The 68,714-nt window shown below is 38.2% G+C and overlaps 1 protein-coding gene and 1 long non-coding RNA gene across 2 annotated transcripts; one reads left to right on the forward strand and one right to left on the reverse strand.

Moving 5' to 3' along the window:
* Nucleotides 1–6,485: 6,485 nt before the first annotated feature.
* LOC125264264 (glutamate receptor ionotropic, NMDA 2C-like) lies at nt 6,486–44,532 on the reverse strand. The gene is made up of 11 exons (XM_048183482.1): nt 43,855–44,532; nt 36,225–36,339; nt 30,333–30,544; nt 17,822–17,990; nt 15,831–15,984; nt 14,515–14,640; nt 12,544–12,773; nt 10,175–10,335; nt 9,888–10,075; nt 9,578–9,810; nt 6,486–8,709 (listed from the first exon to the last, which is right to left on the reverse strand). The coding sequence occupies exons 1-11, from the start codon at nt 44,415–44,417 to the stop codon at nt 7,120–7,122; spliced, it is 3,741 nt and encodes a 1,246-aa protein (XP_048039439.1). The 5' UTR covers nt 44,418–44,532; the 3' UTR covers nt 6,486–7,119.
* A 13,683-nt stretch (nt 44,533–58,215) lies between these two features.
* Nucleotides 58,216–59,359, forward strand: LOC125264288. The gene is made up of 3 exons (XR_007184051.1): nt 58,216–58,589; nt 58,764–58,841; nt 59,222–59,359. It is a non-coding gene; the product is annotated as an uncharacterized LOC125264288 (long non-coding RNA).
* Nucleotides 59,360–68,714: the final 9,355 nt, after the last annotated feature.

The following is a 68,714-nucleotide window of genomic DNA, read 5'->3' on the forward strand; positions in this document are numbered from 1 at the left end:
TTACATATCCCTAAACCTATCTGTCTCTGCCCCCTGGATCTAAACCTACCCATCTCCACCCCCTAGATCTAGATCCAACTCCTCCCACTTTACATATCCCTAAACCTATCTGTCTCTGCCCCCTGGATCTAAACCTACCCATCTCCACCCCCTAGATCTAGATCCAACTCCTCCCACTTTACATATCCCTTAACCTACCCGTCTCCGCCCCCTGGATCTCGTATGTTCTGCAGTGAGGGGCTACTGGAAATTTCCGCTGAATTTCGTCCTCCGCATATAAGCTTAATAAAGCTTGAACCTTGTTGTCGGTCCATCAGCCATAATTTTTAAACTCTATTGTTGATTCGAATAGTATGTGGAGTCAATCAATCAAAATGCTGCTTGAACTCAACCAATCAGCATGTTTGCCCAAGTCCCATCCCTGAAAGTTCCTGAACTTTGAAAAAGTACTACCTCGTGAGCAGGGACTTTCTGATGGGGAAATTTTTACCTGGAACTTCATCTAGACGTTCATTAAGACCCTAATTCCTGCGGTTGGAACACACCGAGTACCACCACAAAGAACTAGTTTCTTGGGAAAGTTCATGTGGTGGAAATGCGGCTATTGTGTGAATCAGAGCAAGTTGTTTTGGTGAACTGAATGAAAAGATTTGAGTCAATGGCATGAAACCAATTCCTTTGTAAGGCTGTAGGATGTGTAGTTAGTTCTTAAATAGTTATTTCACCCAAAAATGAAAATTTTGTCATAAATTACTCACTCACCCTCATGTCGTACCAAACCCGTAAGACCTTTGTTCATCTTCAGAATTCATCTTTTAAATGAAATCTAAGAGATTTCTGTCCCTCCATTGACGTTGTTATGTGAATGGAGATTAATATTTTGTAAATTAAGCGGTCAATTATGAAAAAAATTGACTGTTCTGAAGTTAAACCACTGGAGTCACATGGATTACTTTATGTCTTTACTAACTTTCTGGAGCTTGAAAGTGGTAGTTGCATAGGCTGTCAATGGAGGGACAGGAAGCTCTCAGATTTCATTTAAAGGTCCCGTTCTTCGTGATCCCATGTTTCAAACTTTAGTTAGTGTGTAATGTTGTTGTTAGAGTATAAATAAAATCTGTAAAATTTTAAAGCTCAAAGTTCAATGCCAAGCGAGATATTTTATTTAACAGAAGTCGCCTACATCGAACGGCCAGTTTGGACTACATCCCTCTACTTCCTTCTTTAATGACGTCACTAAAACAGTTTTTTGACTAACCTCCGCCCACAGGAATACACAAGAGTTGCGTTTGTAGAGTGTGTTTGTCGCCATGTCGTCGAAACGCTGTTATTTTCATCCCGCAGTCCAATCACCGGGTCTGATTCCGGCTCAAATTGATAGGGTAAAATTAAAGACATGTTTACAATAACACTGAGCGCGTGCATCTCCACGTTATGGTAAGAGGCGTGACCTTTCCGGGCAAGGAGCGCTAAGCTGCTGTCGAATCACAACACAGGAACCGCTGGCACAATCAGAACTCGTTACGTATTTCTGAAGGAGGGACTTCATAGAACAAGGAAGTCATCAGCCCGTTTTTATGACAGTGGAAACAGCGGTATACAGATAAGTAAATTATGTGAAAAATACTGTGTTTTTTACACGCGAAACATGAACACATGTTATATTGCACACTATAAACACAATCACAGCTTCAAAAAACCACGAAAAACGGGACCTTTAAAAGATCTTCATTTATCATCTGAAGATGAACAAAAGTCTTACGGGTTTGGAACAACATGAGGGTAATTAATGACAGAATTTTCATTTTTGGGTGAATTAACCATTTAAGTGATTAATTTTGGGATCGACTCCCTGAGTTCAGAATACAATATTCTAGCAACCTGCTAAATGACAGAGGCTGTGTAAAATAATTCATCAAAATTATTTGCCAACGAAGGATTAGTTTTGTTAAGGATAAAGAAGACGATGATAGTTGATAGAGGATAATAATTTTTGAGAACTGTCCTGCATAAGCTGAAACTAAACAGTGAGATTGGGACCCTGATTTGCTTTGCTAGTGGGTTAACTGAATTACACGAATGCATTGTATACATAGCCCATATGAGATTAAATACATAAAAGAACATAAAAAACAAAAAAAAGTAAGCTACTGTACCTGGTTGCCTTAAAATTGAGTTCATTGAAATTAAAATGTTTAGTAAATACAATGAAGCCGATTGGATTAATCAACAGAAACTAAAGATATGCTATCTGAAACACATTAATTATTTAAGTTGATTTGACAAAAGAAAAAAATGTGATAAATCATGAAAATAATTTTTTACAGTGTAGCATAATATTACAACATCTGGGAAAAATTATGCAAACGTAAGAGGCTAGTGTGCTTAAGTCATGTTGTTAAGCTCTTGTCGTAACAAAGTGCTAAAACATGGACAATGAGTAACTAAAGCATGAAGAATTCATAACAAGTTACATTTTTAATGTTTAAATTAATATATAAAATGTTTAAATATTTTGCACTCTAAAATGATATTTCATTAACTGAATTAAAATAAAAAATGGTGTAAAAAATGAACTTTGCTCAGATCTGGCATTGTGACTTGCATGTAGGCCGAGCATCATTCAGATTTTCTTCAGAAAAATTACAAATCTAGTTATCATGCTGTAAGCTATTTGATCCATTATCCAAGCAGCTCATCTCTAACCACCCATGAGAGTCCATTTGAGTGACCAGCAGAGAGGGACCTCCCGATGGGAGCCAGACCCATCTGCACGCCCATAAAATAATGGATGATGAAGATCAGATGCCATCATGGTCCGCAATCTGCCGCTGCCCCGCTCATGCATTCACACCGGCTTATACTGCCCATGTGCCTCCTAACTCATGGTGCACACTGATGAGCTCCCCAAGATGTCATGGCATCTGCCCACAAAATCGAGGCTCATGCCAATGCACACGGAAAGGGCAGTGCTTATAGTTTGCAGCCGGGTCTGTTAGAACCTGGGTGAATGCCAACCAGATTGTTGATGAGGTCTTTGCTATCTGCATTAATGTGATAAAGTGTCTGGCTCATATCTGCTTGTGTTTTAGAGACAGTATTGATGTTTTTGTTTTTGTTTTAAATCTTAGATCCAATACCCTATATTATAGTAGCAAAATAAAAAGAGACAGTCACGACTCACCAGAGTTTGGTTCAGAAACATCAAAGACTATAAAGACGGTTCACTCCTATTAGTTATGAATGGGAGAAACTGCAACTCGCAATATGGCGGAATATGTCACGTCTTCTAAGTAAAAGAGTGAATCGCTGATTGATCAAGTCATTGCGTCACTGCTGTTAGAAGCTCCGGTTCCCATAGAAACCTGAGACTCTCGCTTAGGATTGCACATGCGCATTGGCTTGTCTAGCCTGAAAAATAAGCTTTTTTATGCCATTGAAGCATAACAAACAACATTTATGGGACAGTTCGTGTCAGATTTTGTTGCTGATTCGAAATATGTAATTTAATTGTGAGTTAACCAAGCAGTTTTTGAGATTTCAGGATTCCCCCATTCAAATAGATAGGACTTAGCTGCCCGGATAGATAGCTGATACAAATAGATAGCTGCCCGGAGGCATTGCAAATATGGCCGCCGAGTGAACAGACTTTCCTTGAAAGGGACTTTGAAAATTCCTTGACTGCATTATCGCTGCAAATTGCTGTTGCTGTTTGTTGGATTTCCAATGAAAGTTTCAGATTTTTTAACCTTTAATACATGGGTGCTTTTTATTATTTATTTATTTATTGCAGTTATCCACTCTTACAATTCCAAACTCTCCATTTATTTCACTATAGAACAGAATTCATTGATCACAGCGGTAATGACATTGTATGATCTGCCATGTCAACAGTCCCACCTTTCTTATTAGATACAATTAAATAAGACTTCTTGAAACCATTATTCATCTCAGTGCAGTTATGAAAAATGATAGCTCATATTGGCTTAAAAATTGATTGCCCGAAGAACTGATCTGTCATCAAGCTTTGATAAATCTTAGCTGTGAAGGGCTTTCGGTATTGATGTTTTTGTTTCCTTCAGAAGACATCGTTGAAACCCTATCCTTCTGCTTTTCAGCCACACCCATTTCCCTCTGAAACCAAGCCCATTTGAGGTGCTGCACAGGACCTGATGAAATAGATCCATCCATCACGTCCTAGTTATCATCGTATGTTTCTCTCTCACTCATGTACATTCATGAGCCTCAAAGTCATCTAACTAGTTTCTGCCAATGTCCGATTATTCAAGTTGCGGCTCATACTAACACCATCATAGATCAGAGTGTGGAGATGAGAGGATAAGCCTCAGATTGTTTCTCCGTGCTTTTGAGATGAGACAATAAATCTTGTGATTGGGAAGTTGGCGGATAAAGTTGTTCTGATAACAATGACCGGGGAAATGAATTGCACACATTCACAGACCAAATCTCCCTAATGAAAAGCTTCTTCTGTCAGCAGCTTTGAATGACACTGTTACATGTGCTTTCTCTCTCTCTCTCTAGTCTCCACCATCCCACCACAACCCTGAAAGGAGAGTTCAAGGTTTCATTCTTCATTCAAGAGCTTGATCCTCATGGTCACTTTTCCATCTTGTTCCATCTCAAGGGTACTAAATGAAGGTGGGTGGATACTATAGGTCGATATCGTGTCCCTGCTGATTGGCTCACTGCCCAGATGCACATCATCCTAAGTTGGTGTGATTAAACATACTATTCCCCAGGGTCAATCAGCCCATTCGTCTAACCGTTATTATACTGACCTTTGCACTTTAAAGGGAGAGCGCTGGAGCCCTTCCAGTCCTCCTGGGGCCCTCAGGAAGGGCTAAGACCACAACGGTGCTCAACAGGAAAGATGAATGTTAGCAACCCACGTCACATCTTAAAGACATAGGAAGGTGAGAGGGATTAAACTGTTCTCAGAGAGCATGCAGCTGCCACGCTGAGTCAGCATTTGACCTACTCGCCATGCAGCAACTTCACCACAGGCTGCTGCAAAACAGGAGGTCAGCAAATAAAAGGCCGCTGTTTAAAATCATACCGAGTTCGTGTATGCCTTTTTAATGCAGTCTACGCATTCCCTGAACTGATATACAGCAGAATCTGTAGATGTAATGGTTTTTCCATTTGGCAAGTATGAATAGTAATGCATTTGCCACGATATAGAGTGAATCAAGAGTGAAATTGTATTCATGAAACATTCTTCCTCCTAGGTCATATATAATCTTGGCATACATTTATGTGGTTATATATGCAGGGAACATTTTGTAGACACTGGTTGTCTAGACTCTATATTCCCAAGAACTTTAGGTGAGCAAGAAAATTAAGTGAAAGTGTCTATAATCTTGTTCACCAGCTACTGGATTAACAGTTAAAGGTGCAATAGGTGATTCTCTATGGAAACAGTTTTTGTTATACTGGTTGAAAGCCTCCTTGTATCCTGATAGCAATCACTATGTTAAAATGGTCTAAATGTGTTTTATAAATATATATCATCTGTGGAAGGCGTAGGACCATAAAATGTTCATCCAATCTTTATATTCAGTCCGAATGAAATAATATAATGTCCTACCTGCCTGTCAACGTATGTTTTTACATACCCTCATGCACCCTAGTTGCACAGACACCATACGTCATCAGCGCGTTTCATGCTATGCAGAATTTATGTAGACAGACGTCAGTCATGGAGCACCACAGACAAAAAGCATTCACCTTTTACAGTTCCTCCAAAACAACGAGCTTATGCTGCGTTCACATCATAACCACCATATATAGATATGGCAACCCGTGACGTTCTAACCGGAGCTGTTCAGTCAGACTCTGAATTATGTGTTTCCATGTCAACAGTATCAACACCGAAATGAATCTGCAGCAGTCAGGTATCAGCTCTCTAAATTGTTTACGTTCATTATTATTGTAAGTTATGTGCTTTGAGACATGAGGTAGTTTAATGCCGTCTCTTTGCCGAGAGCAGCTGTGTGTGTGCGCCTTCATGTGTTTTGGAGGAGGTGTGGCTTTGGACGGCGATTTGCAGGGAGGGTGGGATCTAATGCTTTCAATGCTAGCAGGCTAACGATAGCATTTCGCAGATCACCTACTGCGCCTTTAATTACAGTACGAAATGCATGGGATTTCATAAAGTTGTACATTTCGAAACTAGTTCTTATTTTAAAGGGTTCATTCTTTGGGAGGATCTGTAAAAGCATGCCACACACTTAAGCACTGGGGGCATTAATCTTTCTTTGTTCTTCTAGAAATCATTTTCAAATTTCCAAAATAAATCCTCATTACGTCACAGTCAATAGGACAGCACCTTATGTTGGTAACACAAGGCCTTTTGGGAGGTTGCCTCTGCAAGAAGGTGTCTAATGACTTGAACATGCAACTGTTTGATGAATCGTTTCCACTCTACTTTGTTTTTTCTTTTGCAAAAGACACAAAGACAATAGTCCTTTTCAGTTGGCCCTCAGGCCATCCCATCATTTATTAAACAGTGAAATAGCTGTGGAACTACAGAAGGCAAATCAATTCTTCACCATTCTTAAAATCAGATCTGAATTACATCAGTGGAGTGACAAAATTTGACAATGAATGGCTTTCTCAAACACCTGGGTTTAGAAAATTCTTGGAAGACATTTTTGTGTGGCTATGTTATAAAATTCTCCATTGGTTCTCCAGATTTAAAATGGCTAAATGCCCTGACAAATAAAAACCAGAATTTCAATTCAAACCCTTTTGGTTTTAAAGCTGCCTTAAAACATGCTACATCCAATTGTTTGCAGAGAATGAGTGTAACTGGTGTAATGGCATTTTAAAAACAGTTTAAATAACAATCAATAGAGTATAGATTAAGAACAGTTCATTATTATTTTAACTCTTATTTTTTAAAGTATACTGAAAGACGTCTCCACAGTAATCACTTGTACATTCCCCCATCCCATCCCTGCTGTCTTAGGGTTTTATTGCACTGAGATTACCACCTCTAGTCCACCTAACTTTTTTGCTTGACTTCATTTAGCAGTTCCCAGCATGTTACCCTCACTGTTTGGGGGAAACTGTCTCTGGAGATCTCTTAAAAGGTCTTCAAACCTCTGACTCCAGACTAGATACCCTACCCCAGGGCCGTGGGGCATAGGGACTGTGTACGTTCCGTGCCACTAGAACCTGCCTGCGGTCCCTGCGTACGGAAGAGAACGGCACAGTGTGCAACGACTCCTCGTTTGAGCGCCCGGCCCCCTCGTAGCTTCCAATAGCAGTGTTCTGGTACAATACAGGTCTGCTGCCTAACCGGGGCACCAAGGCGGCATTATCCGGGCAATGGTTGACACATGGAAACAGGTGGCACATGTCTTTGGAATTCTCATGAAAGTGAGTGGATCCCTGTGGTAGAGGACACCGGTACACCGGCAGGTCTGTGTAAGAGTTCAGGTACGTTGAGTAATGTCCATGCACTAGTGTGGAAGAGGAGCGCCGCAGGGCTGCTGTATTCTGTAGAATCGCCTCCCGGTACGAAGGAAGGCGGATGGACTTTGAGTACTTGAGCTTCTGCTGCTTGTACGGGTAGGAGCCCATGTGGGCTGGGTCCAGATAGGCTGGCTCCACAGCCATGTTGTAGCGAAGGTTGTTACCAGCGCTGCCATACATCTTCGAAGGCTTGGGATTGGTCACGACCACTCGAGGGAACAGATCAGGCATGTTGATGCAGCTGGTAGAAGATGCAGAGGTGGAGGGCTTCTCATCCAGCTGCCGGATCCTGTCACCACCCCACGTGGCCCTGAGAAAAGAGGCGCGACGGTTCATTTTATCTTTCCCCAGAAGAGGAACGTCATCCATCTCTGGTTCTAGATACAACTTGGTACAGGAGTTGCAGCTAGAGCTGGGTCTCTGGAAGTGGCTTCTCATGCAGGGTGTGGTATGAGAATGGTTTTCCACGAGGTGGTTGCTTTTAAGCTCAGACAGACAGGACTGGGGAACATCATAGTCGCCCCTCCGTCGAGTTTCTGGAGATGTTGCTACGTAGCTGTGGGACCTCTTTTTGCGACCCAGACCAGCCATGTATTGTGTATGGCTTCCTGAAGGTTCTTGGTGTTCCACAAAGATGTCCGGTACCTGAAAGTCACGGTAAGAGACGTAGCGAGAGGTAGGATGGTGACAGGACTGGTCGACGTACACGTGGGGTTTCGGGGCTGTAGGAGGAGGTGGGTCTCTGATGGCAATATGGGGACTACTGAGGCTAGATATGGGAAGCGTTCTTTCGTAGATGTGGTGGTGGCTGGTGCGTGCGGGAAGAGTGTAGCGCAGTGAGGTAGGCCTTGTTCCCACATGAGGCTTCTCCAGCAAGTGCTGAGTGGTGCTGTCCACGTTTTGAGGGTATGGTGAGTGGTTGTCCGTAACGCTGGCGATGCAGGGCAGGCGACTATGGCTGAAGTCCGTTCCTATGAGGCAGGTAGGAAGACTAGGTCTGGCTGACTCTGGATCACGTCGACTCCAGTTCTCTATGGTCTTTGTGGCATTGTCCAGGGAGTTTTCAACTCTTGCAGATGAGACAATGTCCTTAGCAGTTTGGAGCATCTTCAGCATGTTGGCCTGAGTGTAACTGGTGGTGACATCTGGGTTCTGCATGTTCCCTTTACGGTCCGTGTCTTCCACACCATTGAAGCAGCTGTAGATTCCCTATGGGGAAGAAATAAGGAAAATTGAGACTGGCATTTTGGAGTGCATTCACCTAAACAGTTCTTTGTGTCATAGCAAACATAATTATTACAGTTTTCACCTCATAATATCATCTTCTTAAAAACTATCAATTGTGTATTGTCTTAAAACACTGAATAAAAAAAGTACAGTCCTAATGAATGCCAAAGGTCTGACAAAATCAAGTTGCCATAATTTTGTTGCAATGACCTATATGAATTAAAGTCATAAATTACTCACTTTTACCACATCAAAATTCTACTAGCTGATTTTACATGTGGTAATTACCTTAAGAACTGTTAGTGACTGATAAGATTCTCTGTTTATCAGTATTATAGTTATCTCTGAAAGTCGCTGTAATTAGCCAACAGAAAAGTAGCTGCCTATGCATTTGAAATATTCCACCTTTAAATGAGGTCTTCAAGTTTGTTAAGCTTGGGAATGTTCTTAAGAAGTTATGCCATAACCATAAGGCCCTCATTTAATTTTAACAGCTTTTTCCTTGACTTTTGGTGCTCATTCACAGCCTGGAGTTCCCCTGAAAATCAATTTCACCACAAGTATGTTTCTATAGTCTCTGTTAAGGTACGTTTAACCTTTCTTTGTGCAATTCTCATTTTAACCATGTTCTTGTTGACACAGGTGCCAATTTATCTTTCTGACTGTTGGTGCCCACACTCCATACACTCCATACTATATTTTGCTAAATGCATTTTCTTGAAAGTTGCTTTGGTATAAAATAGAAAAACTAAAATGCCAATGATTGCAAATGCCCCATTTTGAATTATTTACTTTGCATTATGCACCATATAGTAGACTATATGCGTAAGAATGATCACATAAAATTTACCCTGCTAATAGCCAGCAAGAAGTCCAAACGCTCAGACTTGTGGACAGAATGCCGTAGCTTCCAGTACAGTAGATGTTCCCATGCAAAGACCAGCAGACTGAGACCCATAGCCACTAGAAGCATGTAAAACACTCCGGCCATGTTGTCAATGTCGAGCTTAGAGCTCATCACCTCTTTCTTCTCGTTACGACAGATACCAGTGAGCCACACTGTCTGCAGCTTCTGAGTGTCACCTGCGATAATACATAATACATTTCGGTCAGACATTTGAAGCAGAGCTCCTCTGGCTAATGTAAATTTCTGAGGTTACCGTCAGCAAGGAACTGGAGAAGAGCGAGGTCTATGGGGCGCTTCCAGCGAGATTCTTTCTGAAGGGCGATGCCGTAGCCTGTCGTAGCAAAAACCTTCCCGCTACCGATGGTCACCAATTTACATCCTTCGTCTTTACCCGCCATGTAGTTAAGCACAGCTGCATCATATATGAAGGCATCCAGCTTCCTGTTAGCAGTAAAGAAGTGATGCACGTTAGCTGAAAAGATAATACCCTGGGGGCGGATTTGTTTCAGAGATTCAGGTGACAAATGACAGTAAACACACCCAGTTTTGAGGCTGTTGAGAGCATCCTCCACACCTTTTTGGTTGTACTTAACCATGTGGGAATGCATTTCGGGATAATTGCTCCTTATGTTTCTTTCTGTGCTGCCATTGGGCACAGTCCCAAACCGGAATGGAGGATATTGGTCTTGTGGTTTCTGGAACTGAAAGTTAGCATTTCAACAAGTTAGTATGTTTAAATTGAACTTTAGGAACAAAGTACAGTACAAGTGGTAAAAATACATCCCTGGATGAGTTACTTGGTTAAGGATTAGTGCATTTTAATAGATTCCAGCACCGTTAGATATGCCAGTAATAACTTTTGGCTGGGAAAGCTGTGCTGCTGGAAAGTGTGATTGATTTTTCTTTAAGCTGGATTTTTGCATGGGAATTTATTCTAGGTTCAGCCTTCGTCTTCACCCGCATCCAAGGATTCTCACGATTCTGTATCTGCAAATGCCACATTAAATACAATCTAAATCCAAGTGAGAATATGACTGAAATTAATCCTCAGGAAGAAAGCTGGAAAAAATGGCTGCAGTGATAACACTCGGACCAAAGCCACTGGGTCTCAACCCCCAAGTGCTTCTCAGTCAGTTAATTCTCATGCTCTGTTCAAATTCTAACATTTAAACCTCAGATTGTCCTCACAAAGATGAGGAATTATCTCAGCTGCCTGACCAAACATCCGAAGAATTTCAATATTACTTTTCCCTTGCTAAATTTCTCCTCATTTAGTTTTTACGTGATTCCGGCCATGTTCATTAAGTGCCGTTAATGTAATATCAAATAAATGTAATATAGCCACTAAGACAGACTTCAGGACTCAAGGCATGAATAATTGTGCTGTAATGTAGGTAACCTTGCTATTGTCAATGAAGGAGAACAGTCTCTAAGGAACAGGCGGATGTGATTGTATTCTGGCTGAGAGCATGTGACAGACTCCAGTGCCAGCGAATGCGTCATTTTAAGTGTGTTTGCTGTCGTCTGAGGGAAGACAGAATAAGTGTTGTCTTTCATCTGTACAATGGCCCTGACCACATCAAAAGTTTACTGCTAACTAAGAAAAAAAATGGCATAGAGCAGAAATTTCTTTTAAGGATTTATGAATCTACACTTGTTTTGACATAACTGTTGTGCATTAAAGGGTTATTTCACCCAAAATTTAAACAAAAAGTAATACATTTTCCTCATGTCTTTCCAAACTCTTAAGACTTTCGTTCATCTTTGAAACACAAATGAAGATATTTTAAATGAAATCTGAGAGATTACTGACCCTCCACTGACAGTCTATGTACTGTAACTACCACTTTGTTGCTTCAAAAAGTTCATAAAGAGATCATAAAAACTAATCCATATGAATTGAGTGATTTAGCCCAAATTTTCTGAAGAGACACGATCGCTTTATATGATGAGATTGAATTTAAGCTTATATTCACATATGAACTTTGCAGTGTTCACTCTCTAAACAGCTATGTTCACTCTCTCCCTTTCTCTTATTCTAATAAAAGTATTATTTTAATATAATAATATAAAATGATTATTATTAAAATAAGTCAACAATGTAGTATATAAATAAAAAAATGTTGCTGCAAATACAACCGTACTAAACTGCAGCTATCAAAGTTTGCGCAGTTTGAAAGCAACAGCCTGATCTGTGCGTGATATTCTTGCCCTCTGGCTATTTTGCCCTTCAGGCATTTTGTTCTTTGTGTGATGCCTCCCAGGCACACTCCTGAATCTGAATTTATACCAAAACATCTTGCTGTCAGTGTCTAAATCCCTGGTAGTCAACTCCTGTGGCTCTTTAATGACAGTGTTGTGGCTTAAAGTCTCACTTTGTCTTCAAAATTGCTCTTTAACTGTTTCCATCTAAAGCTTGTCAGTTCTAATCGCTTTCAGTATCATTGAAAATCACTTCACCTTGATGTGTCCCTACACAACCAATTAGAACACAGTATCACAGTTATTTAGCTAGCATAACTAAACTTAAACTAAACTTAATTACCATGCAATTAATACATAAATTTCAAAATCCTTACAACTCAACAGAATCCTTGATTATTTTAACCAGCCATCAGTACTCCTGAACACAGTAACCAGTTCACAGTAAATGCTTAGCAACACTTACACCTCTGCATTACTTTGTCATGTTGCCAGCATTTAAAATAGTTTTTATGTTTCAAATTGTCCATAAACGTCTTATTAAAATAACATAAATTAGTGATTAGTACTCTAATCACATTATTTCATAATGAAAGGGTACATATCCCTATATATTATCAGCGCAAATCCCTCTTTTAGTTCCACAGAGTGACGACTTTAAACTCTAGAATGGCCTTTTTGCTAAGAGAGATGCTGGCAGCTCTTACCTTCTTGTCACTCAGTCCAGAAACGGTGTCAATGTACTGCTCCTGGATCATGAAGGCTGCCAGGTTGGCCGTGTAGCTGGCCAGGAAGATCACGGCAAAGAAGGCCCACACCAGCACCATGATCTTACTGGTGGTGCCTTTGGGGTTTTCAATGGGCACTGAGTTGTTGAAGACGATCCCCCACAGCAGCCAGACTGACTTCCCGATGGTGAATGTTGGCCCACCTGGATCTGAGATACACAATATAAAGCTTCTTCAGGGTTTTTGCCATCATTCTTGAGTGTAGAGTTGATGATGGGATAAATTTAGAAATATTTTCGAAAGTTTTTATATATATAAAGTGAAAATAGCAGTATTTTCTTTGCACTAAGTGTAAATAGTTGATGCTAGTATCAAGTATTTGCACCTCAGTGTATTATAGTACATTATAAAACAGTATGCAATAACAACACATTCAGTGTATATGATTATTTTTATTAAAATCATAAATTAATGTCGCTTTATTGTGAAATTACTTGTCCCTGTCCCTAAAGCCCTTCCCTACACCTACCCAATAAACACTTTATTCCCACTATTAAACACCTGTTTGGCACTTTATTTCCACTTTTCGAACATTTTCTTCATTTTTATTCAAAATAAACGCTTCTCCGAGCTGATATATGATGGAAAAAGTAGGGATGCATGATATATTGGCCACCATATCGGTATCGGCTGATATATGTTCATTTTTAATGTTATCGTTATCGGCCTGATAAGAAAATTTGGCCGATATATATTAAAGCCGATAAATGATGGATTATTTCCTTCAGCTGAGACATTTCGGATGTGCACTGTTCGCCGTGATGTTTTTGAACTGCTTGAAATATGATTGGAGTCACTTCAAAAAGGAAAATAATACAGTTAAGTGCAACATGTGCAGTGCAAATCTGTCATATAGGCTACATAAAATTATAATGAGAACATTGTAATTGTATGCTTGGGACATGGCTTTTAATGGTGAGACTTTTGTTTTTGTAATCAGGCTCTCAAAAATGATATAAAAATTTGGATTTAGGTTTATCGGCCAAGATATCGTTTATCGTCTTTCAAATTATCAGTTATCGGTATCGGCCAAAATTTTCATATCGGTGCATCCCTAGGAAAAAGGGAGAAGAATGAGTTTGGAAAAGGCGGATTCGAAATTCTAAATCTAACATCACCTGCCTTGATCACCACTGCTCCTCTTATCAGATGGGTTTCTTTTGTAATTTTGTCTGGATCAATCAGACAATGGTGGGCGGAGTTAGTGTAAATAGCCTCTGCCATCAAGGTGGGCTATTTGCACTTGGTGTAAATGGACACTCCATTAAACAATTCACTGGTGAATGATAATAGCCATTGTTATTGCCCTCACAGTACATTATTGTTTTCAAGGTCATTTACATTTATAAATGAGATTTGTTGTATGTATTTTGATTTTTTTTTTTCAAATGGAGAGGAGAAAGACAGTAGCAAAGGAAAATCCCAAATAAGCAATGAGGTTAAACAAAAAGCAAATAGAGACTTTTGCTGAAGTATCTTGGTCCGTAGATGTTTCTCCTGAGAAAAAGGCCTCGATAATCTCATGTGCAACTCCTCGAAAGAATCTCAAACTGTGCTCAGATCCCAAAGTCCACAATCAAAAGAACTCAATACAAACTCAAACATTCATTTTATAGCCCTTACTATATGTCAGTTATCTCATTTGTGTCTATATTTATTCAAAATTTTATGACAAACAAATGAGATTAAGTTCAATTAAACATAATTTGCCTAAGCTATGAAAGCACAACCACTGAGCAATAAAATGTTCTTCTAATTACACGTATTACCTTTTCTCCTAGCTTATGTTCTGTCAAACCTGTCATGATTGATGAACAGAGTTTCAGGTTGCCACAGTTTCTGACATCTGTTACAGGTCCTGAAGTGTTAGCAGAGGCGGTGAACACTGACCTTTGGCACTGACCAGGCTGCGGTTGTAGCCCACAGGACTGAAGTATTCAAACACAAACACAGTCACTGCCACGACTGTAAGACACATGACAAACATCATCACCCACACCGCTGGGCTGTAGGGCTCTGAAAGAGAGAGAGAGAGAGAGACGATGAGACAAAGACAGATGAAGCAAATGACGCCATTCCCAAATGACACGGTTTTTATTCTGGTAGGATTGCTAAACCTCTTTCAATTCTGATACAAGCAAAATGAGGTGCAAATTAAAGTCAACATGATTCATATGCCATCAAACAAGAGAAATAATGTTTTTTTTTTCCTCTCTCACACAGGAGTAAGACTGCACTGTAAATATTTATAACTACATCTTGTTGTATGAAATGACAGTAGGCTATTGTATTTTACTATGAATTCTGGTTTCTGGGGAGGTTTATTGTTTACAGTATAATGGAAAAGTGTGCAAAAGGATTTATGGGATGGCTAACCGACCACATCGGTGAAAATGAAATAGTGTCAACACAGAATATAAGATTCCCAAAACAACACTGATGTAGTGGTTAAAGATCTGGGCTGCAAAAAAAAAAAAAGTTTTTATTTACTGAAATAAAGCTAAAATTAAATGAAATATAAATATTAACTGAAAAACTTGAACTTAAAAAAAACTAAAATGTGTTGAAGTCGAAGTACTACAATTACTAAAATTAAAAATGAAATAAAAAGAAATATTTTAAAAAAATATTAAAATAAAAAAGGACAAAAGCACAACAAATTTAACAAATTTAATAAAATGTGAACTAAATGAAAAATTCAAAATATTAATAAAAAGTAAAATAGAACATAAATTATACTAAAATAAAACTTTTATAGTTTTGAACCTGGCAGCTGTTGATCTAATTTGTGATCATGTTGAATTTCTTTCCAGAAAATGGCAGATAAAAATGCCTTTCAATGTCACAATTCATTCCAGCCCACATAAGAATAATTTCCAATCCATTTATGAGCCACTTTATGAGTACATTTTAATAAAAATAACACTGTTCTCTTCGTTAATTCTTATGGGATGTCCTGTATAGCTATTTTGAGTTAGCAACAGTAATGAAAGAGATCAAAAGGTCAGTTAGCGATTACTGTAAAGTTTTTAGCTTAATTTTGCATAACAAAATACTATTTAGTATTTACAGTAGTATTGCTCCACTACTGCATCTCTTTTTCTGAGTTTACTGATTTTGAATACAGTAAAATCACTGTAAAATGTCAGTCAGGTACTGTTCGTTAATAGTGTTAATTTAGTTTGTTTTACAGTAGTGTTTCTTACCCAAGAAGGCTGAAGGAGACACGGTTCCATTGCTCCTGGCCACCATCACACTGATGCCAGTCTCCACAAACGGCACAGAGAAGTCAATGATCTCAGAGCGCTCCTCATTTATGGTCAGAGAGCCAATGGCCATGTCCGCTCGCTTATAAAATACCTAAAAAGAAAGATGCAAAAATTCAGTATATTTACAATGATTATGCAACAGAGTTAAATTAAGAAGTGTCTAGACATATATACAGTAGCAGACAGTAAGTCAAATGTCATAATTTAGATTTTTGAGTGAACTGTTCTTTTAATGTCCGTAAATATGTTTGTTGTGGCTCTCTATCTCTCTCTTTCTCTGGTTAACCCACACCATGCATAGTGCCTCACTGAGCACAAAAGTTTTTCTGAATCCCAGAAAAAAACAGGACAAAGCAGGAGCACAAGTCACAGTCTGAAAGTCTTTAGACGCTGATACGCATCAGACCTCAACTTACTTGATAGAAAAGTTTATTTACAAGGTTGTATATGTCATTTCAATGCCAGTCACGTTTGCTGGAATGAACAAGGTTTTAGATCCATTCTGGAGTCAACAGACTTTCTCTCATAAACATTTAGTTTTTGTTTTCTTGTTTGGCTTGATATTACAGATGCTAAACCATTTGTAAAATCAGTTTTCATTAGAATCTGCCATATACACTCTTAGGATCCAAAAGAGGGTTCTTACAATCACACCACACCAATGCCAAAAAAAACAAACAATTTTTGGTTCCCCAATGAACCTTTCAGTGAACAGTTTTTCTCTCTGTGTGAAGAACATTTAAAAAATCTAATCTAAAGACATTTTTTCCACTATGAAGAACCTTTAGAGCAATGGGAAGATTGGATGTTAAAGGGATAGTTGAAATGAAAATTCAAGGACTATCTTCTTTCAGATGAACACAATTGGATATATATTTAAAAATATCCTTAGTCCTCCAAGGTTTAGAATGGTTGTGAATGGCTGCCCAGTTTTTTAAGACAAAAAAAAAATTTTAAAAAATGTATCCATTCAACTCCAGGGGGTTAATAGGCCTTTTGAAGCAAATCGATGTGTTTTTGTAGGATGAGTATCCTTATTTAAAAAAGTAAAGTAACGAGCTTCTGGCGCAACAGTCATACGCATTCGACGTATGTCCAAAAAGCATTAACTTCGGCGACGTAGTACACAATGACATGACGTACTATGCGTTATAGCATAGGACATAGCGTAGTACGTCATGGCGTAGTGTAGTGTACTACATCGCGGAAGTTAACGCTTTTTGGACATAAGTTGAATGCATATGGCTGTTGCGCCGGAAGCGCTTTATTTTACTTCATAAAATTTTGAATAAGGATATTTGTCTTACACAAACACATCAGTTCACTTCAGAAGGCCTTTATTAACCCCCTGGAGTCGTATGGATGACTTTTTTTATGGATGGATGCATTTTTCACAACCATTATAAACCTTGGAGGACTAAGGATATTTTTAAATATATATCCGATTGTGTTCATCTGAAAGAGGATAGTCCTTTACACCTAGGATGGCTTGAGGGTGAGTAAATCATGGGATAATTTTCATTTTTGGGTGAACTATCCCTTTAAATGTTCTTCCTGGAATCACAGATGCCAATGAAGAACCTTTATTTTTAAGAGTGTATCAAGATAATAGCTTTATATAAAAAACATTTAAAGTCAATATGAAACGGCATTTGTGACCCATTTTCCTTACTGTTATAATATGAAGTAATTATTTTACTTACAGTACCAAAATTAAACAAAATGTAGGACGGGACTTGATTTTATGCATCAGAAATTGATTGGAAAGTGGTATCAAAATAACAGAAGAGGGGTTGAAAACTAAGGGCTTGGTGGCACTGAGTGAATGCCACCAATGAATCTTTCAAAATTAGACAAGGAATGTGTATTTAAGACAGTAAATGGGGTCACTTTAGCTTTTTTGTTGAAGAAAACTGGCGTTTCCTCACCTCTCCAATCATCCCATTCCAGATCCCTCGTACAAGCTTGCCATGTTTGCCGTTGGTGACCAGGTAGAGGTCGTAGGAGAACTTGATGTTGCGAGAGAGCTTTTTCAGGATGTCAATGCAGAAGCCTTTGCAGCATAGTTTGGTGTATGGCTCAGTGTGTCCGACTATCCTGTGGGAACACAACGGGAACTTTATCAAGTTATTTAATAACAATACCAGCAGTAGGTTATCTCTTCAGATTCAGACTTCATTAAACCAGAGCGGTACTTTTCAATGGTAGTATTCAGAAGAATGTGAAAACCAAACCTACAAAGACAAATCACTGTCATTGCAATAGTGATTTTTCTTCTATGTTCTTTGAGTGTGAAGAAAAAGGGTTCATAAAATGAAGACATTTCAGAGTTTATAGCTATGAATCTTAAAACGTGACCAAAACAAAGTGAATTTTTACAACTTTTGTAAATGTGAGTGGTGCATGACTGCAAAATGTACTGCCATTAAGCTCATTCTGGTCTCTAGGCTTAACTATAGGGTCCCTCAATGTAAGTCAATGGGATTTCTTTCTGCCAGGAGAGTCTAATTGAAAGATTGCAGGTGTAAATTCCACAAAAGGCAATTCATGAGCCATGAACCATCACTCAAGTTACTCTTTATTTTTAATCTTTATTTTTGAGCTTTTCAAATATTCCCACACTTATATAAGTAAACAATTACATTCACGATGTAGTTGAACATGTTGCATCTGTACAGTCTGAATAATTTTAAAATGCCCCTGAATATTAAGACCAACCCTAAACCCATGCCCTAAACATGCTTGTCTTATGGCTTTACGTGCAGCTTGAAGTATGCAAGAAGTTTCAAATAGGTCAACTGTAATACAAAAATAGGTTTGTAAATAATCTATTTGCTTCTGTCATTAGTTACTCAAACTCGTTTTGTAATTATGTTCAGTGCCAATCCATTTGCCACCGTCAAAAAATAAATATAAACTGGGCCATTTTTGTGTAGATATCTGAAATGAAAAACCTTTCAGCGATGGTTGTGCCTCATTAACATTACATTGTTTCCTCAATCTTGGCCTGTTTCCTGTTTCCTCGATTATGAATGTCGAGTCGAAACTTACATCCAATCACAAGTGATTAACGACTGCTCCAATAAATCCATTCACACTGTCTAACGGCAGTGACGGAGACTGTTTGTGCTTTTCTACGGCCAGACAGGGAATAACACTGCATTCTGAATGTATAATAAGCACCTTTATGGATATAGCCTCTAAACAACATCAATGCACACATGCAAACGCAAGAAAAAGTCCTCTGGGAAGGGTAGGGGAACCTAAAAATGGCAAGTAACTAAAAAAGGGAGGATTACGAGAGCATTGATGGCGAGAAGTGGCGAGAGGACGCGTGACGTCAGCAGTGAGTGGGTGGATGGGTAGTGGCCGTCACCACGGGTTCTTGCGTTTTGTCGCAGCTGTGACAGATGGAAGAACAGCCGGGCTAAAACAAATCCAACTCAAATTAATCACAAACAAATAAAGATGGAAGAGAACCGGCCTGCAGGATCACTGGCCTCACGTTGGATAAGAGCTGTTACTGTACAGAGACTGTACATACTGCCGTCAGGATAAAACTATTGCTTTGTTCTTACAGAAATGGATGTCATGTGGTATTTACATTTAAACTGAATAATCATGTTATATTACTCTGACTCCATCTTTTTTTACCTTGTCTAGAGTAGCACAAAAACATCTGAACACATGAAATCCAATACATGAAATGTTTACAAGCACAAGCCAAACTACCTTTGAAGATGATAGCTTTGAAATGTCATTAAAATAAGATTTTTTTCCAAACAAGGACAAACCAAACCATTGGGTTTAAAAATGTAATTAAAACAGATAGTTCACCCAAAAATGAATTTTTTTTCATTTTTGTGTATATGTGTATATTTTGTGTATATGACTATCTTCTTTAAGCAAAACACAATCCGAGTTATATTAAAAATATCCTGGCTCTTCCAAGCTTTATAATGGGAGTGACTGGAGGATGAGATTTTGAAGCCCAAAAAAGTGCATCCATTGATCATAAAACATACTCCATGCAGCTCCGGGAGGTAAATAAAGGCCTTCTGAAGTGAATCAATGCGTTTGTGTAAGACAAATATCCTTGTGTCATTGTGTACTACGTCGCAGAAGTTAACGTAAGTTTTAGACGTAAATCGAATGTGTATGACTATTGCGCCGGATGCTAGTTATTTTACATTATAAAGTTTTAAATATGGATATTTGTCTTACACAAATGCATCGATTTGCTTCAGAAGGCCTTTATTAACCCCCAGGAGGATTTTTTAGAGTGTAGACATAAACATATGTCTCTCTTTCTTATTTTAAGCAGTTGTCAATGATGAATGTTTGGATTCTGCCCTCATAAAAGACATAACAAATGCCGAAACACGGTAAACCTACACAAGTTTAGGTTCTTACTACTGCAAACAATGTGGAAATAATAATACAACTGGTTACAGGAAACCTGTCAAACCCTTTAACACTCCATTAGCACATGAGTGACTATGAGTTCCCAAATAAACCATATCAAACAAAGCCTGTGATATACTCTTTAAAAAAAAAAAAAGAAAAACTGTGATTGATAGCATTTTTTTACCCAGACCAAACTGATGCTGATCCAAAAAAATGTCCTATTTTGTAAATCCACAATCACCATGGTCTCTAATCTATGATGCTCATGCAGAGTTTGAGTCGGACTCCTACATTTCCCCATCCCCTTCCTGTCCTCTCTCTAAAAAGCAGAAAGTAATTCAAGAAATCAATATGAAGTGCACATTCTTGCTTTTGGGAGAGCATCAGTTTCAGAGAGTCAGTTAATGCATTACTGAAGAGGTAGAAATGCCCATCCAGTTCACATTAGCAAGATGTGTGGCAGAACAGCCATCCAAAACACTTTTTATGCACATCAACAGGGTTACTTGCTCTGAGAAATGCAATCGATACCCTGAAAATGTTTCCCGACCACATCTTATTTGAACTTAAATCTGTGCTTTTAGGAGGGTTATAGTGGCTCAGGTTTCTGTACTTGAGCATTATTTGTTTTTAGAGCTCTGGTTCATTTCACAGTGCCTGAGGAAAAATAAACAGTACAGCCTTCACTGAGATCTTCAGTCTGGATTCACAACAACAATTACAACCCTGGAAAACATGAGCGGGGTTTATCGTGGGCATTAAAGGGAGAATGTGTGAGTGTGTGTATTCACATAAGTAGCAGTATAATGTTAGTTTTTGTTCATGCAAATGTTGTGGGTGATTGTAAGGACATTGCTAGGTGGCTGCTAGGGCTAGAGTGTTGGTATGTAGGGTGTTCTGGATCTTTCCTGGAGGTATTATGTGTGGTAGCTAGGTTACAGTGTTGTTGGTTGTTGCTAGGGTGTCCTGGACAGTTGTTAGGGCGTTGCTGGGTTTCTATTAGGGCTGTGCATTGTTTCATCAAAATTATAATAAAATCGTGATGTGAGCATGCGCGATTTCAAAACCATAGAAAGTACGATTTTCTCGACAGCCACCTCAGTGTGAAATATGAATGCCTGTGAGGGCACAACAGAGCGGGTTTACAAGGGCTGCCCTCGACTAAAGATTTCTAATAGTCGTTCATTTTAAGCATAATAGCCGACTAATTGCATGTTAATTAATAAAACATATAAATCATAATAATGAACCTTTAATGCCTACATAGTCTAATCAGCGCTCAAGCGCACGCATAAAGCTTGCCACAGCACACCGACAGAAGTAATGATTATGAATGTGTTGGGGAAAAACAGCAAGAAGACTGCTTTAACATTTTAATAATTAATTGATAAGCTAGTGTGTTTTCTGTATTTTCGGCTGCAGTGATGACTCGTCATCTCCGCAGTAGTGGACGCACGCTCCTATATGCATGTTTCATTTGAATTACATAACCGGAGAATATTTGTTTTCCATTTCAAATGGTTAATTTAAAAGCAGACATTTCACCTTCTATAGATATATTTTTCATGCCTGTGTGCCGAGTTTACATGTAGTTTCAATTCTTTCTTTTTTGCCGCGCTCAAGTTCACAGAGAAAGACGGCAGAAATCGCACCGTTTCCTTTAATTATTTTACAAAAGCACAATGTTTTGTTATTATTGTGAGTGCACACAAATAAAAGTAGACTCTTTACAGATTCAAAAGATGTATTACTCTTATATGTATGACTAAAAATATATTTAAAGTGCAAGTGATCGCGTCGGCACCTCCAAGTTAGCTGTCATGCAGTAAGAACGCTACTATTCAGCTTTCACACTCCGCACAAACACTTGAATAGCCCACATTATTGTTGCATTATTGTTGCTACTGCTGTCTTGTCCAATGTACTTTATTTATCACATAGACCAGCTGTTGATCTGCCCATCACAGACTGTGTGATTTCGCCACTTACTGTGGATTTTAAATTTTCTTGAGACTAAGCGACTAATACAATTTTGGTTGACTAAGCCTCTTCTCGTAGACTAACGGTTAGTCGACAATTGGGGGTAGCCCTAGGGTTTACCATTACAACATGGAACAAAGCACAAAAACAGGTGAATTCAGCGCAGGAGAAGGATTTAAAAATGAGACGCAGGTCTAGAGATGCGTTTTTAAAAGGTGAACTTCTTTTACCTTGAGAGCCGCATAGAATGCAGTGTCATGCATGAGATGCTTCAAAAGATGCAAGATGCGAGCGCAATGGTTAAAGACATCCGTCTAGCATGTTTACATAGAAAAACAAACCAGGTGAACACAAATTGATAATATAGGCATTTACGAACTGCACAACATATGAAAAGAGTTCAAAAAGGCATGAAGAAATGACTGACGCTGTCACATATCAAAAGATATGGTGCCCGCAATAAAGCCGGCTTTCAAAAAAAGATACAGATAAGTATGCGTGTAAGGAAATATGTTTAAAAAAATTTGTGATTAAAATTGAAATCGTAATATTGATCAAAAAATAATGATGGTATTTTTTGTCCATATCGCACAGCCCTAGTTTCTACAGTGTTACTGTGTGGGACCTGAAGTGTTTCAGATGGATGCTAAGTGATTACTAGGGTGCTTTGGATGCTAGCTAGACAGTTCAGAATAGTTGCTAGTGTGCTGATTGGGTTTTCTGGGTGGTTACTAGGGTGTTCTGAATGTTTTCCAGGTGGCTGATAGGATGTTACTAGTCTTGCGTAACCAGACCTTTAAACTGACGGCAGAAAACGAACTGACACCTAAAGCATCCAATCACAGTTCATTTTGTTATCCGTTATAATTAGGGGCATGAAAATGTGAAGTCGATATTCCTAAAATAACAGGCCAGCATGTAAAACTCTTGGACATATTTTAAAGAATCTACGCCATGAACTTCACATACTGTACTTCACATTCCTTTGAAAATCCAGCGTTTAGTTTATCCTGATAAGTGCTCATTGTCACAGTTGTAAACACGAAAGCTTTCTTTTTCCATAAGGGGGTTTGGCATCACAACAACTTTGTTACAAGGTGGACCAATAAATGTTTCCCATTTTGTGTGCTATATGCATCAGACGTTCAGCCTGAGGCTGAGACTAGGATGTTACTTACTGGCCCAAGTCAAAAGAATACAAGCTAAAGTCTCAGTGATATTCTGGTCTTAGCACACCTCTCCATAACAAGACAGAGGGCTTCAATTGTCATTCATGTCTGTAGTGCACATGGTGCGGGAAAAGTTACCAAAGTTTATAACTTAAGGTTAGACGTTTGTTCAAATGCTTGCTGTAGAAAGCAGCACTAATAAAGACGGACAGGAAGCATGAATGAAGGAGACAAAGAAAGAAAAGGAGAGAGAGAGGAATAGAGATGGTGTTGCAAAATTCAGAGCGCACTAATAACACTCTATGCTCTCTAACCTTCCCTGTAACCTCTTGACTAATGGTGTGCACCATAAAGGCGATTAGAGGCAATGAGTCACACTAAACACCCACCCACACACACATGCAATAATCACTATAAACCACGGCAACTATTTGTTTGACATCAGTGACAGCATCAACACAAACAGCCCACCCCTTCCTCACATGTCACAACAGCTGGCGGGATTCATTCATTTACGCCGCTGCAGGTTCACAAACTGTATAGTGGCCTTAAAATGTTTTTGGGCATTCTTTGACTGCAAGTGTGTCAAGTGTCTAAATACTTTTTACGGCCCACTGGTACATTATCTTGTGGGTCTTTTTCCCATCCATGCTAACTCATTTTGTGTTTTTTGTTCAGCTGTTTCGGGGTAGAGCTCAGAGGCACTGATTTGGCCTCAAAGTAATGAGTAGAACATCCTGAGGGAACACCTCTTAAATAACATGTTAATGGGCCTACCACAATGCTGTGTGTGTGTGTGTTTGGAGAGGGGAGGCCGACCATGAGAGGTTTGAGACCCTCCACTGAGTCCAGCGCAGCTTTAATCAGCTCTGCTAATTACCTCTCAGTTCTCATGAGGTGAAGCCAGAGTCCTGTGAGAATCCAGTTATCTTCATCCAGAGCTGAATGCAAGGACTGAAAATAGACAACTGACCCTAATGCTTTGCAACTAGAGCTGTTAATTAACCAAAAAAAAAATAAAAAATTAAATGAATTACATGATGACACATTAATTAAATTAATTGCAAATAATTGCATATATCAATAAATGCTAAACAAATATGCAAAATATATGCAAAAATATGTGCTTGTGGCAAAGCTTTAAATAGACAAAATATAAGATAAAAAGGATATATTGACTTTAAATAGTCAATATATCCACAGTAATAATATAATATAATAATTCAAGTCAATATAATTATTATATTGTTTTATTTCTATATTTACAAAATGTTCTGCAACTAGCTGTCAATTAATAAAAAATATAATTAATTAAATTAGAAATGAATAAAATTATCACATCAATGATTAATTAAATTAGGCCTTATTGTGAATAATTGCACAAATAATTGCATATATATTAATATTTGCTAAAAAAAAAAAAGAGAGAGAGAGAATGAACATAGTAACACAAATACATTCTTGTGGCAGATCAATAAAGCTTTGATTAGACAAAAAGTAGAAGTCAATATATAATATAATATATAATTCACTTCACTGTCCATGAATCTACGGTCTGTGTGACAGACACACATGACTCATGAGCACAGAAAGCCACTTCAGACATTGATTTCTCTTTTGCTTGAAAGGACAAAAACACACAAATGTATGCCAAAATGCCTGTTTTTTCGAGTACCCTTATAAGCACATTTACTGATTGAGCACTGCTATGTCAGAACTGTTTGCACTTTATTTTATATGTATTATCTTTTTATTTTTTTAAATTCTTTTTCTTGTTTTTATTTCATGTTTAATGCATTTTATATCTTTTATGTATCATCTTTTTATTTCTGACTTTTAATGCATTTTAAATCTTGCTGTCTGGTAGAGCTGGGAGAATTAGGAAGTAAGCATTTGTTATCCCTGGATGGAGCTCTGACAGAGTTAGTCCAGGAAGATTTGTCTGTAAGGGTACTGTTTAAACGCACCGCTACCTGACAAATATAAATAGTTATCCCTCCGTGTGAGGAAGATCCATTTAGATCCGCTCTGATGGATAGATCCTTTTAGATCCACTCTGACGGACAAAAAAAAACTCCCTGAAACTTCCTAACTCTTCCATCCAGATAGCGTAATTCTCTGTTTTTACTGTTATTTCTATTTCTTATGCGTTCCACTTTTATTTGTATGTATTTGGTTCTTCTTTAGTAAAGCACTTTGAATTACCATTGTGTATGAAATGAGCTATACAAATAAAATTGCCTTGCCTTGCCTAAATGAGTTAAACGAAGTCTTAAATGAATGTAAAGAGTTATGAGAAAATGGGATGCATGTCAGATCCACGTCATGTGCGGCAGGTTTTAAAGTGACAGCAGCCTAATAAACCCGATGCTGTTTGTACTTAATGTTAATCAAAGAACAAAAGACAAAAAGAAAATCACTCACTGCTCGACTGAATAACTTTTATTGTTTTAATAAGGATTTATCAATATTTAATTTATAATTTTATAATATTTAATTTATAACTTTATTAAATTTACCTGTTACATCAAATATTTAAAATATACTGTCTTTATGTTGTTTCTACATTAATTTGGAGATTAAATGTGAAATATATATTATATTACAATATAAAAATATATTAAAAACTTTAATGTTAGGTGTGATTAATCGTAATTAAACTTCCTGTACTTAAAAAACCCCAACTTAGATCCGACTGACTTGACAAATTTTCACATCTATCTTTTTTGTCAAAAATTGTAAGAAAAAGTGGTGTTTAGTCAGTTACATGTTTTTTAGAACAGAATAAGATTGGTGAACTTTACCAGTCCGGCTTCAGAAAGTTTCATTCCATGGAGACAGCCCTTGTAAAAGTTTTTAATGATTTATTGGTGACTGTGGATGCTGGTGATTCAGCAGTGTTAATTTTATGAGACCTAACTGCAGCCTTCGATACAATAGATCATACAGTGCTGCTTTCACGGCTAGAAGAGTACGTAGGTTTGCTGGGTAAGGCTGGTTCAAAGCATACTTGACTGACAGAAGCATGGCAGTACGATTTGGATCATATACATCAAAAGTGACAATGCTTATATGTGGTGTGCCTCAAGGCTCCATCCTGGCCCCCACGCTTTTTTCACTTTACATGCTGCCATTGGGGGATATTTTTAGAAAACACAATATAGCATTTCACTGCTATGCGGATGATTTACAAATATATCTACCGTTAACTAATAGAAATAGTCTAGAACCTTTAATGTCATGCCTTTCTGATATTAAAGCATGGCTGGCTTCTAATTTCTTATATCTTAACGAAAACAAAATGGAGGTTCTAGTGTTCGGCCCCAGAGAAGCTAAGGGCGCAGCAGAGTTTAATTTTGGCCCACTGTCAATGAACGTTAAAGAATGTGTTAAAAACTTGGGTGTTTTTATTGATAGCTCTCTGAAGTTGAACACACAGATACATCATGTTGTAAAGTCTAGCTTTTTTTCATCTGAGAAATCTGGCCAAGATGAAATCTTGTCTGACATTTAAGAGTCACGAAATCGCAATTCATGCTCTCATATCATCAAGACTGGACTACTGTAATTCGTTATATAAAGGAATTAGTCAAGCCTCTATCTTACGGCTGCAGAAGGTTCAAAATGCTGCTGCGAGATTATTAATGAATATTAAAAAACATGAACACATTACTTCGTCCCTGGTCTCCATACATTGGCTTCCTGTACAGTACAGGATTGATTTTAAGTTACTTTTACTAGTATATAAATCTCTGTACCGTCTTATTTATCAGATTTGTTAATTGAACATCAAACGGGAAGAACACTGAGATCAACAACTCAAAATGTACTTAAAATTCCAAGGACCAAGTTAAGCCGGAAAAGGGAATCATGCATTTGCGGCAGTAGCGCCTAGACTTTGGAATAGCTAACTCATGACGTCAGGGATGCTAATTCCATACACGTTTTTAAAATACAACTTAAGACATACTTGTTTTCCATGGCATATCCCTCTTGTTGAATTTTTTTTATTATTACTGTTAATGTGTGTATTGCTATTTAGGGCCCGAGCACCGATGGTGTGAGGACCCTATTGGAATTGCTCAGCCAATTATTCTTCTTCTCCAAAATGAATCGCATTTTTGAGGGCCTAAACGTTCTCAAAAACTCATGAAACTTTGCACACGCGTCAGAAGTGGTGAAAATTTACATCTGATATGGGTTTCAGAATTAGGTGTGGCAAAATGGCTCAATAGCGCCACCTACAAAAATTCAATTAAGCGCCCTTCGTGCTACGTTTCACATACAGTTATGAAATTCGGTAGACAGATGTAACAGCCCAATACCTACAAAAAAGCCCATGAGTGCAAAGTTTGTAAACCCAACAGGAAGTGAGATATTTTGAATTTTCTCTACAAAATTTTGGCAGTTTTTGCCATTTCCACATGTTGTACTTTAACGAACTCCTCCTAGAGCTTTAATCAGATCAACATCATATTTGGTCAGTCTAATCTAAAGGCCTTTGTGACGTTAAATTGCGAAGATCTAGAGTTTTTGCTGAAGGTCGTGTTCCTGGCGGCCTGGCAAAGTTCGATGTTTCGCCATGAAACAGGAAGTTCTTGTAACTCGGGCATACAATGTCTGATCTGCCCCAAACTTCACATGTTTTATTAGCGTCCTGACCTGAAGACATCTTCATAACCATATTCAGTTACAGTCATAGCGCCACCTGGGGGCAACAGGAAATGACATATTTTACACTGTGATTAACTCCTCATAGAGATTAAACCAGATCAACATCATATTTGGCCAGTCTAAACTTAAGGCCTTTGAGATGTTAAATTGCAAAGATCTTGAGTTTTCGTTGAAGGGCGTGTCCGTGGTGACCATCAAAGTCTGATGTTTCGCCATGTAAGGTGAATCACTTTTTTGAGGGCCGAAACATACTCGAAAACTCATGAAACTTTGCAGATGTGTCAGAAGTGGTGAAAATTTACGTCTGATATGGGTTTCAGAATTAAGTGTGGCAAAATGGCTCAATAGCGCCACCTAAAAAATTTCAACGAAGTGCCCCTGACACTACGTTTCACGTACAGGTATGAAATTTGGTACACGCATCTGACAGCCCAATACCTACAAAAAAGTCTCTTGGAGTGAAATCTGAAAGCCAACAGGAAGTCAGATATTTTGAATTTTCTTTGCAAAATTTGTGCAGTTTTTGCCATTTCCAGATGTTGTACTTTAACGAACTCCTCCTAGAGATTTAATCAGATCAATGTTATTTTTGGTCAGTCTAATCTAAAGGCCTTTGAGATGTTTAATTGCAAAGATCTTGAGTTTTCGTTGAAGGGCGTGTCCGTGGTGGACTGACAAATTCTGATGTTTCGCCATGAATGATGAAGTTGTTGTAACTCAAGCATACAATGTCCGATCTGCGGTCAAAGCGCCTCCTGTTGGCCACAGGAAGTGTGGCATTTCGAAATGACTTTGGCATAATTCTCCTGTATTCACTCGCTTACATGCATGTCGCCCACTGTTCACTGTTTTCCTAAGGCCAATGGGTGGCGGTGAGCCCGGGTGCGAGGGCCCTTTCATCGCTGCTTGCAGCTTTAATAATAATATTGTATTTATTTCTTTTTATACCTAGATGTTGTAAAGCACATTGGTCAACATGTGTTGTTTGAATAGTGCTATACAAATAAAGCTGACATTGACATTGACATTAATTACAGAAAAATTTTGCAATTAATTAGTTATTTTTTTAATCGATTGACAGCACTAATATAATATAATATAATATAATATAATATAATATATAATATAATATAATATAATATAATATAATATAATATAATATAATATAATATAATATAATATAATATAATTAATATAAAATAATATAATTAATATAAAATAATATAATTAATATAATATAATATAATATATCAGCAAACATGAACACCAATCACCACAAAATCATGGTAATGCAAGCTCAAACTGCTTCAAAGGCATAATTGCATTCATTTTTTGATAAAAAGTAAAAGTAAATATTTTATCATTAATCACTAATAAATCAGACTTCCAAAAGCTACATACCAAAAAATGTTAAGGTAGTAGTACTGCAAGCGGTGTGGTCACATTATACTATGGTGGTAACAAGTTTTGTACTCAAGGTTCCCTCAGATGTATATCTGCCATTAAACCAGATGCATTATAAATCAGGAAGCTAGCTATAAATATGTCAAAAGTTTAAGTTTTATTAACGTAAGATTTCCCTCAAACTGCCTTTCACCTGAAACTGGCCTTAGACTAAGATTTTCTGCACATCCCTGCTACTGTGCAAAATTAATGTGTGTTGCATTATGAATAGCATTGTCATATTTCCTTTATCCTTCTGCTTCCTTTTTCCTTTCAGTAGTTTCTGCTGACATCTGTCTAATATTGTTTTATCTAATTCATTATTGCAAAAAAATCTGGCATCCCCTAACAGCAACACCTGACCATCTGGAACCAGAATTGTTTCTAACAGAAGAGCAACAAAGCATACAGTCATATCCCTTCATTCTGTTCAGTAATATGATAAAGGCTTGAACTCTTAAAGGGATAGTTCACCCAAAAATGAAAATTCTGTCATCATTTACTCACCCTCAAGTAGTTCCAAACCTGTATGAATTACTTTGTTCGGCTGAACACAAAGATATCACCCCCCCATTGACTACCATAGTATTTATTTTTCCTACTATGGTAGTAAATGGGGGGCAAGATCTGTTTGACATTCTTCCAAATATCTTCCTTTGTGTTCAGCAGAACAAAGAAATTCATACAGGTTTGGAACTACTTGAGGGAGAGTAAATGATGACTATCCCCCTTTTATCATTGTGAAGACCAAAACACGGTTACTTACGTTTCTGTCTTGTTCGACTGCCGTCTACAGGGGACGGTGTTACTGAGGCAGGTGCCAGTAACAGGATCCACAGCTTCCACGATCACAAAAGGCCTTTCCTCCAGTGTGGCGACTGTCAAGTGACGGTTGTCAGACACAGGCTCCAGGAAGGTCCCATAACGTGGCCAAACAGGGTACCTCGTCTGCAGGATACCATACTCATAATTCCCCACCTGTTAAAAAGAGAGATTTGACACATCCTTCAATGTAAGCTTTAAGCTGTTGAATTTATTCATGAAGTTTTACAAATTACCAGTTTATACTCATAAAACAAAGGCAGAAACACAAAATGTTATGTTCTAAGGATCCGAATACAACTTCAGGGAATGTTATTTATCTTCATCTTTCTCTATTTGCTGTGTTTACACTTGGGTTGATATGTATTCATTGTGCAGAATTAGAGGCTTTTGCTAATTTCCTCTTGAATGGGTTTAACACACATCATTGTTAGTCCTGTTAGAGCAAAGACAAGACCCATGAGAAAAATGCCATATACAATATGAAAACTTCTTTTTCAGCCTAATCAAGGAAATGAAAGCAAGGCTGTATTTAAATGACCTCAAGACGATGCAAATCTCTGAGTAAGCACCTTCTGCTGGTTACGCTTTATTAGTTTGGATGCAAGTAATCTTTGTGTGATAATTATATTCATTAGATTTTATGGTGCTTAGCAATATAGACAAATTGTAATATATTGGCTCGCTCCTTTCATCAACATATAGACCACAGCTCAGGGAAAACACAAAACCACATACTGAAACTAATTACTGTTTTTTATTAAGCAAGAGACTGTCCACACTTAATCATCCAGTGCGAAATCGGTCCCTGACTGGAGCCACCCATGCGGTTATTTTTCTGACAAATACTTATGTCGTGCTAACTCACGAATGTCCATAAATAACCATTAAATAATGTACAGTTCTTTGAATTTCTTATGATCATTCTTAGATTCACAAAAAAACAGATTTCGTCAACAACAGACAAATTACACTAATTCTGCTCTTCAGTGAGCCAAATCACAACCTACTGAAACATATTATACATGAAATGCAACACCACCAGCATGATCATTGCTATCAGTGATAATAGAGTTGGTTGTAGTGCAGTGTTGGTAATCATACTGTTGTTTATCATAGTGTACTGTAAGTTACCACTAATCACAGCAGTATGTCAGTTATCACAGTTCAACTTACAGTATGTCAGTGTCAGTTATCATAGCACTGGTTATCATACTGCAAGTAATCATAAAGACATTTATACTGCTAGTTATCATAGTATTGGTTATCACAGTGCTCATTATGAAAGTGTCACTTATAGTGCTGGTTATCATACTGCTAGTAATGAAAGTTGTTTATACTGCTAGTTATTATAGTATCAATTATCACAGTGCTAAATATGGTAGCGTTGGTTATCATAGAGCTGGTTATCATAGTGCTAGTAATCGCAAAGTCATTAGTAATGCTAGTTATCATAGCATTGATTATCACAGTGTTAGTTATGAAATTGTCAGTTATCATCAAAGTTGTTTATATTTAGTTATAGTATCGATTATCGAGGTGGTAGTTATGATAATTTCAGTTATCATATTGCTGATTATCATACTGGTAGTAATCATAAAGTTGTTTACTGCTAGTTTTTATAGTATTGATTATCATACTGCTAGTTACAATAGTGTCAGTTATCATAGTGCTGGTTATCTTATTGCTATTAATTGTAAAGCTGCTTATCCTGCTAGTTATAGTATTGATTATAATAGTGCTAGATATGATAGTGTCAGTTACCGTAATGCTGTTTATTATAGTGTCTGTTATTAGAGTTGGTTATAGTTCTAGTTACAGTATGGGTTACCATAGTACCGGTTATGACAGTGCTACTTATTACAGTGCCAGTTAAGGGGTGGTTGATTATGATTTCACTTTTTTAACTTTAGTTAGTGTGTAATGTTGCTGTTAGAGCATAAACAACATCTGCAAAGTTACGACGCTCAAAGTTTAATGCAAAGTGAGATATTTTCTTTTAAAGAACTCACTGTTTAGGGATTACAAAAAATGGCTGGTAGGGACTACAATGAGCTTCTTTCCAGGTTAGTTACATCACAAACCCCAAAATTTACATAAACCCTGCCATTGGGAACACGCAACAAAGGGGGTGATGCCATGTTGGGCTGCTTTAGAGAAGAGGAAGAGTTGTTGTAGTAGACGCCGGACTGCTTCACAATTTAACACTGGATTTACACAAAAGATTAACATGACGGCACATGCTAGTCGATGAGTTGAATCAACTCCACAGCAACTACATAAATTTATCCACTAACCATTCAGAAACATCCAGTTTCATTCTAAAAGTTGTAACTTCTTCCTGAGTCTCTCCATCAGTGTCCGACTCCGGTTTGAACAATGTAAGGCTGAACACCATTACAGACAATCGTCATTTTGGCTGCGTGAGATTCTCCAGCTTTGTTGTTGTTGAGCAACCAAAGAGTGAGCTGTTAAAGCTCCGCCCTCTTCTGGAAAGTGGGTCTGGGAGCAGCAGCTCATTTGCATTTAAAGGGACACACACAAAAATGGCGTGTTTTTGCTCACACCCAAATAGGGGCAAATTTGAAAAGCTATAATAAATGATCTGTGGGGTATTTTGAGCTGAAACTTCACAGACACGTTCTCAGGACACCCGAGACTTATATCTTGTAAAAGGGGCATTATAGGTCCCCTTTAATTTTCACAGTGTCGATCATCATACTTTTAGGTTGTAGAGTTTTGTGTTCCACAAAAACTAAAGAGCCAATAACCAAATTTGCAGGTGCATCAGTCACTTGAGGTTAGTGTTCTAGTACTCGAGACCATTTTTTGAAGGTCTTAGTCTTGTCTCGGTCTCGACCACATTTTTACTCGGTCTAGTCTCTGTCTCAGACTAAGAAAACTTGGGATTTTATCTCAAGTCCCATCAAGACCACAGATGCGAGGATATCACTATATTGCAGGTGCATTGTCAGATTTATTTGTTATTTGTATTATGTAATTATTGATTAAACATAAGACATATCTCAGGCAGTAGAAGCAGATCTTTTAGATGAATGTGAGGAGTTCTGGTTTGGTCTTGACTCGGTCTCGACCCCTCAGAGTCTTGGTCTTTTCTTGATCTGAACACACTGGTCTCAGTCTTAATTGGACTCAGTTAAGGTGGTCTTGACTACAACACTAATGGACGTGAAAACTTTTTTTACTATGAAGATGGGAGCAAAGCAAACAATTTATCTTTGCTTTATAATATGTCATTTGTGCACTCATATTTTAACTACTCATTTTTTTCCATCTTGCAGTAATTCTAATAGAGAGTCTTTACAGCGTTACTTTGGATGACAGTACAGCGACTGAAGAAAGGCCAACCTCTCGCACCTGAGGGCACCTTAGCAGCTTTTGACAAAAAGGTGTCATTGGAAGATGGCACTAGCTAAGTCATAAGGAAAGAGTTATCACCAGCTTTCAGCCTCACTGTGTTTGAAAACTACAATCTGCTGCCTAATAAATTACCTACACAGTAAATTACATCAGCAAAGCAAAGAGGCCTGGAATGGAAAAGCACTCTTTCAGCTCGGTGCTGAAATAGATGTGCAAAACAGACGTAGATAAGAGCTGTATATCTCCCACCTGAGGCAAAGGACAATGGACTTTACCCAGAAAGACAGATCGGCAATGAGAACTGAGAGAGTCAGAGAGAGACAATCCATTTCATCAAAAGAGGTTCATCATGCCTGCTGTCGTCATGCACCAAGACACCTTGTGAATATGTGAGCAGGATGAAAGAAGCCATTCTTTGAAGAAAGTAAAAAAATCTCACTCTTTGTTTATCAGGCTCAAAGAGAGAAGATAAGAAAGCCATGGTGACTGCTACACAAAGAGAGAAATCTGTTAAAGGAATAGTTCACAGAAAAAATGAAAACTCTGTCATCATTTACTCACCTTTATGTCATTCTGAACCCGTATAACTTTCTTTTTTCCATGAGACAAAAAAAAGACAAAGACACTTCCATTCATTTGCAATAGGGAACTGGTCTTTTAAGCTACCAAAAGAATACAAAAGCATCATCAAATTATCATCAAAGTAGTCCATATAACTCCTGATTGGTATGAGAAATGAGAGAAGTAGCAATTTCTGATTTGTGAATGAATCATTCTTCTGAGTTGATTTTTTCAAAGAATCAGTTGATCTGTGTCATAAAGCTAGTCTGAAAGATTCAGAATCAGACTCTTCTTGAGTATAGCGAACTGAAGCAATTATCTGATCTCAGTGGTTAACAGCTTACTGGAGTGAAAATTATCAGTAAATAACGACTTAAATTTCAGTCTATTTTTTACACAATGCTACCTTATGTCTTCAGAAGATTTAAAAAATAACGCACATATCATTTGGACTACTTTTATGTTACTTTATGATGATTTTAGATCATTTCTTGAAGCTTGAAAGCTCTGATCCCCAAAAGAAAAATGATTCCTTCTGTGTTCCACGAAAGAAAGAAAGTCATATCGGCTTGGAATGACGTGAGTGTGTGCAAATGATGACAGCATTTTTATTTATGGGTGAACTGCTCCTTTAAAGCACTAGACAGCAGTGATATTAAATGGAGAGCAACATCAGATATTCCTCATCAAAGTTTTATATTATCTCATCTATACTATCTCCATTTATAGATCCACTGAGAAACAACTATGACTAAGCTGATATCTAAACTAAGTCTGCTAAATCTCCCAAGTTATGAAAGAGCAACGTCTGAGCAATAGGTTTTTTTTCTCCAATTTTTTTTACAATGTATTTATTGGTGCATGTATGCTTATTAAACTGAAAAACAACAACAACAACAACAAAAAACAAATATATTTTTGGATGTATTGAGAAACATACTCTTGTTAGCTCTGTATCAATGTCTAATTAGTGTAAAAAAATGACAGAATCCCATTGTCATGAGATTCCACCTTGTTTTAAATAGCAGAAAGTGTTTGATTACAGCAGTCTGCATGTGTTCAGCACAGCGTGGTGAATGTGTCGAGCCTGGCACCGAATCAGAGTGGCCAACATCTCATTTGGAGCTTTGTTCTATTTTTCATGGTTTTCTCTCTCAGTGGTGATCCAGACCAGCATTGCATCACTCGCAGTTCCTGATATAACTTCACTCCACCTGGAGGGGAAAAAAAAGCATGGCCTATGCCAGGGGCCTTTGGGCAAGATTCCACACCCAATATGAACCGAGTCCAACCTGAAGAAAATATCAATAGCGGGTAATTGCTTAAAGACTGCCCTGAACCAAAACAAACAGTCTTTATGGGCACCTTTCCCACTGGCTGTGTAAACAGTGTTGGGGTTGCATGAAAGTAGGCACTGTAATATTGTTGTACACATTTACATGAAGGAATCTGAGGCAGATTGCGTTTCATTTTTTATTGCCTGTTAATTCTGATGTTTGAAGACGGGCCAAACACAGTGAATGTGCTGTCATTCATGTTGACCACTATAAAAACGCAAGCCATCTGAGAATGGTTTGGTCATAAAACCAGACGGTGCACAGAAGATGTCATCCAGCTCTTGTGAAAACATAAATGTTTAATAGGATATTTCAACCCTTCCAATTTCCATTCTCTGAACATAAAAAGTGAAAGTTGACACTTTTCAAACTAATAACACTAAGGTGTGTGTGCTATTTATCAATGGCATTTTGAATCACAACTAGCCTGAGGGTAATGAAACCTGCGGAGGTGCATTAAAATTGATGACGCCATTGAAGGTGCAACCTTTTTAATAGAATATGGCAGAAGAAAATTAAATGTTTCATAATTTTAGAGGCAAAAAAAGCATTCTTACCTTATCCCACTGTCTCCCACGGTCCAGAGTGATTATAATCATGGAAGGGTTGATCAGATATCCATCACTGTTGAAGGAAAAGTCTGTGTTCTCCCATGACACATTCAGCATATGCCTGTGAAAAGAGTCAGACAGATGTTTTCTGAAAAAAATGTTTGGAATCTCCACCTAGAACAACCAAGCAACTGCATAGTAACACACTAAAAATCACAATGAATATCCTAGCAGCACTCTTTTTTCTGCAGTATACTACAAACTACCCAGAATACCCACCCTAACAACTGCATAGCAACGGACTAAAAACGTCCTAGAACCAGAACAACTTAGCAGCCCCATAGCAACATAAAAAACCACTCATAACACCCAAGTTATTGACCACATAGCAACACACATAAAACCCTCCATTACACCCTAGTAACTGCATAGTAACGCACTAAAAACCTCCCAGAACACCCTAGTAACTGCATAGCAATGCACTAAAAACCTTCCAGAACACCCTATCAACTCCATAGCAATATAAAAACACTCATAACACCCAAGTTATTGACCGCATAGCAACATACATAAAACCATCCATTACACCCTAGTAACTGCATAGCAACGCACTAAAAACCTCCCAGAACACCCTAGCAACCCCATAGCAACGTAAAAACACTCATAACACCCAAGCTATCAAATGCATAGCAATACATAGCAACACACGTAAAACCACCCATTACACCCTAGTAACTGCATAGCAACGCACTAAAAAACCTCCCAGAACACCCTAGCAACCACATAACAACATAAAAAACACTCATAACACCCAAGCTATCAACTTCATAGCAAAACACGTAAAACAATCCATTACACCCTAGTAACTGCATAGCAACGCACTAAAAAAACTCCCAGAACACCCTAGCAACCCCATAACAACATAAAAAACACTCATAGCACCCAAGCTATCAACTTCATAGCAAAACATGTAAAACAATCCATTACACCCTAGTAACTGCATAGAAACGCACTAAAAAACCTCCCAGAACACCCTAGCAACCACATAACAACATAAAAAACACTCATAACACCCAAGCTATTAACTTCATAGCAAAACATGTAAAACAATCCATTACACCCTAGTAACTGCATAGCAACGCACTAAAAAAACTCCCAGAACACCCTAGCAACCACATAACAACATAAAAAACACTCATAACACCCAAGCTATCAACTTCATAGCAAAACACGTAAAACAATCCATTACACCCTAGTAACTGCATAGCAACGCACTAAAAAAACTCCCAGAACACCCTAGCAACCCCATAACAACATAAAAAACACTCATAACACCCAAGCTATCAACTTCATAGCAAAACACGTAAAACAATCCATTACACCCTAGTAACTGCATAGCAACGCACTAAAAAAACTCCCAGAACACCCTAGCAACCCCATAACAACATAAAAAACACTCATAACACCCAAGCTATCAACTTCATAGCAAAACACGTAAAACAATCCATTACACCCTAGTAACTGCATAGCAACGCACTAAAAAAACTCCCAGAACACCCTAGCAACCACATAACAACATAAAAAACACTCATAACACCCAAGCTATCAACTTCATAGCAAAACACGTAAAACAATCCATTACACCCTAGTAACTGCATAGCAACGCACTAAAAAAACTCCCAGAACCCCCAAGCAACCCCATAGCAACATACTGAAAACCACCCATAACACCCTAGCAACTGCATAGTAACACACACCCAGAATGTCCTAGCAACAACATAGCAAAGCAATAAAAAAATTCCCAGAACACCCTAGCCACATAGTGGAGGAGTGCATTCGGCCCCACGTTGTGTGGTCTGTAAGTTTTCAAGACACTTTTCTGTCTGTCTCACAATGTCTCTGGTCTCATATAGCAGCAGACTTCTTGACAGAATTTTGGCCCCTCTGGGTTTCACAACATCCTGGTAATTATTGTTGGGCTTTCAAAAAAAATAAAAAATTCAAACCTTTTCTGCTGGAACAAATTCCCAAAGCTATGGAAAATAACCAAACCATGCCAACACATTCACTTGGACCTCCCTGAGGACACAGTCTCTCAGTTTGTTCTGGATCCCTCACTTCTCCACTGTAGCCTTCTAAATCAGCCTGCATCCAAATGCTGCGTAGACTTCAGCGTGGAGCAGCTTCTGTGTCAGTTCAATTCATTAGCTTCAGGAAAATCAGCCCATATCCCACCAGCAAAATGTTGCATCTGTTTCTAACATTGCACACTAACAAATCACTATCACTGCAGATGGTGCAGAACAATTTATTTACCAAATTGTAATGTTTAGGGTTAAGGGTTTGAAAAAGTTCTAAACCTGAGTATTCAAATTCAGCAAGTCAGGACCTACTGTAAATGTTACTTCAAGTCCTAAATGGTCTGGCTTTGATTTTTACACACTGAACAATAAAATGTAATCAACTGAGACAAATCTAGGGGGTGGCAGGTGGGCTTTTTTATGAGTATTTTTTTTCATTCCTTTTTCACATAGTGAATTTAAAGTAGTCTTTGTTAAAGAGTTATAAGCTATGGACCAATCCAATCAGCTACGAGGTGAATCACAACACTGCAAAGTTTGATTTGAAGCAAAGAAGTTTTTGAAAATCAGACAAAAAAACAAAGGTTCAAAACTGTACTGTAACGGTTTTAGTGATGGAAAGAACTACATTTCCATGAAGCATTGCGAATCAGAATAATCAAATTAAAAATGATGGAGAAATATAAACCTACTTATTTACAAATGTTGATTATATATGAAAACAATATATTTTATTGAAAAAATATGCATACATATAAGCTTTTTTCAATTCTCTGATTGGTGTAATTTTCTGTACAGCATCATGGGTAATGTAGTTCTTAAGCAGGAATTCCACTGTTAAACATGATTATTTTAAAAATAAGTTGGGCTGATGGTTTCAACAGAAGCAAATACCATATATTAAAAGCATCAGAGCTCACAGTAGGTCTGTCTTTACAGGTTTATAATACGTTATCATTAAAAATCATGTTCCTTATAGAGAAAATGAATGGAGTTTTTACTTCTGGAACCCAACTGTTGCACTCTTTTCTCTTCAGAACATTCTCTTTGGAAAAAGTAAAATCTCTTTTTATACATAGTTACCTGTTCAGTCATCTAGCTCATTTCTTGTTCATCTGTTTGTACTCCAGACAGATTTTGTGGTTTCTATTATGTTTTGTCTGTCTCTATGGAATTTGAACTGATAATTTTAGCTTTGAACCTGGGCTGTTTTGTCTTTTATAGTGTGAATAGTACATCTTCTGAATCCTCTATATTTCAGAGATCAAAAAGTGCAATTTCTCCCGCCCCCCACTATTTTTTTACACATTGGCACTGATATATTATTCTTGTAGCTAAGGTTTACACAGCACCCCAGATCAAGTGGAATATATTATCAGAACAAACTCAATTAGAACTTTGAAAGTCTGATACACTTTTGATACTGAACATTGCATCACTGCTCATGTTATTGAAAATATCTGCTCTTATGCTCAAAGCATTATTAAATCAGATAATTACAACCACATGATTCATCATGCACCATAATTCGGTCTCGCTGTGGGTGGGATATTGGACAGCCTCATCTCATCTACGCACATCACACACACACTCACAGCGTCCCAGCGGAGGTGATGAAAGCCCCCTGAGTATTATGGGCACGCTTAAGTGTCATCTGTGTGAAAAGCCAGCGTAATCTGATAATCTGCTGTAATCTCATTAACAGGTAAAATGACTTAATCGCAAGAGCATTAAAATCAGACTTAATTAAAAACGGCCCATCAATAATGAGGGTGACTGTTCTGGATCGAGTTCATTTCAGTGGCATTTTTATCTTTATGTCCCAAAACTGAATGAGTAACGAGAAAATAAATCCTCTCAAAAACGAGATTATATTGTCAAGAAGTCATTCTACTGGGGGAATGTTAATGTGTTCAGCTCTGTTCCAAAAACTAGTAAGCTGCCTCCCTGCCTACAAAGGCGTCTGTTTCTAAGATAGTATGCTAACTGTCATGTAACCTCATGTGAATTATTTAGAACGCTCTACATAGCAATTCAAATACAAAGTCCCTTTAAGGCAAGCCATTTAACTTGGCAGCCATCTTGGAAATGCCTCTCGGGCAGCTATTTCAGTCATGCAGCTTCAATCTTTTTGAATGGGGAAACATCAAATTCTCTAAAGCTGTTCACCAAGCTTACGATGAAATCACCACAATTGGCTCTTTTATTTAGAAGGTGGGACTTATTCCACCATATTGCGCATTACACTTTCTCCCATTCATAGTAATGTAAGTGCACCGTCTTTCTATATACATATATATATAAAGTCTTTGCACAAATAGCACTTTGGAAGAATCAACTCACAATTGATTTCATAGAGTTTGACATTAGCATGTTGCTAAGCTAATGGTGCAATGACCAAATAAGAACAATAATATTCAAACACTAGGTGAAATTGTTCATTTTTATTAAAGGGGTCCTTGATTATTATTTAACTTTTTAACTTTAGTAAGTGCGTAATGTTGCTGTTTGAGCATAAACAACTTCTGCAAAGTTACGACGCTCAAAGTTCAATGCAAAGGGAGATATTTTCTTTTACAGAAATCACTTTTTAAGGACTACAACAAATGGCTGGTAGAGACTACAATGAGCTTCTTCCCAGGTTAGCGACATCACAAACCCACATAAACCCCGCCTCCGAGAACACGCAACAAAGGGGGAGAGGCCATGTTGGGCTGCTTTAGAGAAGAGGAAGAGTTGTTGTAGTAAGGTGTTGTTACCATGTCGTCATTTTACATCGGACTGCTTCACAAACAAAGGTCAATTAAATGCTGGATTTGCACACAAGATTAACATGACGGCACATGCTAGTCGATGAGTTGAATCAACTCCACAGCAACTACATAAATTTATCCACTAACCATTAAGAAACATCCAGATGCATTTGAAAAGTTGTAACGTCTTCCTGAGTCTCTCCATCAGTGTCCGACTCCGGTTTGAACAATGTAAGCCTGAACACTGTTACTGACAATCGTCATTTTGGCTGCGTGAGATTTTCCAGTTTTGTTGTTGAGTATCCAAAGCACGAGCTGTTAAAGCTCCTCCCTCTTCTGGAAAGTGGGCTGGGAGCAGCAGCTCATTTGCATTTAAAGGGACACACACAAAAAATGGCATGTTTTTGCTCACACCCAAATAGGGGCAAATTTGTCAAGCTAATAAATGATTTGTGGGGTATTTTGAACTGAAACTTCAGAGACACGCTCTCTGTACACCCGAGACTTTTATTACATCTTGTTAAATAGGGCATAATGGGTCCCTTTTATATTAAATGGTTTAAACTGGTTTAAAATGGTCTTTCTGCCTGACCTGTTGAAAAGTGTCCAAAACCCCTCCAAAACCAGCCAACAGATCAGCCTGATCAGGCTGGGAGAACAGGTAACACCAGCAAACCAGTTTAGACTGGTTTAATTCTCAGTACTACATGTTTGTTTATAACCAATAGTTAGTATGTGCTCTATAGAAAAAAATAACAGCATACAGGTTTAGAACGACATGAAGGTGAGTAAACTCTTCCTTTGATACTGGTATAAAAACCTCCTGTGGCATTTCCTCACAGCAATGCACACACATGTTCACAGATCTCCCGCATGATTTACAACCCAATGACCTTGGGCTGCACCAAACATGGAGCACCTCTCTCCGCATCGGCTGCTCAAACTCTGGCCCCCTTTGGATGATTAAAACATTTTTTGACGAAATAGGATTTGTTGTGTTCCCTGGCACAGATGGTACCAGATTGCTCTTTTGGGCAGCCCTGGCAAGAAAGGGCACATCACACGTTATATCTTCGCTCTGATCCCTGTATCTAAATCCGGATGGCACAGACTGGGCAATGTGCAGCAAAGTGAGCACCCTGGTTTTTGGCCCTGCTACAGAAAACTGTTGGCAGAAGTTCAAACTTTCCTGTCACTTTATATCCATCCACCTTAATTTTGCTTATACGACCCTATTGGGTCAGGAGTTTTTGTAACCTTATCGTAGATTTCACAGCATAGCACATTTGTACACATGGATTTCCCATATACCATATTGTTCAAAATCTCTCCCATGGCTGCATCCCAAATAATTACTATCCCAACTATACAGCAAGCGGTATTAGGATTAGTGGGACCGAAATCAAAGTACATTAAAATATCATATCAAAGGTACTCAGATGTTGGACTTTAAGTACTATTTCTTAATTCTTAAACCTATTTCTGATGGACTTTGTCTGATAGAGTACATTACCCACAATCCCTTGCACTACAGAAAAGAAGACATTTGTTATGCCAAAAATACCAATAAATGTGAGGAAATTCATTAACAGGGATGCACAAAATATAAGTACCATATCGATTATCTGCCGATATCAAATATTTTTTAATTCACTGGCACCATGTGTGTTTATTTATCCTATTTTTACATTTAGATTAGCCATCTTTGCCATCATCCAGCCTCACTTAAAAGTCTTGATCTTTAAAAGCACTTATAATTTAATAACAGTGTTAAATGTAAACCTTAGCAAGTAATATCATTTCTCATATCCATTCTGTAAATTATAAACATTCCAAACAATTAAAGCAAAAATATTAAGCAATTAAAATTAAATTTTAGTTTTATTATTGATATAGATAGTTTATTAAATATACAGCAGTGGCCAAAAGTAAACCATCAAAATATGAGGATTTTTTTTTTTTTTTTTTTTTAATATTTAAGAACAAAACACTAAACATGGTTAAGGTAATTATGTGACAAATCTACAGCTACAGGTTTTATTTTACAATGCAAAAAAATGCATAGAAAAACAAAAAGATCACAGAAAGCATCCTGAATACAACTTAATCAGTTATTAATATTTGGTTGGTTCTCCCATGTTTTTGCATACGTTCATAATTTCTGTATGACAGCCAGGCCAAAAATTATGTCTGCACAATTTGGAATTTTTCATTGTGTTATATTGTGTTATCACAAGTCATTTTATCAAGACATTTTACCTGTTAACCCCTTAAACCCGAACCCCTTACTCCCTTCCCCCCACCCTCACCGGAAAAAAATTATTAAATTAGCAAACACTGAATTGAATAACACAAATAAGTATCATTTTAAAGCTTAGAAACTCCAGTTTTTAATGCATCTAACCATTTTGATAAACTCTTAACGACTGCTGAGTAGTCCCTCTCAAAATTAGTGTACCGCCCACAGGCACCACCTAGCTATGAAAATAATAATAATCATATTTTTCTAAACTACTGCCTTGATCAACACAAAAAAAGGGGAATCCACTCAACAGCGCTCAAAGCGTCACATTTTTAAAATTTCAGGTACCGAAATCGGTACTTTTGACAACACTACATATGTCATATGTCATTTGAAAGGTCTCACAGAGTAGAATATAACAAGCATGTATGTGAAGCCCTGCAAGACTCATATGTAATTAATATATGGATACGCCATTTGTCACATTTTCGCTTGTAACTTCATGAAACATCATCACATCATAACTTCATGAGGGTAATATCTAAACTCTGAAAACTCACCTGTAGAGGCTGTCATTGGTGGACGGTCGAACCGGACTCTGACAATCCATGTGTCCATCAGGAATAAACCCTCTCTGTTTGCGGAAGCTCTCCACTGCTTTAACGACGATGGCTACGCCATCCCTGACTCTGTGTCTCAAGCTCATCTTCCAGCGATCTGTGATAATGCTGATCAATCCAATGGGGAAGCTGTCTGGAGGAGGCATATTGGGGTTTCCCACTGCAAGGCTGGGGATAAACCAGATATACCCCGGACCAACCAAACCCACTTCCCTGGCCATGGTGAACAGGTATTGGGCCTCATCGTGCGAGCAGTACACCAGCAGCACTTGCGCATCGATCTGCTGAAGCAATCGGCGGGCACGGAGGTCGTTCATGCCGTCGGCCGACATGTCAAACGTCAAGATGTCCTGCAACTCCCAGAGGAAGTAAGACGTATCAATAAAGGAGCGGATGTAGTCCACATAGGTGTCGTAGCCTGGGTACAAGCTGGTCACCACAACAAAACTGTCCCAGTTGTACTCCTCCATCATCTTGAACATCCCATTGATCTGCTGCTCCATGGAAGAGCCCAGCTGAAGGAAGGTAGAGCCATCACCCTGCCAGAAACACAGAAAAGTCAGAGCTTGACATAATTTGTCCTTATGGCTTTAGGCTGTTAAAACAAAGCTTTGCATAATTATTTCATAAAGGTATAAAACCAAAAACATTAAAGATGCCCTAGAACCAGTTTTTACAAGATGTAATATAAGTCTAAGGTGTCCTCTGAATGTGTGACGTTTCAGCTCAAAATACCCCATAGATATTTTTTTAATTCTTTTTTTTTAACTGCCTATTTTGGGGCATCATTAACTATGCACCGATTTAGGCTGCGGCCCCTTTAAATCGCGTGCTCCCTGCCCCCCGAGCTCTCGACTGTAATACAGTGCATTTACAAAGTTCACACAGCTAATATAACCCTCAAATGGATCTTTACAAGATGTTCGTCATGCATGCTGCATGCATGTTTCAGATCATGTGAGTATAGTGTTTATTTGGATGTTTACATTTGATTCTGAACGAGTTTGATGATGCTCTGTGGCTAAAGCTAACATTACACACTGTTGGAGAGATTTATAAAGAATGAAGATGTGTTTAGGCATTATACAGACTGCAAGTGTTTAATAATGAAAATAACGACAGTCTTGTCTCTGTGAATACAGTAAGAAACGATGGTAACTTTAACCACATTTAACAGTACATTAGCAACATGCTAACGAAACATTTATAAAGACAATTTACAAATATCACTAAAAATATCATGTAATCATGGATCATGTCAGTTATTATCGCCCCATCTGCCATTTTTCACTATTGTTCTTGTTTGCTGACCTAGTCTGCTGGATTCAGCTGTGCACAGATCCAGACGTTAATAATGGCTGCTCTTGTGTAAAGCCTTGAACATGAACTGGCATATGCAAATATTGGGGGCGTACATATTAATGATCCCGACTGTTACATAACAGTCGGTGTTATGTTGAGATTCGCCTGTTCTTCGAAGGTCTTTTAAACAAATGAGATTTACATAAGAAGGAGGAAACAATGGTGTCTAAGACTCACTGTATGTCATTTCCATGTACTGAACTCTTGTTATTCAACTATGCCAAGGTAAATTCAATTTTTGATTCTAGGGCTCCTTTAATTGTGTTATTGCATATATATATTATTTGAATGCAGCTCATCCAATAAAATTATAGAGCCATAACTATTTGTTTTATAAATGTTCTTTAATTGTGCTTAATGTGGCACACCCTGCAAATGAGTTTACAATTAAAACTTTACATAGCAATTAAAAAGTCATTGCTTATATATGGCCCATAATCACATTCTTAAAAACTATTCAGACAAAACATGTTTTGACTTCGAGGTTGCATATCCAATGATCCATGTACAACAATTATTTCATTTTAAAACAAAATGCCCGTTACAGTTTTGTCCAAAAATCTTGAATTCATCCACATTTACATAGAGAAATTATAAGGCAAATGACAAGGCATGTGAAGAATATTCTTGTTCAAAAAACATTTAGCCTACTTATCTGAAATAAGAGTTATACTTTATCTAAAATATAAGCTGTCATCTTGAATACACTACCTACCAAACTGTCAAATATCCCAAACTTCCCGAAATCTGAGCAAATATCTGACTGCCTGAACATGACATTTGGTTACAAAAGGTTTATCCACAAGAAAAAAAGATTGAAAACATCATTCTCAGATAAACGGCAGAGCTTTGATGATATTTATAGTGTGTATAACAGCATTTATCATTTCAGAAAAAGTAAATGGTGACTGAATCTAAACTTGACCGAGTTTTTCTCCATGAAGGCCAACTGCTACCACCAGAGGATATTGAACCGTTTCCTGAGAGAGACTTTCACTGTTACACATGATGTCCTTCAGACAAAAGCATTGGGAAAGTAGGGTAAGCCTGTTCATTAGGCTGCGAACGGAAGATGTTCCGGTTTATTCCACCTGTTCGCTGACCTCTTTAACTGCTCTAAAAATCACAATGCTTGAATGCTTGTGTCATTGAATGACCATTGCATTAAAAAAAGTACAAGGTGTGAGACAAAAGAACAGTTAGCAATATAATGGGTTAGGTATTTATAAGCTGGTCCCATTTCTATATTACAAGCCTATTTTCATGTAATTAGCTCAGAGAGCAAATCTGAATCTTCAAGTCTGCGATGGAACTGCAGGGAGTCGGAACATTTTAACAGGATCGACCTCAATATTTATCTCTATAAAGATCTGCATCTGTGTCCTTCAGTTATTTGAGTCTTCACCTTGATTGCTGTTCTAAAGACTTTAAAATCACTTTTATTAGCTCCTTATCAGTAGTGACTCATTTCAGTGGAAGATGAAAACCTGACAGGATACTACAGTTCGCTGTCAGTAGATTGTTTAAGGTTATCGATTACGACAGATTTTTAAGCCAATTGTATTTTAAATGTAACTTACAGAAGAAATTGCATCGTATTTGCATTAAGTTGTCTGATAGTTGATAGTTGTAGGTACAATGCCACAACATTTGGTAAAGTGCTGTCACATCTATGGCAGGGGTTTTCAGGGACCCCCAAATAGGATGAACCTGAAACCTAAAATATTTAGGATATATATGTGCATGTATAAAGTTATATATGTGCATGTATAAAGAACCACTTGTTTGAGGGGGGGGGGGGGGGAAGGAAAAGAAAACATGTTGACTGCAAAATTAAAAATCTGCCCTCTATATTTTTACTGTAAAAGCCACAAGGAATTATTCAAATATTACTTGAATTAATATTTAATTAATATTAAGTTGACAGCATACAAAATCTAATATTTGATGTATAAAAGTAAAGAGAAACATCTTCAAGACTTTTTTTTTAATAAAATATAAATATTATTTATAAATAATATAAATAATTTAAATAAATAAAAACAGAAATATATATATTTTATAATGTTACAAAAGATTAAAAGATTTCTAGTCATATAAATGCTGTTCTTGAACTTTCTATTCATCAAGTAATCCTGAAAAAAGTGAATCATGGTTTTGTCACACTCAAACAGGAATCAAAGTCCAAGGAAAGTTTATTTAAATTCACCAACAAAAGACTAGGGGACTACAGATGAAAATTTGCCAGTGTTGGCTAAATCTGGTGTATTTTACATGCTGTATGTATTATTAATGTGCATTGTCCCTGATTAAATAAATAAATAAATAAATGAAAATAAATTAAATCGCAGGAGAAACAATACCACCAAAGACTATAGAATAATACAAGCGTCACTCGTATTGTTTTGAATGGGAGAAAGTGCAACGCGCAATATGGCGGAGTAAGTCCCGCCTTCAAAAATAAGAGCCAATCGCCGACTGGTAAAGTCATCGCGTCACTGCAGCGGCCGTTAGAAGCTCTGGTTTCTATAGAAACAGTCAGACGCACGCGGACATTGTTGATATTTGAAATCAACCCAAACAAACCCACCCCTCTCTTCATTGCTCCGCCTCCAAAACTCACCCTGCAATCCTAACCACCCTGCTCGAGTCGGTCTGGAACCCCAGCCCGTCCACTGCTGGCATGCAAGGCGAGAGCACTGACAATGATGCTAAACACCTCATTCTCTAGCGGTCGTCAGTGTGCAGTGGTTTACCTGCTCAACTCTCACTATCTGGTTACTGTTACACACGCAATGTGAGAGTGGATATCTGTTTATCACAGCTGACACGCAACAAAATAATGCTTCAGGAAAAATAAAGCACAGATGATGAACGAACGACAAGGGAGCACAAAAAATAAACGCACAGTACACAAGAGTAAATACAAACAAGAGTTTGTTGTTAGTCGCCAACAGCACAGTAGCTGTTTTCAGGTTTTCCCACTTAGCTCTCTCCAGCGCTGGAAAGCTTTTCTGTTACCCCTTTTCCACCAAGGCAGTTTGAGTGCTGGTTCGGAGCCAGAGCCTAGTTTCAAATCAGTTCTTTGTCTTTCGACACACAAAGCACCAGCTCCGAACCAGGAAAAGTGGTTCGTAAGTAGCACCAAAACATTGCTGGGCTAGAAGTAAGAACCGCTTGCGTCAGGGGCTGGGGCGGGGTTACCGTGACCAACAAGACACCTGTGACCGCCATTTTTGAAATAGCAGCTAATCGAGCTAATAGCAGCTCGATCGTAATCTCCGTCTACAATTACGGCGAGCCGTGTTTGGATGCCGATGTAGGTTCGCAAAGTCATGAGCATCAACAGTAGTGAAACATCCGCGATTGTTGATAGAAGGCTTGTTCGAGATACATCGGAGCAGCGCGGACCGATTCGGCGGGTGCCGCGGATCCGCGGGAGCATTTGTAGAGCATACGACTCCTTGTACTTTTGGATCGTTCTCGCGGAGTTTTGATGTCATGCGCCGATCGCTATGCGAGAAGCCGATGCATCTCAAACAAGCTTGGTGTGTTTGTGTTTGGCGCTGCAGCGCTAGCTTTGCTGTGAAATATGAGACGTATACAGTGACGTAACACCTGGCTCTATGCTGGCTCTCTAGCCCGTGGAAAGGCAAACCGGTTCTTAGAAGGCTCGTCAGTTGAACCAACTCCGAACTGGCACTAGCACTAGCTCTGAACTAGCACCCGGTTCTTGCTGGTGAAAAGGGGGTATAATATTAACTGGTCCTAAAGCGCTTGCCCAGACATAATCCTTCATTCCAGTGATATTCTTTTGAGCTCTTTTGTATTATGTCTTACCCCTTTGCACATTGCACGCGTCTGCGGCACGTTATGGCTGCGACGCAGCTACCGGAGCTGATCCGCGGCCACTCGTGAATCCAGCCGCTTTGCTTCTGAAATGCTTCTGGTGCGAGCTGACAAAACCTCGCTGGAGCCATAATGCACCACAGACGCATGCAGTGTAAACAAGGAGTCATCTCTCTTTCTGTTTTTCTTCAAATTTCCCCCTTCTACTTCTCTCTCCTCGACCATCATACGTCCCTTAATGCTGATTGGTTACACGTTTGTTGTTGGTGTCGGCCCGACTAACTTCCAAACAGTGTTTTTGAAAAATGACGTACCACACCTTTAATAGCAAAACCACTAAATGGCAAAAAACACGACTAATACCAGAACTAATGGTCAACCTAGACTGTGAGTATAAATAGAGTGAGCAAACAACGGTAACTAAACAAGGAGCACCTGAACTGAATGAATCAAACAATGTGTAACCATGGTGACAAACAGGCAGGGAATGGAAGGTGAACTGAACTAATTAACAAACTAGAAAACTAACCAAGAAACTCATGCATGAACAGAACGGAAAAACAAATCAAAAACAAACTCAAAATGTAACATGTTAATGCTAATGTTCTTTAGCATGCTAATGCTAATGTTCTAATGTGCTAATTAGCATGTTTAACATGCTAATGTTCTTTAGCATCAAATCAGCATATTAGAATGATTTCTGAAGGATCATGTGACACTACGTGACACATTTAAAAATATATAAAAAGGAAAAGAGTTAATTTAAATTGTAAGAATTTTAAATATATATAATAAATGATATACAGTATATATAATGTGTAATAATATGTAATAATGTGTATATAAATACACATTATATATAAACGGCTCTGAATGGAGGACAGATTGCAGTGGTATTGTATTACATAAAGATGATAATGCATTGTCAGTGGAGATTATGTCAAGCTTATGTCATCTTGAATGTAACCATTCTGTCTCTCTGTTCTCAATATGCAGTGTATTTGATTGACTGAAAATGTGTGCTGCAGAATGTTGCTGGTAACTCAAAGAACATGACGTCCCCTCTTTCTCCTTCCCCTCCAGGCCCCTCCCCCTTTTGCTGACATCACATGCCATATCTAAACGTAGAGCTTTGGACAGGATTACCACCCTCATCATTAACACATGCACACTGCAGAGAAACACTGATGAATTCACCAACAGATCCTGCACCGTATTAATGCTTCTTAACATATTTTGTGCATGTCGTGCATGAACAGGATGAATAATCATTCTTTTGAGCTACATGCTATAGCATTTTTCACCACCACAGATGTCATGTGGATTGTTGAGATGATGTGTGCAATTGCTTTTTTAAGTGATCAGACTTACAATTTCCATCTGTTAGATTAAAAAAAGGTACAAAAATAGACAATGTTGAAGGAGGGACTTGAGCCAAAGGACTTTTCCACGGACCCTCCTGTTAGCATTCACATAGCAATGCCTTAAAGCCATCTTTCATGCAACACTACTCACATTATTTCAAAAAAAACATTCCTTTGACCATTTTTATGAAGTAATTTAGGAAAATTTCCAAACAGTAATTCCTAATGTTTTGAACATTGAACTTTTTATTTAAAAAGATAGAATTAGGGAAGAAAAAAAAAAACAAAAAAAAAACAAAACACTGCACTTTTTTACTGTGCCTTTATGTACTTTTACTATTCTTTAAATGCATTCTTATCACTTTACCCTTGTTCCAGACTCATACTTTCAATGTAAAACTATGAAAATCCATCATAAAATATGAATTATAATTTTTTCAAACTATGATAATCTAAAAAAAGAAATATACAAACCATATTTGTGTGAAAACTATGTCCCACACTGTCATTCACCATGACGACAATTTTTCCCCAAAGTTTTAAATAAAAGTTACTGTTCTTATTTACCAAGGCAACAAATTGACAAATTGAATGAGGAAAACCAAAAAAATTGGTTTATTGTGCGTCATTTCCAATCAATCTATAATTTTCTCAAATTAAAATGTGAAATATTATTATTATTATTATTTTTAAATTGTTTAATTATTTAAAGTTTGTGTTTTTAAGTGAGTGTGTCAGTGTTGCGGAAAGTTACTTTTAAAAGTAATGCAATACAATATTGCGTTACTCCATAAAAAAGTAACTAATTGTGTTCCTTAACTTTTTTAATGGAAATGAATGACATCTGTTACTTTTGCATTACTGTGCTGGGCCTTTTTATTTTTTTATTTTATTTTATTTTTTTTACTTTTTTTTCAATTATTGTGCACACGATTTACTATTTTGTTCCTTCGATTTACTAAATCATGCACATGATTTAGCAAATCGAGGGATTGAATAGACCCTTTTCACATTTCCAGGTTTCTCAGAGACGGAAGTCGTCATAATTGGGTAAAATTCTATAGCGGTGAATGAGAGAATACATTAAATATATTTTTTGTGTTTCAATTTGCTCAAATAGCAAAAGAAAAACTCCACAATAGTGTTTTCACAACTTTCAAAAAGAGGAAAAAAATAGAGAGTGATTGATAACGGCAGTAAGAAGAGAGAAAGATGCAATTTTTAGTGTCACTCCCATAGCTTTTGCAGGATTTACGATATTGATGACCGTTAAAACGCGCCATCACAGTCTGTGAAAAGGGTCTATTAGTAAATTGTGTGCACGATTTGCCTACTATTTTTTTTCCTGCATGTAATGTGCGGGGCTCTGTATTTTCACACCTTAATTGTGTGAAATAAGCCTTAATAAACCTCAGGCTGAGGGAAATGCAAAGTCACACCTGTACCGTAGAGGGCGCAGCTCAAAAACCTTTCCTTTCATTCTGGACTGCAGAAGAATAGAAAGTCATCTAAAGTAATTTTCGCTTATTAGTATGGTTGAGTTGGATCATTGAAGGTCAGCAGCGAAGACATTGGTTACACTGTAAAATATTATTTTCATGATTTGTTATTACAACATTTTTTATTATGTCAAATCAATGTGGTTCAGATAACATAATATTTTGAGTTTCTGTTGATTAAACCAATCGCCTTTATTGTATTAACTCAAATTTTTAATTTCAATGCACTCAAAATTTTAAGGCAACCAGGTAGCTTATTTGTTTAAGTTAAACCAATATTTTTTTTTTTTACAGTGTAATAAATGTATCTTAAATACATAGAGTATATTTGTATCATTTAACATTAAATTATTACAGGTTAGTGTAATATTCAGAGCTTCACTGTTTTTTTTTTTTCATTTTGAGGAATACTGAATATGTTTTTGTGCAAGTGAGAGTAAATGCTTGTTCATATTTAGACGAGAACTACGATAATCATCATGTTCACACAGCGCACACAGCTCCTCTGCACTTACTCATGATTTCCCTCAACATGGGGACAGGAGAGCTAGTCAATCAATACATGGGAAAACAAAGTAACTTGAGTTACTTATTTGAAAAAGTAACTCAGATATTTTGTTGTAAATTTAACCCTTGTGTATTGTTCAAATTTACTACCCTTTCGTTATGTTCGTGGATGAAAACATCCACTAAATTAAACTGCTATAAAAATGTATCAGATAAATATTTCTTTCAAATTTTTTTTACATAAATCTGTTAATCAACCTCAGTCCTGATCAAAACTACTAAATGTTTAAAAAAAATACAGGATTTTTACTTTTTTATTGCCAAGTTTATAAATGATGTCACTGATTTTGGGGAAAAAACACACAAAATGACTTATTTTCAACATAAAAAGTGATTGTGGACTGGATTTTTTTTTTCCTTTTATCACAGTCTTGGACATGTGAAAGATTAGTAACAACATTGGTTTTGATGCATTGTTAGGTTTTGTGCAGCATCAGATTTTAATTTTTTTCTCCCTCATTTACTGTTCGTGTTACTGTTTTTGCCCCATTGACTTCCATTATAATGACATTTTTTAATTGCAAAGCCATGACACCATAAAATCATGCATTCTTGAATGATGGTGGTTTTCCCTGTTGGGAAGAGGTAAAATTTTTCATTTTTACAGTTGATCAACAGGTGGCGCCATTAACCCTTTAGATAGGCCTGTGCAAAGAAATTTTGTGTGTTTTTTTCCCCAAATCAGTGACATCATTTATAAACTTGGCAATAAAAAAGTAAAAATCCTGTATTTTTTTTTTTTAAACATTTAGTAGTTTTGATCAGGACTGAGGTTGGTTAACAGATTTATGTAAAAAAAAATGTGAAAAAATATTTATCTGATACATTTTTACAGCAGTTTAATTTAGTGGATGTTTTCATCCACGAACATAACGAAAGGGTTTAAATTTGCCCACAGTGTATTTTTGAGGTTTTGAACATTTTCAAAGCATTTTCCCAAAATATGTATCAAAATAAGATTTGTCACCAAAAATCATTCCATTTGCTGAAACACAGAGAAAGTTAAAATTAAGACTCAAAAACACCCCATAGTGGATGAAAACATCCCCAACAACACATAAGGGTTAAAAGTAGTGTTACTTTACTAGTTACTTGAAAAAAGGTAATCTGATTACTTAACTCGCATTACTTGTAATGCATTACCCCAAATGCTGGAGTGTTTTTAAGGAAGTTAAATTTCTAAAAATCCACAAGGTAAAAAGTGCCCTTGTGCAGTTCATGTTTTGACCCACAACACACATGCACACTCAGTTTTTCACTCTGGTTTTCTCTAGATATCTCCCCTCATTACTCAACTACAGGTGTCCTGGTCCAGTCATAAGATAAATATGACAGCTTAGCTGCGTATGCATGCTTTATCTCCAAAGCAAACTTCTCTCTGTGTGTCCCTCCATGTGTGTAAGAGATAGAGAGTGCTCTGTGTTGAACTCACACAGACCTGTGGCTCTGTGCATGGCTAGATAAAGCAAATCTCTTACTCTGTGTCCCTGAGGAGCTTCTAGGCAAAGTAAATATCAAGACAAACACAGTGAACCAATACAACTTATGAAGAAATCATATATATTGGCAAAGAAAAAAATTGCTATTCTATTTCCTCTTGCCTGAAAACAGTTAACAGCGTCTGCCAGATCTCTCTGTGTCTATGCCACTTGTGCAGTCGAAAGCAGCATGAGCGCCACATTGATCCATGATTGACTGCTGAGAGGAAACGCACAATGATTTCATTCTCATCGTACGGTTGACGTATGAATGCTCGCTTCGCTATGAGATTAGATTCTGTACGCTGCCCGCAAGAACAACACAGTCCAAATAAATGAATTTTTGTTGGCTAAATTGGATTCAGGTGGTTGCGTAGGATCAGAGGCATGGCCATGCATGTCTAAAGGCTTTTGTCTTTGTTTTTCAAGGTAACAGATGACCAAAATAGCCAAAATATCTATACTGTATGTTTGGCTCAGTAAGAGAGATACAAGCTGTAATTGTCATGAAGCATAAAACACTCAGAGCAAAGTTAGTTTCTAGACTAATATCCCTCCATGTTTTATTGTTGAAGCAGACTTATAAACAGGAAATTGGATGAAGATGAAAGAACTCAGTTAATCAATATCGTAATAATAAAAAAAAAGTCCATATGGAAAAAGTGGTAAATTTGCATTTGTCTGTCTCACCACACTATCACAACAGTATTTTACTGTAGGTTACTATGGTTACATATACCAGGTAATTTCTGTTAATCAGCCACTGATTGTAAGTACTCTAAAGGAAATGTGTCTTAAAGTCATAGTGACCTTGTCCTGCAGTTTTGAGTGCTTTCAGTCTAGCCAATGGTTTTGTTTGATTGGATACTGGACTTTACAGTTTTAAATGTGATTATTTTGATGTGTGGAACTTTGTTTTAGTGGACATCCTGCATGTCTGCCAATTATTCATTACAGACTAATAAAATGTGACCTAAACTTGTGAATCAAATGGACTCAAATTACACTTCTGACCAATGTTCCCTCTAAGCTGTGCATTTCACTGCATTCATCGGTTCTAACGCTATACTGGCTGACCTGAGCACTGCAATAATTTCTCATTTAAATTACAAAGAAATGGATCCCCAGTCCTCATACATTTCGCGTCTGTCCTCTGCACGGCATTTTATTCTTTCAGTGCTGCTGTGACGTGTGAAGTTACAATATTTTGACAGTTAAGTTTCAAATTAAGTAACATTAAAGTGGACATTATTCCAAAAGGCTGAATGCAATTTAAAGGGTTAGTTCACCCAAAAATGAAAATTCAGACATTAATTACTCTCCCTCATGTCGTTCCACACCCGTAAGACCTTCATTCATCTTCAGAACACAAATTAAGATATTTTTGATAAAATGCGATGGCTCAGTGAGGCCTGTATTGCCAGCAAGATAATTAACATGTTCAGATGCCCAGAAAGCTACTAAAGATGTATTAACCCTTAAATGCATGACTGTTTCGCCAATCATTCTTACATATTCGGGTCTTTATCGACCCGGATCTATATCTAACACGGATGGATCTCTACCTGTCATGATAATGTAAAACTCCTCTGATATTAGAGTAACAATTACAGAAGAATAAAATAAAGCATATTTTGTTACCTTTTGGAGCTTGAAAGGGCTCCGTTTGAGCAGATGTTTTATGCCATCATCACTGTCCCCGTCAAAGCTCATTTCCCAGTAAATTCAGCAAATAACAGGCTAGTTTTATGTTTGAGGTCGCGAATATGAGCCCATTCGCTATCTCAAACATATTCTCAAAACGATATAATTTTCAACATCTTCAAAATCAATATTTTGATCGCTAACAGCTTCACCAGATCCATCCAGTAACAGTTACAGTCATATTTGATTGCGTTCAGAACTTGCTCTGCAGTAAATCGCTGAGCCATTTCATGTTTTGCTTATTCTTTTGTTTTTTGTCTGAATGGATCATCACTTCATCATTGTGTATCAGACATTGCCACCTTGTGGAATAAAGGTGAATTGCACTTATTCCATCATCTAAGATTCAATTATTGTTGTGCAGAAAAAAATATACGTACACTTATACACATCTCGGGTTGATAGCGACCCTATACAATTTTGACAAAAAATTAATACAAAAATAGGCATTCTTTTATAATTTTATGATTTTTTTCTTGTTATATTCTTTATAATGAATTGATTGAGGAATACCAAGAAGGTTGATGTCTAATTTTAAAAAATAAACGAGGAGGAGGGTAGTGAATGACGTCCCGGGTCACTAAAGACCCGAGGTATGCATTTAAGGGTTAAAACAGTTCATGTGACTACAGTGGTTCAACCTTAATGTTATGAAGTGACGAGAATACTTTTTGTGCACCAAATAAACTAAATAACGACTTTATTCAACAATATTTAGTGATGGGTGATTTCAAAACACTGCTTCATGAAGCTTAGTAGCACGTATATCAAACTGCCAAAGTCACGTGAACCATTGAAATTTTGAAAAGTTTCGAAACAGTTATGGCATAACAAAGCCTCATGTACTGAATTCACGTGACTGACAGTTTGATACACGTTCCAATCCACTGATTCGAAACAAAAGATTTGTTAAGCTTCGAAGCTTCATGAAGCGGTGTTTTGAAATCACCCATCACTAGATATTGTTGAATAAAGTCGTTATTTTGTTCTTTTGGCGCACAAAAAGTATTCTCGTCGCTTCATAACATTAAGGTTGAACCACTGTAGTCACATGAACTGTTTTAAATGTGTCTTTAGTAGCTTTCTGGGCATCTGAAAGTATAAATTATCTTGCTGTCAATGCAGGCCTCACGGAGCCATTGGATTTTATCCAAAATATCTTAATTTATGTTCTGAAGATGAACGAAGGACTTACAGGTGTGGAACGGCATGAGGGTGAGTAATTAATGACAGAATTTTCATTAATTACTTGTCATAAACATGATCTACCGCCAAAAAATGATATGAAACCAAGAGGAATGATTATTATTTTACACTAAGCACTTCTTCCCCAAAGAAAAACAACTATAAAAACACTTAACATAGCAATGTACTAAGAAAGATCAAATTCACTTTGTACCACTGATTACAGATACTACCTACAAACAAACTGATGACCCTAGAATATAAACATTGTTTTTATCTTAACGTGGCACTAAAATGCCATCATAGTCCTCAGATTGAGACAATTTAGGCCACCAGAACTGCAGCGAGGGAGACTGATGGAATTTCTCTGTCTTACTATATTCAGGAAAGGTGGGCAGCAGGGAGGCCATCTGGTGTAACGGTGGCATTCATCAGTCAGAACCTGAGATGCCTGTCAACAGTCCACTGGGTACAGCTGTGCCAGCCTGCCAATGAAAGCTTTAAACTTAGAGCTATGAAATAATAGTTCAACCCTTTAAACTCTCATCCTAGGATTCATTTCACACGTCCTACAGCAGTATGTATAAGTACATTTTGTAAAGGCTAGTGGTATTGCATATCCTAATCTGTTGTGCAAACTCATGTTATCATAAATGCAAGCCTTAAGATGGTAAAAATATGACAAACTACTTTTCTCATGATTATGACAGTGTACCAGACTAAAGTTAATAAACACATCACAGACAAAACAACTGGGATTAAAGAAAAATCTCTCACAAAACAATGTGGGATAAATATTAAAGCCATTGAGAGAAATTTGCTTTTGATTCTCCCTACTAAGAACATCTCAATAAGCTCTATAAACACAAAATTACATGGTCTCCCACAAGTACAGATCATAACAACCGTAAATAAATTATTTAATATACGTGCATGGAGTTTGGGATGTTTATGCACAAAAATACCACAACAAAAGACTCTCTAAAATATGTTTCCAGGTTCAATTGATGACTTCAATACAGTAAACACTAATCTAGCTATCATTCAGAACACACGTAAAATGTACTTTTTTCAGTCTGGTCGAAAATGCAATAACATTTATTGAAATGTAGACCAGCAATATTCTCTAGCTTTCCATTATGCGCAGCAGTCCTTTAGTAATAAAGATTTTCATAGCCAGATATAACGATTTAGCATTAACAAGGAATATTCTGTTCTAGTGTTTTGAATATAAAATAAAATGAAATACTGCTACAGAATCAGTTTCAGAAGATGCCACAAAGTATAGTGTAACCAAGGTTACCAGAGTAATATAGAAATAAAGTTATTAATATATAAACATACTAATATATAAACAAAACTATTGAGAACTACTTAAAAACGAGTACTATTATAAAAGAAAATATTAATTTTATATAAACATATATTTTACTTGGTTATTAATGTGACCAATAGAGAGTAGCTTTTAATACAACGTGAGCCAATGAGAGCGCAGAATGTGGCGCAGCGGAGAAATTAGTTTCCGGATTTTGCACGAGGTTTGCTCGTGGAGTCAGAGGCAGCTCTCTCTATCGTGCATAGGTGCTGATGAGCGCGGTGTTTGCTGACGCTCCGGGGAACAGAAACATAGAAATAATCTTCTGGATGTGTTTTATCGATGGATTGATGTAAGTGAAGTGACGCATTTTATTTTCCATTGGTTGTGAATGACGTTGATATTGTAATGTGAGTGAAATGGACATTCAATTTGTAAAATATAAAAGTTAATGGTGATATGCATATACTTTACTAGCGACAGAGTGTTGCTAAAGTGTTTACGAAGTGTATTTTTGATTAAAAAGGTTAAAGAAAAGGGTTTAAATCGGACGCGTTGTAACCGCTCCATTCTGGAATTTTCTGTGAGTTTAAAGATCTCCTTGGTAAGTCAATTTGCCTTGTTATTCATCACAATTGAATCATTATTATTGTTTAAGTGGAAAAAGCAAGAGAAATTGAATTTGTGACTGATTTATATATGAAAAAATGTGTAATGCTGTCTTTAGTACATACGAGCTAACTGTGTGCTCAAGTATGTGACGGAAAGTTGTCAGTTATATAATAATTAGTGCGCTATGTTGGAAAAATAGTCACAGACGTTGCATATATGAAGAAAATATTCTTTATTTGAAAAGATACATGTACATATATTCAGAATACTCAAGTTCTGTGTAATTTGAATGATGTATAGTGATTGATAACTTTATTGTATGTTGTTACAATGAAGATATTCATGATATTTTCATGACCTTGTTTGTTCAAGGTCAGGTTTTTTGTTTTTGTTTGGTTTTGTTCTGTTTTTCTTGTTCTGCCCTTGTCCAAAATTGGATTGCTGTCCTGTCCGATGTGACGAGATGTACCGATGCCTGTATTCTGGATTTGTCCCGGCCTTCCAGTGGTTTTGAGGAGGGTTTGGACTGGCGAGCCTCCCTTGAGTTGTTCTTGGATTTTCTGTGGAAACAAAAGATTTTCTGAACTCTGCGAATGGTAGGAAATCGAATAACTCTTCTTTTTTTGTGTTTTGGATGGAGATGTTCCTCATGGACAAAGAAAAGACATTTGTACTTCTATGGACCATTTGAAGAACTGTTTTTCTTGAAAGACTGAGAAATTGAGGATTTTGAGATCAAAGGACATTATTTTATTTCATTGAGAAGTGTCAATTTTCTGGGTTGACAAGTGATATATTGTTTGGGTTTTGATACTTGAACACTAATTTTTGGGTGAATCGAACACTGAGTTAAAGTGAATAAAGTACTTACCTTGTTGACAATCAAGGGAAAAGTTTCACGAAACCTGTGAAAAGAAAAGATTGATAGGAAAATTCAGAAACAATATTTTCAATTGTGAAAATATATATATATTTTTTATTATTTCACATTGATTCAACTTACCTTTTGAATGCAGTCAAACAAATACACATTGTGTGTTCAACCAAATTATTCTTCAAGTCTGTTCACTGTTGTTGTTGCATCTTTCTCAGTAGCGAATCTGTCCTTCTGAGACGCTGGTCCATAGATTGGCATATAACAAGTTAATTATTTATTAAATCTACAAGTTATTAGCCAGATAGAAAGCGGTACAAAAACTTGGCGAGAGCCAGCCAGGAGATTGATTGCCTAACAACAACAGTGACCTCTCAGTACGACAAAAAGATAATTCTTTCTGTGAAACAAGCTATCTCAGTTTTATCAGTATGGATATAGTGGAACGAGAAAACGTGAATGTTTCCAATGCTGTCATAGTTGGTGGCATAACATTGAGTGAATCTGACCAAAACTTAGAAGCATGGCTTGTACGGTATGGCAGCATTAGTCGTAATCTGCTTATTGATGACCCAACATCTGAATTTCATCGGCAGGCTATAATAGAGTTTGCACATAGCTCTGCAATGAAAAACCTGAACCCTCTGTTGCCTTTAAGTATTGTTAGCACTTCGGATGCAGATGTCATATTCACTGTACGTGCCCTAAGCAGTGTATACTCACCTGTAGTTAAAGATGACGCTACTAAGGGCTATTTAGCAGAATTGAAAGCCATTGCTAATGCTACTGGCAAATCTTTTGAAGAAGTGCTTCAAGAGGAGTTAGTAAAAATGAGGTCAGTTGGCCCTCCCACCGAACATTTGCCCAGCTGTAATGTAGCAGACTCCCAAACTCAGGGACTCAGTACTGCCAGTTCAGTCAATGACCGTGGGTCACCCGCCACATCACAGAGAATGGGAGAAAGTAGAGATGGAACCTTCTCACCAAATGTTTCTCCATTGCTGGGTGTTGGAAGCCAGAAAACTCAAAACCTGTCCAAGGAGAATGAGATGAATACTGTACCTAATACTGGTAGAATTAACAATCCTTCAGCCACAGGTATACCACATCCAGTTCTGACCATGGATATGATAGATCCTCCTGGTGTGCAAAGAGTCGTGGTTGAGCACGTTGTGAGGACAAGTGATATGACAGCCCAGCATACTTCCCTACGTCTCAGATCCTTCTCAGGGAAAATTCCACGCCCACCCAATGAACCCGACTTTGAAACATGGCGAGCAAGTGTGCAATTCCTACTGGATGATCCATCGGTTTCAGACTTGTCTCGTACAAGAAGAATTCTAGACAGCTTGCTTCCACCTGCTGCTGACGTAATCAAACACATTAGCCCACAATCATCGCCCTCAGTATATTTAGAGTTGCTAGAATCAGTGTATGCATCAGTGGAGGATGGGGAAGAGCTGCTGGCAAAGTTCATGACGATGTTGCAGAATCAGGGAGAAAAGCCTTCCAGCTACCTGCATCGATTACAAGTGATGTTAAGTGCAGCGGTGAGGAGAGGTGGCATTGCAGAGAGGGAGCGTGATCGCAGTTTGTTGAATCAATTCTGTCGTGGGTGCTGGGATAATGGCTTAATTGTCAGTCTTCAGCTGGAAAGGAGAAAGAATAACCCACCTTCCTTCGCTGAACTTGTGGTGTCTGTCAGAGCGGAAGAAGACCGGCAAGCTTCAAAGGAGGATCGGATGAGGAGTCATTTTGGGATGACTAAACAAAGTCTAGCCACTTCCAAGTCACGAGCTGCAGCTCATCAGTTGTCTGCTCACTCACAAGAGGTAGTCAGCGGAGCAGCCCCTGAAACAGACTCCATGAGAAAACAAATATCAGAAATTCATGCTCGACTTGCCTCCATGCAATCATTGACTCACCAGAAGTGCCAGCCTGCTTGTTCCAAAGTAGTGGATGTGACTTCGCTGAAAAAAGAACTGACTGAACTACGAGCCCAGGTTCAAGCTGCAGTTTCCCAAAAGGTCCAGAACAGAAGCTCAGAAGCTGAGGAAATTGTCGAATTAACAAGACAGCTTGCAGAGTTAAAAGCTCAATTAACCGTCTCAGATTCACAGAAACGTCAGCCAGAAAGAACATCCGGGTTCAGGAGCCTTTCTGCTATGTCACAGCCCAAGCAGACAAGACGTGAAGAGAGTAAATCAGTCAGTATGGATGGATTGACCTCAGCCCGACCGCGTCCAGGATACTGCTTTCGCTGCGGGGAAGATGGTCATATCGCCGTAAATTGTGAAAATGATCCAAACTCTGCCAAAGTAGAAAGCAAACGTCGTCAGCTGAGGGAGAAACAGGCTCACTGGGACCTGAATAACAAAGTTGCATCCTCACGGTTAAACTCCAATCAGTCTCTGTAGCAGGGCGTACAGAAACTGAGGAAAGACCCACATGCCCTAATAAACCTAGAAGAGTATTCAACAAGTGTTGTGAAGAAGTAATGCAGAGAAAATTACCAAGAGGATTGGTTGGAATGAAGTGTACTGCCCAGTTGCTTGTTGAAGGAACTCCAGTGAATTGTTTGCTAGATACAGGTTCCCAAGTAACCACCATTCCACTTTCCTTTTACCACGATCATCTATCTAATCACCCGTTGAAGCCACTTGAGTCTTTACTGGAAGTGGAGGGAGCAAATGGGCAATCGGTTCCCTACTTAGGCTATGTAGAGCTCACTCTGATATTTCCTAAGGAGTTCCTGGGAGTAAAAGCAGAAGTTACAACATTAGCTCTAGTGGTCCCTGATTTGATGAACGTGCCCCAAGTCCTTGTGGGAACCAATTCCCTGGATGCTCTTTATGCGAACCATGCTCAAGAAAGCTCAGGAAACCTCAATCCAGCTTTTAATGGATATCGAGCAGTACTCAAAATTCTGGATGTCAGACATAAGCAAATGAGCACTGAAGTTCTGGGATGTGTGACATTGGGAGGAACTACTCCTAAAACTGTGTCAGCAGGGAGTGTAGCTGTTCTCGATGGAGTTGTGCATATAAGTCGCTGTTCTCCAGAAGGCCTGATAACTTTAGGGCAGCCAGAAATGTCTTCTATGCCAGGTGGATTATTAGTGGCTAGCGGATTATATACTTTGCCTGCTAAACGCTCCAATAGTATACCTGTAGTGGTGAGAAACGACACCCAGACTGACATTGCTGTTCCACCAAAAGCTGTGATTGCTGAAATGTATGCTGTTCAGCGTGTGATTGAGACACAGCCAAGACATGATGCTCCTCATACTCAACTGAACTCTGGCAGCTCACAGATAAAATTTGATTTTGGTGATTCCCCTGTACCAGCAGAGTGGAGGACCCGAATATCAGCTCTACTGAACACGATGCCTGAGGTTTTTGCCTTACATGACATGGATTTTGGGCATACAGATAAAGTGAGACATCACATCAAACTTAGTGATGAAACTCCCTTCAAACATCGAGCTAGGCCCATTCACCCACAGGATGTCGATGCTGTTCGCAAACACCTGCAAGACTTGTTGGCTGCTGGAATTATCAGAGAATCTGAGTCTCCCTTTGCCTCTCCTATAGTGGTAGTGAGGAAGAAGGATAATTCCGTACGCCTATGTATCGACTTTAGAAAACTTAACTCCCAAACTATAAAGGACGCCTATGCGCTTCCCAACTTGGAAGAGGTGTTTTCCGTATTAAACGGCTCGAAGTGGTTCTCTGTTCTGGATTTGAAGTCGGGGTACTATCAAATCGAAATGGAGGAAGCGGATAAACACAAGACAGCCTTCGTGTGCCCACAAGGATTCTGGGAGTTCAATAGGATGCCGCAGGGAATCACAAATGCTCCCAGTACCTTCCAAAGGCTCATGGAGCGCTGTATGGGTCATCTGAACCGGAAAGAGGTGCTAGTTTTCATAGACGACCTTATAGTTTTTTCGGAGACACTTGAAGAACATGAACGTCGACTATTGCAGGTACTTACCCGTCTGAAGGAATATGGCTTGAAACTCTCGCCTGAGAAATGTAAATTTTTTCAGACCTCAGTGCGATATTTGGGACATATTGTCTCTCAACGAGGTGTAGAAACGGACCCAGCGAAAATCGAGGCCATTAAAACCTGGCCAAGGCCCCAGACTCTCAAAGAGCTGAAATCATTCTTGGGGTTTGCCGGGTATTATAGGAGGTTCGTTCAGGACTTTTCTAAAATAGTCAAGCCACTCAACAACCTCACTGCCGGATATCCCCCAATTCGAAAAGGGAGGAAGTGTAAAGACGTTAATCGTCATTACTATGACCCGAAAGAAAAGCTGGGAGACAGATGGGATGCTTCTTGTCAGGAGGCATTTGAGAAAATTGTGGAGAAACTAACAACTGCACCGGTTTTGGGATACGCTGACCCTAGATTGCCATACGTATTGCACACTGACGCCAGCACCATAGGCCTAGGTGCTGCATTATATCAAGAACAGGAAGGCCAGTTGAGGGTCCTTGCTTATGCTAGTCGAGGACTAACTAAGAGCGAAGCCAGATATCCCGCTCATAAACTTGAGTTTCTGGCCCTCAAGTGGGCAGTTACCTCAAAGTTCAGTGACTATTTGTACGGGGCTGAATTTACTGTGGTCACCGACAGTAACCCCTTAACTTACATCTTGACTTCTGCCAAATTGGACTCCACCAGTTATAGATGGCTGTCTGGGTTATCAGCTTATAATTTCAAAATCCAATATAGAGCAGGAGCCCAAAACCAGGATGCCGATGGGTTGTCCAGACGTCCAAACGGTCAGCTGTTGAATGATCTGGAGTCTCAAAAAGAACAGGAGAGGATTAAACAGTTCACTCTGAATCATCTAGCTGAAACCAATGAAGATCTGTCGGTGATACTACCAGAAGCAGTGAAGGCTGTGTGTGAGAAGCATCAGGTTAGCCAGTCAAAGGATGGACGCCTTGTCTTGATCACATTAGCAGAGTCCATGATGATGGATGCGAGTGCATTACCCCAAGGATTCCAGGAAGAATATGATCATGGCTTACCTGTGATCCCTCACCTCTCTGAGGAAGATTTAGCAGCCCAACAACGAGCAGATCCAGAGTTGAAAGAGCTCCTGGAGTACCTAGAGTCTGGTGAAAAACCCCTTGGTAGAACATCCCAGTCACCTACCATGGCTATGTGGATGAGAGAGTGGAATAAGCTCGAAATCAAGAATGGAGTGTTGTATAGGAAAAGAATGGATCAAGGTAGAGTGTTGGGCCAGCTAGTGTTACCCAGGGATCTACGACAGATGGTACTCACCAGTCTTCATGATGACATGGGTCATTTAGGGCTGGAGCGGACTCTTGATCTCCTCCGTTCCAGGTTCTATTGGCCTAAAATGGCTGATGCTGTAGAGAAAAAGATCAAAACCTGTCAGCGTTGTATTCGGAGGAAGGCTCCACCACAGAGAGCAGCTCCTTTAGTGAACATACAGACCAGCAGGCCCTTGGAGCTGGTCTGTATGGACTTCCTGTCCGTAGAGCCAGACAGTAGCAACGCAAAGGATATATTGGTCATCACAGACCATTTTACAAAATATGCCATTGCGATACCTACCAAAGATCAAAAGGCTCGGACTGTGGCCAGATGTCTCTGGGATCATTTCTTACTGCACTATGGCTTCCCAGAAAAATTGCATAGTGATCAGGGCCCAGATTTCGAATCCCGAACTATTCAAGAGCTGTGCAAAGTTGCGGGTATCCGTAAGGTGAGGACGACCCCCTATCACCCAAGAGGGAACCCAGTGGAGCGGTTCAACAGGACCCTTCTGCAAATGTTAGGAACCCTGGAAAACGACAAAAAGGCCCACTGGAAGGAATTTGTTAAACCGCTTGTGCACGCATACAACTGCACCAAGAACGATGTAACAGGGTACTCGCCTTACGAAATGATGTTCGGACGCCAGCCTCGATTGCCCGTGGATCTTGCTTTCGGACTCCAAGTCAATGACTCCTCCCAGTCTCACTCACAGTATGTGAAATCTCTTAAGGACCGGTTAGAAGAGAGTTACCAGCTCGCAACTCGCAATGCTATGAAGGTAGCGGGAAGAAACAAGAGGAGGTTCGATCGAAATGTAGTTGCTTCCATTCTGGACATAGGTGACCGAGTCCTAGTAAGGAATGTCCGGCTAAGAGGGAAACACAAAATAGCGGATAGATGGGAACCTGACGTCTATATTGTGTTAAAGAAAAGCAGTGGTATTCCCGTGTATACAGTTCGGCCAGAAGGGAAGGAAAGTCCAGTGCGTACTTTGCATCGCGATTTACTTCTGCCCTGTGGGTATTTGCCCAACACTGAGTTCGAAGAATCTGTCCAGCAAAAAGAACATCGTAGGCCTAGAACCAGAGCCCAATCCAGAATCAAGGATGCTACCGAAGCAGAAACTGTGCATAGTTATTCTGAATCTGAGAGTGAATCTATTCACCTTGATGTACCTGGAGAATCTTTGGAGTTCACTACTAGAGTTATTCCAGAAGAAAGACCAACTCATGAGTCAGAGAGTTCATCGGTTACCAGAAACTTACCTGTAGTTGATTCCGTAAGTCCACAATCCACTGTCCTGGATCAGTCAAGAGATGATTCACCTGTTGAACAAAACCCGATTAGTGATGGAGTTGAGAGGAACTCACCTGTGATGCACCATGCAGAGCCAGACGCCTCTGGAGGTGAACCTGAAAGTAGAGAAGAGGGATTAGCAAAAGTAATCTCAGAAAACGAATGTGATGAATCAAGTGAGCTATCAGATGAGTCATATGATGTGGTCAATGAAACTGGACCAGATGCACATGAAAATAATGTTACTCCTTATCCTGACTCACCCCCTGTCAGACATCTTCCAGGCATTTCAACTGTGCCCAAGGATGCAGGAGATATGGGTCCAAGACGTTCAAAAAGGCAGAGTAGACCACCAGACAAGTTGCAGTATGCACGGCTGGGAAATCCCTTGATTTCAGTCATTCAATCTTTATTGCAAGGATTGAGTTCTGCACTTTCTGAATCAGTGGAGGAATCTGATTATATAAGAAATCATGATGCTGGACTCAATGCAGTCTCACCTGTGTGACTTAACGACTCCCAAGCACAGGGACGTGCTATGATTCAGGAGGGGGAAGTGTAACCAAGGTTACCAGAGTAATATAGAAATAAAGTTATTAATATATAAACATACTAATATATAAACAAAACTATTGAGAACTACTTAAAAACGAGTACTATTATAAAAGAAAATATTAATTTTATATAAACATATATTTTACTTGGTTATTAATGTGACCAATAGAGAGTAGCTTTTAATACAACGTGAGCCAATGAGAGCGCAGAATGTGGCGCAGCGGAGAAATTAGTTTCCGGATTTTGCACGAGGTTTGCTCGTGGAGTCAGAGGCAGCTCTCTCTATCGTGCATAGGTGCTGATGAGCGCGGTGTTTGCTGACGCTCCGGGGAACAGAAACATAGAAATAATCTTCTGGATGTGTTTTATCGATGGATTGATGTAAGTGAAGTGACGCATTTTATTTTCCATTGGTTGTGAATGACGTTGATATTGTAATGTGAGTGAAATGGACATTCAATTTGTAAAATATAAAAGTTAATGGTGATATGCATATACTTTACTAGCGACAGAGTGTTGCTAAAGTGTTTACGAAGTGTATTTTTGATTAAAAAGGTTAAAGAAAAGGGTTTAAATCGGACGCGTTGTAACCGCTCCATTCTGGAATTTTCTGTGAGTTTAAAGATCTCCTTGGTAAGTCAATTTGCCTTGTTATTCATCACAATTGAATCATTATTATTGTTTAAGTGGAAAAAGCAAGAGAAATTGAATTTGTGACTGATTTATATATGAAAAAATGTGTAATGCTGTCTTTAGTACATACGAGCTAACTGTGTGCTCAAGTATGTGACGGAAAGTTGTCAGTTATATAATAATTAGTGCGCTATGTTGGAAAAATAGTCACAGACGTTGCATATATGAAGAAAATATTCTTTATTTGAAAAGATACATGTACATATATTCAGAATACTCAAGTTCTGTGTAATTTGAATGATGTATAGTGATTGATAACTTTATTGTATGTTGTTACAATGAAGATATTCATGATATTTTCATGACCTTGTTTGTTCAAGGTCAGGTTTTTTGTTTTTGTTTGGTTTTGTTCTGTTTTTCTTGTTCTGCCCTTGTCCAAAATTGGATTGCTGTCCTGTCCGATGTGACGAGATGTACCGATGCCTGTATTCTGGATTTGTCCCGGCCTTCCAGTGGTTTTGAGGAGGGTTTGGACTGGCGAGCCTCCCTTGAGTTGTTCTTGGATTTTCTGTGGAAACAAAAGATTTTCTGAACTCTGCGAATGGTAGGAAATCGAATAACTCTTCTTTTTTTGTGTTTTGGATGGAGATGTTCCTCATGGACAAAGAAAAGACATTTGTACTTCTATGGACCATTTGAAGAACTGTTTTTCTTGAAAGACTGAGAAATTGAGGATTTTGAGATCAAAGGACATTATTTTATTTCATTGAGAAGTGTCAATTTTCTGGGTTGACAAGTGATATATTGTTTGGGTTTTGATACTTGAACACTAATTTTTGGGTGAATCGAACACTGAGTTAAAGTGAATAAAGTACTTACCTTGTTGACAATCAAGGGAAAAGTTTCACGAAACCTGTGAAAAGAAAAGATTGATAGGAAAATTCAGAAACAATATTTTCAATTGTGAAAATATATATATATATTTTTTATTATTTCACATTGATTCAACTTACCTTTTGAATGCAGTCAAACAAATACACATTGTGTGTTCAACCAAATTATTCTTCAAGTCTGTTCACTGTTGTTGTTGCATCTTTCTCAGTAGCGAATCTGTCCTTCTGAGACGCTGGTCCATAGATTGGCATATAACAAGTTAATTATTTATTAAATCTACAAGTTATTAGCCAGATAGAAAGCGGTACA

Source organism: Megalobrama amblycephala, linkage group LG1, assembly GCF_018812025.1.
Source record: "Megalobrama amblycephala isolate DHTTF-2021 linkage group LG1, ASM1881202v1, whole genome shotgun sequence".
NCBI lineage: Eukaryota > Metazoa > Chordata > Actinopteri > Cypriniformes > Xenocyprididae > Megalobrama > Megalobrama amblycephala.

What these genes read in the sequence shown, in the direction of transcription:
- LOC125264264 (XM_048183482.1), bottom strand. Translation starts at nt 44,417, where the DNA reads ATGGAGCAGCAGATCAATGGGATGTTCAAGATGATGGAGGAGTACAAC. An exon ending in CAGCCTGGTCAGTGCCAAAG is followed by an intron (nt 12,774 to 14,514) that starts GTCAGTGTTCAC and finishes TGTGTATCTCAG; the next exon opens with ATCCAGGTGGGCCAACATTC. An exon ending in TCTCCAGTTCCTTGCTGACG is followed by an intron (nt 9,811 to 9,887) that starts GTAACCTCAGAA and finishes GTATTATCGCAG; the next exon opens with GTGACACTCAGAAGCTGCAG.